General features: G+C 46.1%; 3 protein-coding genes, 2 long non-coding RNA genes and 1 other non-coding gene across 7 annotated transcripts in view; 3 read left to right on the forward strand and 3 right to left on the reverse strand.

Moving 5' to 3' along the window:
• Positions 1-8,398: 8,398 nt before the first annotated feature.
• LOC146355387 (uncharacterized) lies at positions 8,399-14,086 on the reverse strand. The gene is made up of 2 exons (XM_084830575.1): positions 13,732-14,086; positions 8,399-12,720 (listed from the first exon to the last, which is right to left on the reverse strand). Exon 2 carries the CDS (start codon positions 12,699-12,701, stop codon positions 12,075-12,077), a length of 627 nt encoding a protein of 208 aa, XP_084686701.1. The 5' UTR covers positions 12,702-12,720; positions 13,732-14,086; the 3' UTR covers positions 8,399-12,074.
• A 3,276-nt stretch (positions 14,087-17,362) lies between these two features.
• LOC146355388 (uncharacterized) lies at positions 17,363-18,914 on the reverse strand. 2 transcript variants are annotated; one of them, XM_084830572.1, is made up of 2 exons: positions 18,838-18,914; positions 17,363-18,319 (listed from the first exon to the last, which is right to left on the reverse strand). In XM_084830572.1, the coding sequence occupies exon 2, from the start codon at positions 18,316-18,318 to the stop codon at positions 17,689-17,691; it is 630 nt and encodes a 209-aa protein (XP_084686698.1). In that variant the 5' UTR covers position 18,319; positions 18,838-18,914; the 3' UTR covers positions 17,363-17,688. The 2 variants fall into 2 exon arrangements, with proteins under 2 accessions (XP_084686698.1, XP_084686699.1); XM_084830573.1 differs by having other exon boundaries at positions 18,827-18,914.
• A 380-nt stretch (positions 18,915-19,294) lies between these two features.
• On the forward strand, positions 19,295-25,434 carry LOC146355389 (uncharacterized). Its single transcript, XR_014787166.1, has 2 exons — positions 19,295-19,417; positions 24,709-25,434. It is a non-coding gene; the product is annotated as an uncharacterized LOC146355389 (long non-coding RNA).
• Positions 25,435-27,164: 1,730 nt separating this feature from the next.
• Positions 27,165-43,018, forward strand: LOC146355390 (uncharacterized). Its single transcript, XM_084830566.1, has 2 exons — positions 27,165-27,245; positions 39,017-43,018. Exon 2 carries the CDS (start codon positions 39,266-39,268, stop codon positions 40,889-40,891), a length of 1,626 nt encoding a protein of 541 aa, XP_084686692.1. The 5' UTR covers positions 27,165-27,245; positions 39,017-39,265; the 3' UTR covers positions 40,892-43,018.
• Positions 27,958-28,060, forward strand: LOC146355391 (U6 spliceosomal RNA). Its single transcript, XR_014788737.1, has one exon. It is a non-coding gene; the product is annotated as a U6 spliceosomal RNA (small nuclear RNA).
• Positions 43,019-67,993: 24,975 nt separating the features above from the next.
• The window catches only part of LOC146355392 (uncharacterized), a 14,445-nt gene continuing 11,236 nt past the window's right edge, over positions 67,994-71,202 (reverse strand). Inside the window, exon 3 of the long non-coding RNA XR_014787167.1 lies at positions 67,994-69,938. This is a non-coding gene — a long non-coding RNA (uncharacterized LOC146355392). The remainder of the gene's footprint in view (positions 69,939-71,202) is intronic.

Below are 71,202 nucleotides of genomic sequence, written 5' to 3' on the forward strand. Positions count from 1 at the left end.
AGTTCTCTTAGGTACTGCCCTTGAAAACTCTGAAACGGAAGGGGAAAGAGAGAAGTTGCCACTTCCACGTGGATGTGCAACATTCCCGAATGAAGGGTAAAATGTGGAGGTTTCCAGTCCGGACTGTCTACTACGCTGTGCTTTTAGCATGAAGGCATATACCCTCTTGGCTATACAGTGTGGGGCCAGGCTACCCGAAAGGCCATCCTTTCCCATATGAGCCTGCCTGGGTTTGAATAACTTCAGGGGGGGTCCTTGTCTTGGTACCGCTGCCATCAGAGGCGCATTTGGTGGGGATGCATGAGAGGGCCTTCTTGGTGGCTCCTCCCATGCTTTGGCAGGCTAGGTTGGCTCCTTCTGCGGGCAGGCAAAGACATTTTTCTTCAAGCAGGCCTTTGGCATGTAAACAGGCCTTTGGCATGTCTTAATTTTTTAATTGTTGTGTTTTTGATGCATTTGTTTTATGACTGTTTTAATTATTATTTTGATGAGTTGGCTTTTATTGTTATTAGCCACCTTGAGTGCCATTTTTTGGTAGAAAGGCAGAATATACATTCAATACATTTTAAAATATCTTGTGGGAGAGAAAGGCCTGTTGAAGGAACCAAAAAGATAGTGAATATTCAGGCATAATGCCAAAGCATAATAACGACATAATGAAAACAACCTAGCATAATCCTCACATTCTCTTCTGTCCTCAATGTGCAATGGGAGGGGATTAGAAGCTTCCAGTCCTGGTTTGCAGCAATTCGTAATTTGCCATTTCATCGAAACCTGGCAAACGATGGATTTACAAACTAACCAGGATTACAACTAAGCAGGATTTACAAGATAACTGGGATTACAAACTACAATTTGGTTCTGGTTGGTGATCCTGGTTTGTGGAGAAACCATAGGTTACACATGCAAGCCATTAGACCTACAAAAAGACTAGCTGCTGCGAGGATTTTATTAACTGCTCATAGGGACGGGTGAGAAATTCACTGGGTTTTAGGGATGGCGGAGAATTCCGCCACGGACTCCAATGAGGCCAGATTCTAAGAATCCGGCCCCCCGGAGTCCGCGGCGGAATGAAAGACTCACCTCCGCCACTCAGGAATCCGCACCGGCCGGATCCTACCTGCCGCCGTCTGTCCGCTGCCGTCCGCTGCCGCCTGTCCCGTCTGCTGTTGCCTGTCTTCAGACGTAAATGGCGTCCGCTACGCCAGTTGTCATTTGCCTCCGAAGACTGGCAGTCCAGCAGCGGATGGACGTGGCCAGCTCCTCTGTGGACGCAGAGCAGAGCTGGCTGGGGAGGATTCCAGGGGGAGGAACGGATCGCCTCCCCCCCCACGGACCCCCCGCAGACTCAGAAAGGTGAGTTCCATACACCCCTACTGGGTTTGCATTTTAATGGGAACGTACCAAATTCACACTTCCCAAACCTGTACACCAATGGGAACACAGTTGATACAGTGATGTTCACACTTTTCAGAAGTTTGCAAAGGAGCTCACAAAACACAAAAGCTCATGAGTCGAAAATGCATACATTAGGGAAAAGTGCACAAAAAGTATGAGTCATCATAGATCTTCTGGATTTCTGCAGGGGATCCCACAAGTCAAATCACAGATCACACCTGTGTCTACAGACTGAAATATTAAAAAATCACATATCCCAAATTTCATAGTGCCAGAATGATACAAAATGCGGATCTGAGGCACAGATCCTCGTGGATCCTCTGGATTTTTATAGGGGATGCCACCAAAATCATTGTCAGATTGGAGAACACAGCTGCACCCATGGATGACACATAGAAATCATGGATCTGCTGCTTCACAGTAGCATAATGGGACAAAAACATGGGTCCTAGGAAGAGTTCCTGATGGATCTTCTGGATTTTTATTAGGGATCCCCCCAAACCACCTTCAAATCACAGATCACATGAACTGAACCACAACAATAAAGTATCTTGTGTTTCTTGGCTTGCCATGGCAGAAAAATATGGATTCACCATACGATTAGAGGTTACATAGCGGTGCCCATGCAAAAAGCAAAAGAAAAAAGCAAAAATAAATTACAGAACCACCACTTCAGTTCCATGCACGGATCCTTATGACTTCTCTATACAGGACACAAAAATCTTGCTAATCCAGCACCTTGACCTAAGCCATAACATTTTGGCTCACCATTCTTTTTTCTTTGCTATCTTCTCATTCCTGAAACTTCAACTAAGTTACCATCATTCGCTGAGTTTTGTGGGATCTTCCATTAGGATATCTGCCTGGCATACGTGTTTTTGTATGCCAGGCAGATTTTGCCAGGCATTTTGTATGCCCATGGCAGTCTGGGGGCACAGATAAGATCTGTGATTTAATTGTGGTTTTGGGGGATCCCATGTAAAAATCTAGAGGATCTATGTATAAATCCAGAAGAAGGTCTCCATTAGTGTGAATCAAGCTACTTTCGATTACAGCTGTGCACAAATGTTTCTCCCAGGTAGGGCTCCCCATTGGCAGGGCTTGTAGCACAGCTTCTTTCTTTTTATCTAAAGGGTTTTGGGGTTTTGGGCTGCAACAGCAGGCTGTCTTGGCAGGCTGGCCCCCAGTTTGCATCCACTGCAGTGCAGGTGGGGGCAATGTTGTGTCCAGCTCCAGGGATGAGATGGGGTTAGTGCTCTGCCAAAATCTGTCCTCCAATTTCCTGAAAGTTTTCTCCCCCCATGAAAGAGGCTTTCATTGTTCTGCCTCATTCAGGATGTTTTATAATGTATTTTTGTGGTGTTTTTGAGCTTACCTAATCACAGCCAGCCTCCCAGGCTGCCTGCACGTCCTGATCTGAAAAAGCCCCATGGGAGGAATTACCTCATGGTGGTGCCTTAAACTGGGCTTCAATTGAAGTGTAGGAAGCTGAAGAGGCCACAGGTGGCTGGAGATATGATGGTACAATGAAGAACAGGACACTTGTGCTCACTCCTTGGCCACCTCCTAAGATGAGCCCAAGGAACCCAATCCATGAGAATTTCTCCAAAATTTCTTCACCATTGAATTTCTTTTCAATTTTTTTTTCTCTTCTATCAAATTGAATGGGAATGGTTGAAAAAAATGTAGGACAAATTTTCCACACAGCATTGCTTTTGATTGTTCCCTAAGGATGTCTCCTCCTCCTCCTCCTCCTCTTCTTCTTCTTCTTCTTCCTGGAATTCTCCAACACATCTGCATGAACATATGTTAGGCTGGTTGTAGGGGGAGCACAGAGCAAGAGAGAAAGAGAAGGAGGGAGACAGACAGACCTGCTAAAGTAAGAGGCAGCAGTGCTAAAATCGGGCATTTCGGAGAATCCAAGGCCGTTCCTTCCAGGGCTGGAGTTGCTTGATGCTAAAGCCCAACATTCTGCATACAACCCATTCCTCGTGGCCACAAATATGCATTGTTACCAGCTGGCCAGAATTTCGCTGCTAAATTCCAGGAGAGCAAGGTGGAAAGCCAGAAAGGTATAATTAGTGGATTGTTTAATTTTGGGGTATATTTACTGTGAGCTCTTTAGCCAATTTGTATGATTATTTAAATTTTGTTATGTTTTGTAATTGTGAGTTATCAGGAAATGTTGCTGTTTTTTATGTGTTTTTCTTGATGTTGCTGTAAGCCACTTTGAACATGGTTTCACCGTGGAAATGCAGCATACAAATCAAATGATGAGGACAATGAAAAATAAGGATGCTGCGACAAGCAACGTCAGCCCCAACATTCCCAGGCCGGTCCAGGTGCTGGGCCTGTTTGCCACTACCCTCTTTACTGCCGTTCCCTGGGTGGACATTTGGGGGCTGCTGTGGGTGTCTTGGGCTTTGGCCCCGAGTCCCAGCCCTAGCTGTGCCATTGCATGCCTGGCAGTGGTGCCCTCCTTCAAGATACTATCAGCTGTAAGGCAGGGGTAGGGAACCTCTTTCAGCTCAAGGGCCAGTTTCAGCTTCCGAGAAGCTCCCAGGGGCCACATTCCGCTGGTGGGTGGGGCCAAAGGGGGTGGGGCCAAAGGGGGCAGGGCCAACATACCAAAATGCCAGCAGTTGTGGCAAATCAAGCAAATCTTTCATATTTGCATGATCGTACCCCTGCTGTTCAATTAGGAAATTCTATAATTAAATGCCTCCAAGAGAATTCTGGAATTAAAAATGCCTAATGCCAATCCCTAATATCACCCAGTATGGGCTTCTGACCCAAGGGTAATTAAAATGTATTAGCTCTGAGGTTTGCCATATGAGAGGAAATTGTAACAGCCAATTAGAAACAGATCATTAGATCCTTTTACCATTTAGAAAGGAATCCAGATGAGGTGTCATTGTTAAATTTAGGTTTATGACTTCCAATTAGTAGAGTCTCGTAAAATCATCAGGTCAGATGGCCCATCAGGTAAGTGACCAAGAGGCCTCACTGGAGACCATAAATATGTAAGAAAAACAAGCTCACAAGACAGGATGATATAAAGTGAACATGTTTGTGTCAAAAACATACCTGTAACATGTCAAAGAAAGTTGTTTAGATAGGTATGTTGGGCATGCACGTTAATCTCGATAAGAAACTTCAAAATTCAATACTCTTATTTGGACATATGAAGATTTAGAGCAGAAAGGTTATCTTTGGAATTCTTGGATAAGAAATATAAGCTGTAGTAAAAAATAGTTTGGACCTATTTTATATTGCAGATACAATGCAGGTACAGCGTAGACTTTCAAAAGGAATGTGTCCAGTCCATTTTGCGTTCCATTACACAGGCAGGAGTGAGAGAGCAAACACCTGTGCTCCCAGGAGGTTGGCAGGGGGGAGGGAGGGGAGGAGCAAAAGGAAGAAATCACAGGAAACCACACTGTAGGCTATATTGATCCGAAGGCTAGCTGAGGTCAAAATTCCCATAAACTAACTAACTACAACACTGCCCTCTTCCAGTAATGTGCAGATGAGGTTGCAATATTCCCAACAAGGGGAAGGGGGCATAGCCATCTGGGGAAGCCTGAAGGGCTTAATTGGGACCTTAGGAGGGTCGGACTGAGCCTCCAGACCTGAAGTTCCTCACCCCTGCAATAAGGAACTGAAGCAAGGCATTCAACTCCCCCCTTTTGTTTTTCTTTTCCAACTGGTGGTCAACATTCTACTGAGTGTGCTCATTTCTCAGGACGTTATGGGACGGGGGTATCCTTAGTTTCTATACTTGCACTACTGTAGAACACTTGATTCCCCCTGGCATGCTGATACCTCCTGGCTGCTAACCAATAGGAATCCACCAGCAACAGCTCTCCCCCAACATGCTGGAAAATTCTCACAATTCTCCCCCCACCCCCAGTTCACTGGCCTGAGGTCATTACAGCTGCATCAAGGCACCAGCTTTCCCCAACCTGGTCCCCTCCAGATGTTTTGGACAACAGCTCTCAGCTAGGGATGTACAAAAGTCATTTACCTTTTCGAAGGGGTGATTCGCGGTGGGGGGGAGGCGCTCCGCACCTCCCCCAGAAATCCTAACTCGGCCGGCTCCTCTCCGCAGCAACTCCGCGGAGCCGCCAGCCAGGTGCATTCGCAGGCGTGCACAGCCTGCGGACACAAATGGCGGTGGCTACGGCGGCCGCCATTTGCGTTCTTGTTTTTTGCCATGATAGGCTACGTAAATATTTATGTAGCGAATCACGGCCTCTGCAGGGACGCAAATGGCGGCCCTGCGTTAGACGTGATAAGCTACATAAGTATTTATGTAGCCTATCACGGCAAAAATGGAGAAGCAAATGGTGGCCGCAGATGCAGCCACCATTTGCAAAGCAGCACGAACGGCACCAGGTAAGTGCTCTGTTTCGCGTGGCTTTCACAGGGTGGTGGGGTGGGGGGGCTTCATTCCGCCACGGGTTTCGGGGGGCCAAAAATGCACTGGCATTTGGCCTCACTGAGATCCGTGGCAGAATTCTCTGACATCCCTACTCTCAGCATTCTTGACCATTGGCCATGATGGCTGGGGCTAATGGCAGTTGAACTCAGTGGAGGCTGGTGGCTCTGATTCTGGTGGGGCTGTGGATCCATTCTGGGTTAGAACCAGCCGGAACTCTAAATGAACTATCCAAGGTGCTTACCCCCCCGAAAATAGGTTCAGCACCTTGGATAGCTCCTTCAGAGTTCTGGCTGGTTCTAACTGAAACCTGGAATGGAATCACAGCCCCACCAAAATCAGAGCCACCAGCATCCACTGGTTGAAGTCCAAAAGATTTGAATGGCACCAGGTGGGGAAGGCTGCTATACACACATCGCTTGCAATGTGACCAATATACTGACCCTCCCTCAACCCCCAGAACAGTGATTGTTCTATCTCTCTCTCTCTCTCTCTATATATATATATATATATGAAAGACAGAAAGACTAACAACACAGTATTCAAAAGATATATTTAAGCTAAACTTTTTGGCTTCTGCCCTCATCAGTAGCTGTGCTGTTCACTGGGTATCAGGAGTGGCAGTTTGGAATGCCTGGAGATGAAAGTTCCTTAGGAGAAAAAAAGGGGGTATGAGTGTCATGCCTACGAATTGTCCTCCATAGGGATGGACAAATGTCCCTTACCTGGTCCCGCAGCTTTTTTCAGGGGGGGGGGGTGCTCCGTTTCTCCCCCCCGAAATTCTTGGCGGGTGGGGAGGCACCCTGTCCCTCCCCACCAAAATACTTGGCTATTTGCATTGCCCTTATTTTCGCCGTAGTCTACGTAAATCTTTACGTAGACTACCCGTGCCCAAATAAGGAATGCAAATGGCAGCGCCCATGGGCGCCGCCATTTGCATACGCACTTCCCCCCCCCAAAGTCAGCCAAGATAGGCTATGTAAGGATTTACGTAAGGAAATCTAGCCATGATAGGCTACGTAAATCTTTACGTAGCCTATCACGTTTGTTGGGGTTTTTTTTTTTCACTTGGAAATGGTGGCGGAGGCAGCCAGTCAGAAGACCAGCCGCCGCCGCCGCACTGCCGAACCGCCGCCAGGAGCCACCGTCGTGAGGGACATTCGCCGAAGGTAAGTCCCATCCCGGGGGGTGGCGGACTGTTTCTCCACCAATTTCGGGGGGCTGAATGCGTTGGCATTTGGCCCCCTGGAGATTCGTGGAGAAATTCTCCAACATCCCTAGCCAGATACGCCTGTGACTTGTCCTCCAGATTAAGGCCATCGGGACTAGGAGTTCTCAGTCTATAGATCCAAAACTTTTACTTTTTGTGAAGTAAACCAGTCTTCTGTTTGTTCTATTGGAAGTAGGGTTGGCAGAGAAATCCTCTGCGGACCCCAGTGCGGCCGGATTCAAAGGAATCTGGCCTCCGGAGTCTGCGGCGGAGTGGCACCGTTCACCTCTGCTTCCCTCCAGAATCCTATGGAGCCAGTCTCTTTCTGCGGCGATTTCACGGAGCCGCAGGCCAGCTCCATATCGCTGGCCTGGCGAATGGATACAGCCACAAGTGGCGTAGTGGACACCACTTGCAGCCGTAAAGCTCCTTAGTTTAAATTAAATGCAGCCGTAAATGGCTACAATTAGGTTAAACTAAGGGTTTTATGGCATCCACTACGCCACTTGCGGCTGCTTCCATTCACCAGGCCAGCGATACAGAGCTGGCTGCCGGCCTGCGGCTCCGCAGAATCGCTGCAGAGAGGAGCCAGCTCATGAGGATTCCAGGAGAAGGAACAGATTGCTTCCCCCCCGCGGGCGGATTCCCCAGAGACCAGCAGGTAGGGAATACGCCCATCCCTAATTGGAAGCAACTGTAAATCCGGGAGACTTATGTGCAGGAGAGCTGAAATGTCTTGCAACATGCTGCCCCAATTTTTGTGGTAAGAATTGCAGATTTGTGGTTACGGAATCTTGTTCTTAGGTCCGTTTTAGTTTTTCCAATGTATTGCATGCACCATCCATTTTTTTTTACATTCAGTTAAATAAACCATATTAGTAAAAGTGCATGTTAACAATTGCCTAATGCAATACGTTTTGTCAGTAGCTGTGCTCCTGAAAGAAGTGGTTTCTTGGACATAACTGCAGGTAATGCAATGCATTGATTTACAGTGGCATGATCCTGGATTGCAAGTATCTTGTTTCACTGCAGCCTCAGCTAACAATTTACACAGATTGGGTGGTTTTCTGGATGTGATTCATGGTGGAGAATTGATAGCTTCCATATATATCGGAGTTAGAGGGCAAGTAGAATGAATTAGGAGCATATATGTATATTTTTAAATGTAAATATGCCACTTTTAAAAACAAAGCAAAGCATAGCTTTATATATTTATTATTTTTAAAGCTTTTATCCTGCTTTTAAACATGAGCTTTCCTACAAATGAGGAAAAACAAATCAAATGTAGAATCAAAGCAATAAGGAGCAGAAAAATACTATAACAATCAGTTAAGGCAACACAGTAGAACTTCTTTAACCTCCGGATTTATTTATTTATTTATTAAATGTCATTTTTTAAAAAATACTTTTTATTCTATTTTTATCTTTTTAAATGAAATAAACAGTACCAACAACCTAATCAGTAACTACAGTTTCCCAACAATACAGTATTCCTAAGAGGACACAGCAATAACAAAAAGGAGAAAAAGAAAGGGAAAAAAAACAAGAAGGAAAAGAAAGAAAAAAAACCCATTACACACCAACTTCAAATCCCATTCTATTTAAGAGTTATACCTATAACATTGGCAATATTACAATTCAATACAGCATAAATAATCAACCTTGTATTTCAATATTCTATCACCAATATTATAGCAAGGAAGCAGGCCTACAATTTGTTTCCAGTAACCATATATTGCCCTTCGGTTAACAGATAATTATCAAGCTTAAAAATTTAACCAGCCAAAAATCTTACTAACCAGTCTCATAATAATGATAATAACAGTAATAAAAAGAAGGGAAATTAAAAAGGATAAATAATAATAACTGATCACTATTAAATTTTATAATATTATATAATAAAAACAACCTTACAACAATCACTAATGTATTTTGTACTACAAATATAAACGAGTGTGCATATTTCTATACACCCTCAAACAGACTTAAGTACAATATATCATATCTATTTTAAAGAGAAAAGTTTTTTTAAAAAAGAGGGGGGGGGAAATGAGAGGAAAAAAACACACGAATCTATATATGAGCAATTATCTCTGGCCTAGCCTAAATCTTACAGACTAAACATGGCCATTTAACAAAACATGTTTGTAGATTCCAGTTCATGGGGCTGGGACAGAAATCTCACACATTTTTCCGTTTAGCCTCTGCCAATTCGTGATTTAGAAACTCCTTTCATCTGACCTGCAGAAAAAGTGCAAAATGTAGCAGGATATTTAAGTGATATTGTAAGTTCATTTGTTTTGCCAGATTTTTTGCCTTGTTCTTTTATCAGCAACTTCTTTGGTGTAATCCAGAAATAACATAACTTTATCTTGTTTCCAAATGAGATTTTCACCTCCTCTTGCCAAACTCAGGATATAATTTTTTGTGGAGATTCTTTCAAATTGAACTATAATCGTATAATCAGTCCCTTTGGCATTTGGCACACAGAATGCCTGCTCGATATCAAGTAACTAATCAGATGGCACAGGGAGTATCTCATGCAAAAGCTTATCTACAAAAGTAGACAAACTTACATCGCTAGGTAGATCTTTAATACCAATGATACGTACATTTGCCCTGCGTGTAAAAGCCTCCAGTTAGGAAATTCTGACAGAGAAATTGTTGAAAAAAGCTTGTGATGCAGTTTCATTCGTTGCAACTCGATCTTCCAGCTCGTTAACCTTCGCCTCCCTTTTTTGCTAAGAAATGTTGATTAAATCCACAGCTCTTTGCAGGGCGGTGATGGAATTTTGAATTGTACCAACCTCTTAGCCTGTTCAGCAAATTGCGAAGACAGAGTTTTTATCAGAGCAAGTAACTCCCCTATCTCTTCGGTTCTTGGAACCTTTGCCAAAGGAGGTATGGCGGGGGGGGGGGGGCGGGCGGGTAGGCAGAGATCCAGTTATTTTTTTTCTCCTTGATGTAGCCATCCTTCTCTTCAAACAGATCTTGCAGGTCCTCAAATATTGTTAATATTTCTTAAACCATTCTCTTACAGACTATTGTTGGTATTTCTTAATCCATAAACTACAATGGAACACGTCAGCCCTGTTTTTTCCTAATTAGATAGGAGTTTCAAAACAACTTTTGAGCGATGATTAAACTCTGGCAGGCTGGTCTTGGAATCCAGCCCCCCTGCTGCTTCACCGAGAGGACTAATCTTCCAAGACTTCATCCAGATGCGCTCTTTGCCCCCTCTTTTAATTTCAAGGGAGAGATAAAAAGGTTTTTCAACATTTTAAAAAGCTGTTTGAGATAGCGTCCCACAGAGGCTCCGCGGAATGCTGCCAGGGTGACACTGGCTCCAGTCTACTGTATGTATTAAATTCCTTAATTGCCCATCTGGCTGGTCACCCGGCCACTCTGGGCGATGTACAATAATACAAACAGTTTAAAAACAATAAAATTACACATTTAAACGTCATTTTCTAAAATGTCCATAGCCCACCCCAAATGCCTGCCTGAACAGCCAAGTTTTCAACACGTGGGGAAGCTCATTAGGCGGAGTTCCCTAGGGAGGGATTATGCTGTGAACCTGTGAAATGCCTGGCTGAATACAAAAGTCTTCAGCAGACACCTAAGACAGGCTCCAGGTAAGCAGCTCCAGGAAGAGAATTCCATAGTCGGAGGCGGGGCTACTGCAAAGGCTCTTGCTTTGGTTGCCATCCACCTAACGGCAGGGGCTCTCAGAGAAGATCCAGTGATGCAGATCTGAATTTGGAGGTGGACAACTAGGGCAGATGTTTTCGCAGTTTTGGGGGCCTGCAATGCCTGAACCCTTCGGGGACTGAAGGGACAGCTTACTATGCCAGCTTGCTTTGCTTTGCCTTTCCCCCTGCACCAGTTTAAAAACTGGGAGGGCAGCTGTTAAACAAGTGGGAGAAGAAAATGTATGTATTTACCTTGCAGCCAATGCAGAGAGAACTGCATCAACTGCTTCTCTGAGGTTGCAAAAGTGACCTTGGAGAGGGGGTAAAGGGGGCGTTCCGGTGTGCAGGAAGGGGAGAGGACCAGAGAGGCTGGGATACAAGCTATCCCGAGGTCTCTCCAGACTCCTTTCCTTCCTCTCTGAAGACCCCCAGCTACAGGGACAAAAAAAAGCCCATCTAGCACAAAACACAGAGTGGGAGGACGGGGAGGTGACAATCATCTCCTTTGCACCTCCCACTCTGCATTTGATTCTGGTAAGCCTCTGAATTCTTGTGAACATCAAGGGTGCAATAGATAGGACTGCATCCTAACAGACTTAAAAGACAACAAAAACTGAAGCATTACAATGCCTGGGAAAAGCCAGCCAGCCAGCCCAGTAAACACTCCTTATAGTTAGATCCCTAACCCTCCTGAAAACACACACCTCCTTTCAGAGGGGGCTGGAATTCCCACTCCCCCACCCCCAGTTTGAGAGAAGCAACAGTTTTGGGTAGTTCGGTTTAGCCCTAATACACACACACGTGTGTGTGAAAGGCTCATAGGAAACCTGGGTTCATGTGATGGGTGGAGAACATGCTGTGGCCCCTACTAACAATGCTGCAGGTCTCTTCACCCATAAGAACAATTATTTTCTGGTCCTGATCTATCATTTGTGCTGTGCAGAAGCAAAGGAGGTCTTGATGAAGCAACAATATGGGTGTTTCCAGATGGGGCTTTTCGGTTTTACAGCATCGTGCCATCTCGTTCATGGAATTTTGTGGGGAGTCCAGGCCGTGTTGTTTTCTGCCCATAACATTCCCATGTTTTCCCACCACTTCTTCCATCTTTTTTCTTACCGCAGAACATTGGTTAAGGAGACAAAGACAGAACAGCTGCACATTTTCTTTTGCTTGGAGCCCTTCATCTGTTAGCACCTCACATAGCGATTTATGGCAGTTGTTTTATTTTGAATTTATTTAATGGGTTTTTAAACTGCCTTTCAGGGTAGATCAGGATAAATCTTGGATTCCTTTTGTCCACTCATCATGTTATGTATGTATTGGCAAAGCCTGGTTACCAAACAGTGGGAGTGAGAACTCTCACAAAGCGATCCAAAAAGGTAGAAAACTCAATATCATACTGGATCTTTCTATCCCCTGTCTGGTAGATGTGGATGAAGTTCCCTCCCTCACCAGAAAACAACTCCAGCTTTCTCCCATCTGTCTCTATCACCATCCGGCAATTGTTCTGCACGCGGGTAGGCTCCTGGGCAAAGTGCGTCCAGCCGTATTCCAAGCAAGCCTTGAGGCCTTTGGTCATTTCTCTCCAGGAGATGATCTCGTGTGCTATCTTCTCTAGGTTCTTCACACTCAGCAGCAACCGGCCACAGGGTGACCTCTCTACTGCTTTACCAAATTTGGGGAGCTGGACTTTATAGCAAGTTTCACCCTCCACCAAGGACACCTCAATCTCGCTCTCTCCCTTGCCTGAGACAAACTCAAGCCTCTTCTCCTCACAACATATCACCAGCCGGGCATTCTCCTGCAAGCAGCTCTCTTCACGGCTGAATCTCAGCAGGGTGAAATCTAGGCATTTTTCCAGGGCAGGGGAAAGGGCATCCAGGGATTCCAGACGATTGCGCACCTTTGCAATGCTTTGCACGCTGAGCACCTCAGTCTCGACTGATAAACACTTATCCATCTCTGCCAGGGGCCACACTCTATGGAAGGGAGAAATGGCATGAGAATGTGCAATACAACAGAAGCTTTTAACCATGAAGGTGAAACAGGAATCATAGCACCCCCCACCACCAATTACGTCAATACCGCCCTCCAAACACACACCCCATTTAAAAATGTGGCTGCTGCTAAACCCCTCCCCTCCCATGCTTCAGTTCGGACAGACAAAATAAGTCTTGCTTGTTCTATGTTAAGTTACAAGGACTTCTTCAGGGTGGGATACTGAAGAAGCTAAGTGAGCTATTTTCTTCCATGAGGTCTAGTGTTATTATTTATTTATTTATTTATTTATTTACAACATTTGTATACTGGCTCCACATCCAAACAGTTTCTGGAGTGGAGAACAAGAAGAGATAAAATGAACAAAAGATAAAAAAGAATGAAAGGTGATATTCAAATTATCTAAAAACAAGACTGCCAATAAAACGGAGGTTGGTCAACCAAAGAAACTTCCTGGAAAAGAGCTGCTTTCCGGAGGTGCTGAAAACAACGCAGTGTTGATGCCTGCCTGACTTCCAGAGGCAGGGAATTCCAGTGGAAGGGAGCCACCACACTGAAGGCTCTTCTCCGCATGGACTCCAGTTGGGCCATCAGTCCATGTGGAACCACCAGGATCATGCCCTCTGATGACCTCAGTGATCGGGCCGGCTGGTAAGGGAGAAGGCGCTCTCTCAGGTATCCTGGTCCCAAGTTGTTTAGGGCTTTGTACACTCATACCAAAACCTTAAATCTGGCCTGATAGCAGCCAAAATGTCCAGCCAGAATGATTTTTGAAATACTGACTTCAACATATCGTCTCAGAAAGACATTTTCACAATAGGTGTCATAGAAATGTTTTCACAGATTTTCATACACACGCCCACAGAGACACACCGGGAAGCCAACTCCCACAGAAGAGCAGCTAGGAATCCAGGCTTCTGACCTTCTCTCCTCTAATCCAGTGAACATGGATTTCTGCAGAGAACTCGACCACCCGTCTCCCCCAATGTTACCTGTGTTTCTTGAGTCCTACGGACGGACAGATCCTGATCCAGTGGCGACCGCCCTCAGGGGACTGTGATCTGTCTTTGTCTGGCTCGATGGGGAGTGATGCCTGCCCGTCTCATCTTTAGCTTTCTGTTTCCCGATACGGCTTGCAAGAGCTTTCGGTTGTGTCTGGGCATCGGCCAAAAAAAATGCTCGAGAGAGGCGCTTTCGGGAAGTTTGAGACCGTGGGCGCTTCCAGATGAGGCGTTCTTCCAGCAATTGCCCTTCCTCAGACAGGGAACGCTGGGAGGCGACGTGGTGCTAGTGGGGAAATAAACTGGATTTACGGTGGTGTAAACTGGCTCTAACCCGTAGTACTCTGCTGCGGCTGCACAGGCGCTTCTCTCTGAGCAAGCCCCTCTCCCGCCTCTTAAGTGTTTTAACCTATTTCATTGCCCGCGCCCCCGTCCCCACCCCGCACTCCAGATCACTCGGTCGCTCCATCAACGGAGCACTGAGCCAAGATTCCCGGGAAAACGGGACTTAAGCGTGGAAACGAAACTGCCGGGCCGTGGGGAGGGCGACGAAATGGCCTGGCTTGGAAAAGGCTCCGACGACGAGGCCGATTTCCGCCCGAGAGACCCGCCCACTACCAGAAGGGAAGAAGAGCGAGGGGCTAAGAATATTTTCTTAAGAATATTCATTAAGAATGGAGAGAGCACAGATATTTAAACTTTTAGGGGGATCTGGAAGGGGCGGGGGAGGTAGCGAGACGATTTCCGAGGATTCCGGCGCCTTCTGGTTTTTGGACGACACAATACTGTTGCGCTTCTCTCACACACGTAGATGTGTGGAAGACACAGGAATGGCGCCAGGAAGAAGAGGGGACAGCCAAGGCCAGGCCTTCCTGGTCCTGAGGCACGTGAGAAGTGGAGGACAGACAAGCGCTGGGCAGGAGGAAGCCCGGGATGCCCGCGTGGTGTCCGGCGCTCTAATCTGTGCCTTCCCCATCCTGGGTCCCTCCAGATGTTGGACTACAACTCCCATCACCCCAGATGACCCTGGGGCTGGTTGGAGTTGTCGCTGAAAACATCTGGAGGGACTCGGGTTCGGGAAGACTTGAAAAAATTCTGCCTCCCTCTCCAGCTGTTTTTGTTTTCTCCCTCAGAGCTCAAAGGTACCGGTTCCTTATTTTTTAGTTTGGAGATGAGGAATCTCTGGCCTTCCAAATGTGGATGGGCTACTATGCCTATCATTCCTCAGGGTGGCTGGGGCTGATGGGAATTGGAGTCCAACGAAATCTGGAGGGCTACAGGTTCCCCAGCCAGGGCTTAGTTCTAGAGGGGAAACACATTTTGGGCCCCAAACCAGGGGTTGGGTGGAGAAATGTTTTTGAAGAATTAAGCTTGTTACTGTTGGTTAAAGAAGTGGTCTCTGAACATAAAAATAGCAAGGTTTGCACCGGAGAAAGACTTGGTGGTAACTTGTGTACGTTTGACTGGCCGTTGTTTCATGCATCTCAGGTGTCCGTTTCATAACTGCTTGTGAAGTCTATTGAGACAGAAGACATAAAATGTGTGATCAGATAAAGAGGAGATAACACGGAGAGCACTAGGTTGAGAAAGGTGGAGATCCCTGGAATTTCCTTGGAGGTTATTCAAACCCAGTGAGCGTGAATGGGGAAGAAAGGATTGGAGGGCCAGGGTTTCACTCAGAGAAGAGTAACACCTAGTGGTTAGAGTGATAAAATTCCTGATCCAAGGGGGGCATTCTTACACCTTTGGCAGGCGCAGCATCTCCCTTCACAGTGTTTTATTTCATTTTATCCCACTCATCCAAGGTGCTCAGGTCAACAGTCATGGTTCTTCCCCTTCACTTGCATTTTATCCTCACAGCAATCCTGAGGGTGTTATGGGAGCGTGACTGGCCCCAAATCAAACATTGCCCTTTGTGACTGAGTTAGGGCATTTTATTTATTTGGGTATTGTAGCCCAAAGCTATAGAGTAATTTTTTTGACTTTGCAAATGGATTAAAAACGTGTAATGTATGTTTTATCTGATTTTTACTCATCTGTGTTTTTTGTATGTTTGTTGTAACCATCGGTTGAAACAATAAAAGCTTTATTGATTGATATTTGGGTGTTGTTGACAGTGACTGGCAGTGGCTCCCCAGAGTTTTAGGCAGGAATCTGCCCTAGCCCTGCCTGGAGATGCCAGGGGTCAAACCTGGGACCTTCCGCATGCAAGCCACATACTCCACCACTGAGCCACGGCCCCTCCCCAATGGGGCTTTCAAATAACCTTTACCATTTCAAAAAAGCAAGAAAAAGTCCTCAGCCACCTCACCTCATAATGTTAATTGAAGTATGGACAACCCTCACAGACCTTTCACTGCCTCACAATTCGTCTGAAGTGCTACCCCTCTGAAAGAAGCTACTTGGCGTGGGGAATTCTCTCCCCCGCCCTCGGGCTGCATTTCCAGTCACCCTTCTACTTTTCCTCATCCTTCTTCCCCTATCCTATCCTGGTCTTTCTTTCTCTTCTTGATTGCATCTAAAGCAAGTCTTGGAATTCCCAACAACAGGGCATGGTGGATAAGAGATGTTCTGAACTGTATTGGACTTTATACAAACAGACAAGAGGATTTGTTTTTCTTCTCCCATCTAACTCTTTGGGAGAAGTGGGCTCACATGATTGAAGAGGAAGGAGCCTGGGGCAATTTTGTTTGTCAGTTGCCATCATTCAGAAATGGAATGACAAGCTTTAATAAAACAAAAAACAAAAACCCAGGCATTAATTGGTGTGTGTGTGTGGAGATGATTACTGCTCATTTTTACAATCTTGTATGTTTCTACTTCACCGATGCAATGAATATGAACTTGAGCACGCTCCGGGAGAGTGCACAGGACAGGAAGGCCTGGCGTACTATGGTCCATGGGGTCACGAAGAGTCGGACACGACTGAACAACTGAACAACAACAACAACGTTTCTTCTTGGAAGTCTCACTATGTTCAATGGGTCTTAATCCCAAGAAAATGTACATTGGACAGCAGCCCAGGTTACTTTTTGCAGCCAAATCCTCTGCAAGTTTACTCAGAAATAAGTCCTGAGTTGTTGTGAGCATGTCACTTCAGGTTTAATAAACTGCCCATCCCACTCCAGTCCACTGACTTGGCTACCCTTTCAGCTCAATCCTGTGCATGTTGTGTCATTTGTGTTTTTCTTTTTTGCATGACTCTAGCTTCAGTTGTGAGGGAAAGTCACTTTGTACATGCCCAGAAGTACTTTCTCCATAACATAGCCATATTATTGAAAACAGACTCCTTGGCTGAATTGTGGTGAAATCCTAGCACAAATTAAGTTATGAGGAGGAAGAGACAAGGAGGGATTGCACATAGCAAGGAGGTAGAGGAGAATTGCACAAAACAAAGCATCTGTTTGATGAAGCGTTGCTGGAAGATGGAAAAATGAGAGATTGTTGTTGGAGAGGAACAGAATGTATGTGGTCTGTTTGTACTTTTCTTGCAACAGGTGTGGTTGGTGTTTAATATCTAATGGGAATGCTGAAGCTTGAATGTGTATGGGATATATTCCATCACTACTAAGTGGGAAGGGGTAGGCTGTAGTTGTTCAATGGTGAGAGAACCAGGTTCTGCTTATGTTCAGAGGGTTTCTTTATTTCACTGTCATTTTTTCTAACATTAGTGAAATGTAAATACATTCTCATAATTCTAAATGTGCATGCATACACACAAATTCACACATACAAATATATACATACACATGCAAATTTATGTTATGGGCCTGTGCCCCAGATCTTTTAAATACATAGCAATGCCCCTGACCCTGCATTGCCATTTATGGCAGCTGTTTTTCTTGTTTGCTTGTTTATTCAATGAACTTTTAAGCCATCTTTTGGGATAGAAGTAACGCAAACTCTGTCTCCCTATCATGTTATGTATGCATTGGCAAAGCTTGGTTATCAAAACATGCGAGTGATAGCCTTCATCATGGAATGCCGATTGGTATACAACTCAATCTTGTACTGGATCTTTCTATCCCCTGTCTGGTAGATGTGGATGAAGTTCTCTCCCTCACCAGAAACCAATTTCAGCCTTCTTCCATCTGTCTCTATCACCATCCTGCAATTGTCCTGCACAAAGATGGGCTCCTGGGCAAAGTGCCTCCAGGCATATTCCAAGCAAGCCTTGAAGCCTTTGGTATTTTCTCTCCAGGAGATGATCTCGAGTGCTATCTTCTCTAGGTTCTTCACACTCAGCAGCAACTGGCCAGGTAATAACTTCTCTACTGTGCCTCCAAATTCGGGGAGCTGGACTTTATAACAAGGAGTGCCCCCCACCAAGGACACCTCAATCTCGCTCTCTCCCTTGCCTGAGACAAACTCAAGCCTCTTCTCTTTGCAACGTATCACCAGCCGGGCATTCTGCTGCAAGCAGCTCTCTTCACGGCTAAATCTCAGCAAAGCATGATCTAGGCATGTTTCCAGGGCAGGGGAAAGGGTACCCAGTAATTCCAGACGATTGCGCACCTTTGCAATGCTCTCCACACTGAGTATCTCCAGTGGGGTTGATATCGCTTCCAGGAACCACATTCTATTGAAAAGAGAGAAATGGTATAAGAAAGTCCAACACAGTAGGGTCTTTTAACAGTGAAGGTGAAAAAAGGACTCACCCCCCACCCTTCAGACAATACCCCCACAAACACCATTTACAACATGGTGGCTGCTAAACCCATCCCCTCCTATGCTTTAATTCAGCCAGACAAAAGAAGTTTGCTTGTTTTATGTTAAGTTACAAGGACTTCCTCAGGGTGGGATACTGAAGAAGCTAAGCGAGTTAATTGCTTCCATGAGGTCTAGTAACACATCCAGCCAAAATTATTTTTGAAATACTGACTTCAACATATATAAGAAAGGACATTTGCATGATAGGTGTGTATATATATACACATAGAGAAGATTTCACACGCACACACACACACACACACCAAGAAGCAAGCTCCCACAAAAGAGAAGCTAGGAATCCAGGCTTCCAACCTTCTCTGCTCTAATCCAATCCATGTAACATGGATTTTTGCAGAGAACTCGGCCTTCTGCCTACCTCAACGTTACCTGTGTTTCTTGAGTCAGACAGCGAGATCCTGACCCAGTGGAGATCGCCCTCAGAGGACTGTGATCCGTGTTTGTCTGGCTCAATGGGGAAGTATGCCTGCTTGCATCAACAACCTATTTGGCTCCCCCCATCTCATCTTTAACTTTCCGTTTCCTGGCATGGTATGGTAATAGCTTTCAGCCCGATGGGGACAGTGGGGGTGCCTCCAGGTGAGGCGTTCATCCAGCAATTGCCCCTCAGGGGAAATAAACTGGATTTACGGTTGTGTAAACTGGCTCTAAACCGCAGTTCTCTCCTGCGGCTGCACAGGCGCTTCTCTTTGAACGAGACCCTCTGATAGCTCTCAATTTTTTTAGCCTATTTCACTCCCGCCCGCCCCATCACTCGGTCGCTCCATCAGCAGGGCACTGAGCCAAGATTCCCAGGAAAAAGGAACTTGAGCGTGGAAACGAAACTGCCGGGGAAGGAGGGAGGGGCCGAGGTGGCCCGGCTGGGAAAACGCTCCCACGACGAGGCTTGTTTCCGCCCGAGACCCGCCCCCCCGCCCGCCCGCCACGAGAAGGGAAGAAAGGGGCCGAGGTAGGAATAATCTTGCAGGCTTTTGAGCACCCTTCTGGGGGTGAAGCCGGGCCTAAACGAGGGGCGCTTGAGCAGTATACTACACGTATCGGATTGCGCTACGAAGCGGCGGCGACGTTTGTGGCCGGGCGGGAGGGGTGGCTGGGGATTTTACCTGCTTTCATAATTCTGTACAGCTTATTTTTGTGTGTGAATGCAGAGAGCACAAAAATTTAAACTATTAGGGGAATCTGGAAGGGGTTTTTTTGCGCGGGGGGGAGAGGAGATAGCGTCACACACACACACACACGCACACACACACACACACGCACACCGGTTAGTGGAGAACGCAGTCCTGTTGCGCTTCTCGGTGCTGCAAATGTGTTCCCTGAAAGACGCAGGAATCCTGCCAGAAAAACGAGGGGACAGCCCAACAAGTGCCAGGCCTTGGCCATCTCAGGCTTCCTGGCCCCGAGGCACGTGGAAAGGCAAGGACAGGCAGGCGGAATCCTGGCGCCCCTGCAAAGGGGATGGTGTCTAGCTTGCTGACCTGCGCCGGCCTTCCCCATCATGGGTCCCTCTGGATGTTGTCGCACTACAGCTCCCATCACCCCAAGTCATTGGCCAGGCTGGCTAGGCCTGTTGGGAATTGTCACTCAACAGTATCTGAGAGGACCCCGGTTGCGGAAAGCTGGGGGGAAAAAAACACACAACCCAGCTGCTTTTCTCCCTGAAAGCTCAAAGGTACCTGCCCCTTGGTTCATTAGAACATCTGGTCTTCCAGACAGCTAAAACCCAAAGCTCTGCACTGGATACTTGTAAGCCTCCAAGTAGGGTTGTGCCCTTATTCTGGAATCTCCCTCAGAGTCTTCCCTGGCCTGTAAGTTAATCATGCTCATTGGAAGGACAGATACTGAAGCTGAAGCTCAAATATTTTGGCCACCTAATGCGAAGAGAAAACTCTGGAAAAGACCCTGATGCTGGGAAAGACTGAAGGCAAAAGGAGAAGGGGACGGCAGAGGATGAGATGGCTAGATAGCATCACGGATGCAATGACTATGAACTTGAGCACGCTCCGGGAGAGAGCGCAGGACAGGAAGGCCTGGCGTGCTATGGTCCATGGGGTCACGAAGAGTCGGACACGACTGCACGACTGAACAACAACAAATCTTATGGCTCCTTAAGAACATAAGAAGAGCCCTGCTGGATCAGACCAAGGGTCCATCTAGTCCAGCATTCTGTTTACACTGTGGCCAACCAGCTGTTGACCAGGAACCCACAAGCAGGGCATGAGCGTAACAGCACCCTCCCACCCATGTTCCCCAGCAACTGGTGTACATAGGCTCACTGTCTCTGGTAGTGGAGGTAGCACATAGCCATCAAGACTAGTAGCCATTGATAGCCTTCTCCAGGAATTTGTCTAACCCCCTTTTAAAGCCATCCAAATCGGTGGCCATCACTACATCCTGTGGTAGCGAATTCCGTAGTTTAACTATGCGCATAAGAACATACTCCTTGTATTGCTCTGTACTATTGGAATGGGAATTGTTTTTAATAATGTATTTTAATTGTGATTGTAATATTTATATGTGAACTGCTTAGGAATTTTATTATATGAAGTGGTATAGAAGTATCACAAATGAAATAAAATAAATCAGAGCTATGATATTATTTATTTATTACATTTATGTTCTGCCTTTTTTCCTCTTTAAGGAATCCAAGGTGGTGTACATAATCCTCCATTTTGTCCTCACAACAACAACCCTGTGAGATAGGTTGGGCTGATATCTTGGCGGTGGCAGCTGAGATTCTTCCCTGCAACTTTCCCCCTGTTGCTGCAAATCCATTCATGCTTCCCCCCTCCTCACAGTTTTGTTCTCCACGTGACTAAGAAGGGGCATCATAACTATTGATCACTACGTCCAGCCCTTCCATAGCTTTGATTGGGTAAGTTAGAGGGGTTCAATGAGACGAACTGGTAGTTCCTGTGTGTTGTGTTTCACATATTGTGTGTGTGACGGAGCCATCCCTGCAACCGCTAGGTAAGTCCCTAGCAGTGGAGAGGCTGGCAAGGTAGGGTTCAAGCCACATCCTGGAGACTTCAGCCTGCATAGATGCATCTTCTAGCCACTGGTACAGTCTGATGAAATATAATCAATCCATGCCAGTACTTAAAGGGCTGTGCCCAGGCCTAAGAAGTTTAAATGCATGAGAATGGCCTATGGATGAAGGCCTCCTTGCTAGCCCAGAATCTGGTCCTAACCCAGGCTTGGGCAACTTGTGTCCCTCCAGATGTTTTGGCCTACAGCTTCCATCAGCCCTAGCCAGCATAGCCAATAGTCAGTGCCGGCTCCAGGGTTTTGAAGGCCCTCAGACAAGGCACCCTCTGTGGGCCCTCTCCCTGAGTAAGCCTGCCTTCTTGCTCCTCACCCTCTTTCTCATCATTGCTACCGCCTGCTTCTTTGACAGTGAAGAAGCAGGCAGTGGCATCTACTGCTTGTCCTCCTCACCACCACCGTTAGGGTGAGCCAAAGTGAGAGGCGGGTGAACAAGCAGGTTGCCACGGTGAAGAGGAGAAGCAACTGTATAGGTCTCTTGTCAGTGAGCCCTCAGCAAGTGCCCAACTGTGCCTACCCTTGACTTCAGCCCTGCCCATGGTGAAGGATCATGGGAGCTGTAGGCCAAAATATCTGGAGGGCCACAACCTGCCTACCCCCAGGTTAGGATTTAAGCATCCTTTCCTAGCCTTGTGTCTCTAGAGCTTGTTGGACTACAACTCCCATTATCCAAAGCCAGCATGGCCAGTGGTCAGGGATGATGGGAGTTGTAGCCCACCAACATTTGGGGACCTAATGTTGGGAAAGAGTAATTTAGACACACCGTGGAATTTCAGAACCCTAATCTGCAATAGACACATTTATCCAGAAGATTCCTCCTCCAGTTTTATCCATCTTTGCCCACCAGAATGCTAGATGCTAAACATGTGACACAACTTTTGCTAAGCTGTACTGTTTCAGGCTGTAGGTTGGAGGTTGCTTCTTTGAATGTAGCCCCATATAAATACATTTCCTTCCAAGGCTTTGCCAAATAGACATGTCTGGGGGTGGGAAAATATTTCCCTGATTCCCTTGTTTGCCTTTCTCACAGGCTATTTGTCCCCTGTTTGCTGCCATGAGACCATGATGGCTGGTATCATGCTTTGTTGCCATATAAGGGGGAGAATATTGACTTGCTGAGAACAAGTGATCCCAGCCAACTGAGGATCACATCATGAGCGGGATGAATTCTAGACTCCATGCAACCAGTCATGTTTGGCCACATAGCAGTGTCATGATGTCGATTCAGAGTGAGGGCACTGTTTCCTGCACCTCGTTGCCTGCAAATCTGAATGGATGTGAGGACCATGGCCAGCTATAGAATTGGTGCCGGGAGAAGAGTGCATGGCTGCCATGCAGTGTCCACCTGCTGTACTGTGAATGCTTTTGGCCGAAATGGGAGACTTTTCAAAGTGAACAAAAAGGCCATCAAAAAGCTTCTCCATTGGAGGAGGTGCACAAATGTCCTCTTGAATGTCTCCACCCTGTTTATTGGTAGAGGAAATTGGGGTGATCATTTCACCAAATTTCTCTTAAGAGAAGGAGAAATTCTCCAGTGGTTTTCTCAGGTGTGGTGTCAGCATTAACAGAGGCAATAGCACAGTGCCTTCCTTCCTTCCTTCCTTCCTTCCTTCCTTCCTTCCTTCCTTCCTTTGGTTTTCTTTGTAGCTGTAGGAACCGTATGGGCAGCCTGGTTGCCATTTTGCATCCTCCACAATACCTTGGACTTCGAGTTATTCTGGGGCACTATGGCAGAAAAATGGCAGTTGCCACTCAGAAGATGGTAGAGACATTTCAGAGAATATTCTGCAAAATGTCGTCCTTTTCTTCTGGGGATGGGAATGAGAAAAACAGAAATCTCCAAAATTTTCTCAGAAAAATGCAGTTGTCAGTTTTCCAGAAAATTTTGAATTGGAAAATTTTCCAGAGAATTTCCCTATGCATACTGAAAATGTCTGATGCAAATGACCCTATGCAAATTAGCCTAATTTGCATAGGGTCATTTGCATCAGAAATTTTCAGTTTGCATTGGAATGTTTTCAGATGTCCTGAAGAGTGATCTAATTTAGCATATTTATTTTATTTGGATTTAGTAAACAATGAAGTACTCCATGTTCTTTTTTTGTCCCAATACACACCAAGTATTTGAGGGGGAAAATTAAAGCACATTTAATGGGATTTAGGATGCAATCCTATGCATGTTTAAACAGAAAAAAAGTCTTACATCTCTCAGCATTCCCAACCCAGCTACGAGTTGTAGGATTTTTTTTTCTAAATATGCATAGGATTGTACCTTTACATGTTATATTATGAAGAATTCCTTTATTGAAATACTTGTAAGGATTTAAAGACAATAATATGTACTTCCTTTACGTTATTTAAATTTAAGGAAAAAATAAAGGTACTGAAAAGTGTTGACACATTAATACATTTTAGAAACTGAAAGAACTGCATGATATGCTGACAACTAGGGCTGTGCAGGGACCCCTCGATCTGCCTTGGAGGCCGCTCAGGGTTTTCAAAGCAGGCCTGATTCTCTTTGGGTTGATTCAGGAGTCGGGGAGGAACCTGCTTTGGCCTCCAGGGCTGAAGTGGGATTTGAATGGCCAAATCCCGCTTCACACACACATATACACACACACACACACACAAACACACCCGCCACACAAGCTCCCAGCTCCTTAAGTGGGCCCTTGGGACACATGCCGGCAGCCATCTCCCTGTTCCAAGGAGTCACCTGTTCCAGGGCTGGGTGGTGGCAATGGCATGGCTGGGCTTCCAGATCCCTCTGAAGTGCCGCTTTGTGCCCCCTTCGCCTCACCTTAGAAGCACCCTCCTTCGGCTGGGAGCTTGGGCTTCGGGCTGAAGCAGTGCACAGCCCTACTGCCAACCACTTTTTCAACAGAGTTCAACTCTCTTCCACTACAGTTATTGGGGCACCTTCAGTTTTGCTCTCCCTTCTTCTTAGCTCCATTTCACACACTGAGGCATAGATGTCTTCCAATGAGATATATGTGTTCTCTCACATATTTGTTAGGGATGATCACCTGAAAAACATTAATTACAACTTTAAAACTGCCAAGCTTGCCTAATATGCAGTTTGCAGTTGGATTCCTAGCCTTGTTCTTGGCCTGCTACCTTTCTGTGCTCAGGAGTTTTAAGATATGGAGCAGATGTCAAACCTGCACAGCATGGTTTCCTGATTGTCTGTTTCAGCTCTTAGCCTTGGAACGTGCTCCTTCGCACTTCTGTTCAGAAGGCTGAACCACTGGGTTGCTGAAGAAGATCGTGCAATGGAAATCCTGGATTGGAAGGAGCATGAGGAGAGCTACCACAAGATAACCATGTTAGACCTCGTGGCCAAGAAGAGCGCTGTGGAAAGCGAAGGAAAGATGTCTGTGGGTCTAGCTGCCTGCTTCAGCCATGCTGCAGAGCTGCTAAGAAAGGATCCTAATGTTTTCTACGAATACCAACTCATCCTCCAGGGCAGAGGGACATGTGTGGATATCACTCCCTTTAAGTATGATGCAAAGGGCATTCTTTGGTATGATGAACATCTGAAGGTTGTCCACGATGATAATGATGGCTGATGGCAACCAGTTGCTCCTATTTGTTTATTGTATGGTAGCCATTTCGTATTCCTAAATTAGAAATCCAGCATCAGCTGTTTTGTTTTGTTTACCAACATTGCACTAAGCTTCATTGAAGGCAGGAGACTTTGGTGGGGTCAGTGTCTTTTAGCCTGGGTGTAGTGATACTATGAATCAGACACGCAAGCTGAGGAGATGGCAGAAGAGCATTGTTGTTTGTATTTAGTTGAAATCTTTGCTGCTTAAGAACCTCCCATCTTTACAACTTTGCTTACTTTATATCGTTTTCCAGAGGGGTAGCTCTGTTAGTCTGTAGCAGCAGATACAATAAAGGGTCTTGTGGCACCTTAAAGACTGTATAATTTGGGCATCATCTTTCATGAAGTAATGGGATAAGCAAAGAAGCAATGGGACAAGGAAAAGAGGTGTTATATTCCACAGAAACAGTTCCAGTGCATTTTTGGACTACATGTGTGTCCTTTTCTGGGAAATGCAGTGTGACCAAATTTGATCATGTTTGCTGTTTGAGGTTTCCAGTCTTCAAATTCGATAATGTTTGCTCTTCAAGTTCTTGAGCGTTTCTACATGAGGCATTTATTGTGCACTCGTGATTCCTCACTTACGGTAGTTTGCAAGCTCGCTCTTTCTTTCTTTCTTTCTTTCTTTCTTTCTTTCTTTCTTTCTTTCTTTCTTTCTTACATTTCTATACTGCCCAGTAGCCAAAGCTCTCTTTACACGGCATTGTCATCCTTTGAGGTCTCTCCTGTGCTTTGCAGCCATTTTAACTGATTTTTTTTTCTAACAAGGAACGTCTGGTATTATTTGTGAATGGTGGGATAAAGCCTAGTGTAATTCCGCAATTCTGCAATACTACAGCACCACCTAATGCTTGTGTAATGTAACTTAAGGAAAGGAAGAGAAAGAAACCCCCCGGAAGTAAACATGTGTAAAGGAGCTGATCTTAATCCTGTAAAGAATCCAGAAGCAGAAGCCTCCATAAAGTGGCAGGTTAAGTCTGTAGTGTAGATACGCCCCTAGTCTCCTGTGCTACATATAATGCCTCTTTTGCTTACCCCATTGATTCTTGCTATTTTGGGGCATCCTTTGTGGGGTTTCCATTGTGTTGGATTCTATAAGCTCTTGTGGACTATAGTCCACTTCATCAGATGTATATGTGTTATTGAGAGTTTCAAGTGGTTGGGAAGGGTAAACAGTGAGGTCAGACGGAAATGAAATGCAGAATGTGCAGACAAGGGGCTAAATCCAATCTTGCATGAGTGTACTAATGCTCGCACAACAGGACTCCCACCCCTTGCTCTTCTCACCCCTGCATGCACCCCAAGTCTGGTCCAGGTGTCCCCTAACACTGCAGCAGATTTGTGGGAGACACAAGGGGCTGCAGGGGAAAAATCTATTCTGCCAGAGGTTTCCATTCGGCTGGGGAAAGGCCAGCTTTGGATACAACCCAGTGAGAATTAATTGATTAAGGGTGCAATGCTATGCATGTTTAGACAGAAAAAAAAGTCCTACAGCTCCCAGCATGCCCCAGCCATCTGGGAGTTGTAGGACTTTTTTTTCTGTTTAAATATGCATGGGATTGTGCCTTAAGAATGGCCATTCACAAAACAGTAGTTGGATTATAATGCAAGACATCCTTACATTGGTGAACTGAAGAAAACGTGTCCCAGTTTAAACAAGAGATAGGTTGCCTCTGAGTTCGGAGGTGTCTGCCTATCCTGGTAGGATTGCTCCCTCCAAGTCTTATTTATGTATTTGATCTGCTGTTTTAATTGTATTGTTTTATTTGGTCACATTTGCTAGCTGTCTAGAGCTTGGGGGAAAGGAAGGAAATGAAGACTATTTCCATACGCTGGCAGGCTTGACAGGAGTCCAGGAGTGGACTCTTTTCGGGGAAATGCTGTGACTGGGTGTTGCTAAGGAAATGAAAAACACACACAACCCCCCCCCCCCCGTAATCATTTGCAAAGATCTCAACATGTAGCCAGAAAGGGCGTGGTGAAAAGCAGCATGAGAGGCAGGGCTTCCTTTCCCCTTTGTCGAAGGAGGAGCAACTTCCTTCTATGTGCTTTCCACAAAGCCTGCCTGGAGCTTGCTCCTTTCCAGTTCCATAACTTAATGAGAATTAAGCGACTACCCATCCAGGTATGTGATCAGGGCTCTGGTTCTGTAGGGAAGGGAGAAAAGCCTTGCACCTGCTGGACTGCAGATCTTCAAGGCATCATCTGGGGGCGGGGCGGGGGAAGCAAACACTTAAAAAAAATAAGGGTGCTGAGGCAGACACACGAGAAGTGAGGGCTCCTCAACTTTTAAGAATTGTCTGTAAGAATGAAGAGATTAGTAGTGTGCTTGTTTCAATGCTTCCAAATTGTCATTCTGTCTTAGAACTGGTGAGGAATCATAGAATAATATAGAACAGTAGGGTTGGAAGGGGCCTATAAGACTACTGAGTCCAACCCTGAGTTATGACACAGATTGAAAACCTACTAATCCGCTCTCTTTGGCAGGATAGTTATTTATTTTAAGCATGTTCACCCCACTGTGCAGTCAAAAAGGCTCCCAGGGCACCTTACCAGTGAGAATTGGGTTATGGCAGTGGCAGCAGTGGGACACAAGGGTAGGGGAAGGACTGGGGACAGGGAACCCAAGGCAGGCCGCATGCGGGTCATGTGTTGCCCATCCCCAATTCCTCTGTTCTTCAGCTGATGTGCTCCCTGAGGAGCTTACATAAGATCAATAACAAACAGGACAGGCCCTGTCTGCAGACCTGCAATTTAAAATACATAAACACAAAAGGAAAAAGGGAAGGGGAGGGAGAAGGGGAAAAGCAAATGCGGGTGCAGTTTTTCCGAAACGACCAGCTTGAATGGAAACACTTGGATTGGCATGGTATGCAGAGAAGATCAGCACGGCCCCTGTGCAAGGATGACATGAAGATTTGAGAACCGGATTAATTTTGAGTGAATGCTATAGGAGGGTAATTACAAACGACTTGATGGGACAGATTTATCAGCCTTTGTGTGTGTGTGTGGATGCTCAAATGGTTTTTTTAGGAACCTGACACAGGTTACTGTGTTTCCTGCAGGCTCTAGGAGTGCATCTTTTCCTCCACTTAAGCTCTGTATACTTACAAAATAAATATTACAGCAGCACCCTAAGTCTACAGTGCCCTGTCATCCAAAGGAAACAAACCCTTGTTGCACTGCTCCTGCAGCTTCTCACTAGGGATCGGGGAGAGTTTCATTTCGACCATATTTTTAAGCAAACCAACCTAATTCACACCCCCTGGACTAATATGCAGGTCGGTACTCAGTTATCCTTTGGGCTGTGCGCTTCTTTGAATGCTGCGATGAAGTTCTTGGCTCAAACATTGCACACTGAAATGTGTACGTGAGGGGAAATGGCATACAAAAATGACTGAAAATGTTCATGCAGGGTTTTTTTTTAAATCACAGACTGATACAGAAACTGGGTGGAACGAGGTTATGATTGAATATGTGTAAAACTGACACAGACCTAACAGTCTGATTTGCCTGTCCTTCTCACTGCTTGAAGGGGTGTGTGCGTGCGTGCATAACAGTACTATAAACCAGTTTCTGAAACTGAAAGTTCTGGGAAGGGAAGAGAAATACCTGCCTTTGAAAAAAGCAAATATAGAAGGGTGTGCCTTAAGCAGCAATCTCTCTCTCTCTCTCTCTCTCTCTTTCTCTTTCTCTTTCTCTTTCTCTCCCTTGCTCTTGCCAGCAAGGAAGAGATGCAGAGCTGCCAGGCCCAATTCCCAGTGGTGCACACACCACCTCTTGCCACCTCTGCCTTTGCCTGCCCCACGGTTGGTTTCTTGGCCTTGGAGCAGTGGAAGCGGAAGGCAGTAGTTCACAGGAGTGGTGAAAATCACTACTGTGAAAATCAGGAGTGGTGAAAATCACTACTGTGGCAGTAGTTCACAGGGAAGAGGAAGGGTAGTTCACGGGTGTGGTGCAAATACAGTCCTGTTCACTGCAGGCTGCAAGCAGAACTGTGTTCCTCCCTGTCCTCCTGCTGACCAGCATTTAAGGAGGGAGTGTTTACATATGCAAGCACCTCTCCTTGAAAGCGTGTGATGTTCCTAGGCAAGCCCCTAACTAGTGAGGAAGGTTGGCTACAGCTATGCCTGTGTATATATGAAATCTGGAATACTGGGAGAAAAAAATCAGAAATGGCAGGATGTCTGCCTGTAAGCAGCTGTGTTTCCTGAGCTTTGTGTGTATGTGTGCGTGCGTGCGTGTTATACAATTCTCCTTGATGTTCCTCTACATCATCTCCATGGCATCTAAATAGAGTTTGGCAACATTCCCCGTTGGAACTGGAAGTTCCCCTCTTTCTTTCAGCAGTCTATGTAAGTCAAGAAATAGGCTCAGGAAATTCCTTAATCCTGAATCTACAACAGAGGCAAAACCTAGTTCTAACATTCTGGGACCAAAATGTGAATTGATCAACCACATTCCTCTACTCTGGGGAGTACTTCCAGACCAGACGGACAACTCCCAGTGCTACCTGTCAAAAGCTATTTTGTCTTTCCCTCCCTCAATGGATTTATTGTGGTAAGAGAAAAAAATGGAAAACACAGGAGGGTTTCACATGGAAGACAACATCTGGAGCCCCCTCCCTTCAAAATTCCCTGAATGAGGCTAGGTGATTGGAAAATAAAAGCATCATCTGGAATCGCCCTCGTCTTGGCTTCTTAGCTCTGGAGATGGGTCAGTCTGGTTGATATATATATGGAATGGGATGCTTTAAAGCTACACCAGGGCCTTCTAGAGGAAGAGTGGGCAGAAAGTAGATCTCCAGATGTTTTGGACTTCAACTCCCAGCATTCCTGACAATTGCCTATGCTGGGCCCTAAAGAGAAGAGCAAAAGGATCATAGGCAGTACAAAAGCAGACGTGATTTCCACGTGTAGTTTGGGATTAAGGTGAGTTGTGGGATCTGAAACGGTTGAAGATTACTGCCCTAAGGGTCTTGAGAAAGCCTGCAGGTATTGTGTCAGATGCCCCTGGACTGTTCTTTTAGTAAAGAGCACAAGGTATTATTTATTACATTTATATCCCACTTGTCCTCCAAGGCAATGCACATTGTCCCCCCACCCCTATTTTTATCCTCACAACCCACCATGTGAGGTAGGATAGGCTGAATGATATTGAATGGCCCCAGGTCACCCAGTGAGTGTCATAGCTGAGTGGGGATTGAAACCTGGGTCTCCCCAATCCTAGTCCAACATGCTAACTCGGCCATCCCCAACCTGGTACCCTCGAGATGTTTTGGACTACAGTTCCCAGCATTCCTGACCACTGGCCATGTTGTGCTAATTTATACAAACAGATGCAAATTTGGAAATAATTCCTAATTTAAATAGAAATTCAATGCATCTTACCACAGGAGAGGAGAAAATATCCAGGTGCGCTGTGTGCCTTAGTTTGTTGTCCAAGTAACAGCCCTTCAAATAAAGGGCTGTCCCCTATTAAGTAGGACATGTGGCCACCCTAGGAGGGGTAGATTGCAATCATTCAAGGGACAAACAAATACATCAGTAAGAATATTACTTTAACTTTAGGATTTTCAGTTAAGTAGTATTTATTAATAACAAATAGAACTGTATAACCCCTTCATGGATCACTGCCTTGTTGTGGCGAAGGGGCCTGCATAACTCAGTGAAGCCATAAGCTATGCTATGCAGGGCTACCCAAGATGGACAGGTCATGGCAGAGAGTTCTGACAAAATGTCCACTGGAAATGGCAACCCACTCCAGTTTTCTTGCCAAGAAAACCCCATGGAACGTATCACAAGGCTAAAGGATATGACTCTGGAAGATGAGCCCCTCAGGTCGGAAGGTGTCCAATATACTACTGGGGAAAAGCAGAGGGAATTTCCAAGTAGCGCCAGAAAGAGTGAAGCGGCTGGGCCAAAGCCAAAAGGACACTCAGCTGTGGATGTGTCTGATGGTGAAAAGAAAATCCGATGCTGTAAAGAACAATATTGTTTAGGAACCTGGAATGTCAGATCAATGAATCAAGGCAAGCTGGAGGTGGTCAAACATGAGATGGCAAGATTGAACATTGACATCTTGGGAATCAGCGAACTAAAATGGACAAGCATGGGTGAATTTAATTCAGGTGACCATCATATCTACTACTGTGGGCAAGAATCCCTTAGAAGAAATGGGGTAGTACCCATAGTCAATAATAGGGTGGGAAAAGCAGTACTGGCGTACAATCTCAAAAACGATAGAATGATCTCAGTACAAATCCAAGGCAAACCATTCAGCGTCACAGTAATTCCAGTCTATGCCCCAACCACTGAGGCCGAAGAAGCTGAGGTTGATTGGTTTCTATGAAGACCTACAACACCTTCTAGTACTAACACCAACAAAAGATGTCCTCTTCATCATAGGGGATTGGAATGCTAAAGTAGGAAGTCAAGAAATAACCAGGATAACAGGTAAGCATGGCCTTGGTGTACAAAATGAAGCAGGACAAAGGCTAATAGAGTTTTGTCAAGAGAACACGCTGATCGTAGCAAACACTCTTTTCCAACAGCACAAGAGGCGACTCTACACATGGACATCAGCAGATGGTCAATATCGAAATCAGATTGATTATGTCCTTTGCAGCCAAAGATGGAGAAGCTCCATACAGTCAGTAAAAAGACCTGGAGCTGACTGTGGCTCAGATCATGAGCTTCTTATTGCAAAATTTCGGCTTAAATTGAAGAACGTAGGGAAAACCACTAAACCATTCAGGTATGACCTCAATCATATCCCTGATGAATATACAGTGGAGGTGAGGAATAGATTTCAGGGATTAGACCTGATAGACAGAGTGCCTGAGGAACTATGGACAGAGGTCCGTAACATGGTTCAGGAGGCAGCAACTCAATCCATCCCAAAGAAAAAGAAATGCAAGAAAGCCAAGTGGCTGCCTAATGAGGCTTTACAAGTAGCTGAGGAAAGAAGGGAAGCGAAAAGCAAGGGAGAAAGGGGAAGATATATCCAACTGAATGCAGAGTTCCAGGGAATAGCAAGGAGAGACAAGAAGGCCTTCTTAAATGAACAATGCAAAGAAACTGAGGAAAACAATAGAATGGGAAAGACTAGAGATCTTTTCAAGAAAATCGGAGATCTCAAAGGAACATTTTGTGCAAAGATGGGCATGATAAAGGACAAAGAAGGCAGGGACCTAACAGAAGCAGATGAGATTAAGAAGAGATGGAAAGAATACACAGAAGAACTATACAGGAAAGATCTTAATGTCCCTGATAGCCATGATAGTGCGGTCACTGAACTTGAGCTGGACATCCTAGAGAGTGAAGTCAAGTGGGCCTTAGGAAGCATTAGTAACAATAAAGCTAGCGGAGATGACAGTATTCCAGCTGAGCTATTTAAAATCCTAAAAGATGATGCTGTTAAAGTGCTGCACTCAATATGCCAACAAATTTGGAACACTCATCAGTGGCCACAAGACTGGAAAAGGTCAGTTTACATTCCAGTTCCAAAGAAGGGCAACGCCAAAGAGTGTTCAAACTACCATACAGTTGTGCTCATTTCACATGCCAGCAAGGTGATGCTCAAAATCCTACAAGCTAGGCTTCAGCAGTATGTGAACCGAGAACTACCGGAAGTACAAGCTGGGTTTCGAAGAGGCAGAGGAACTAGAGATCAAATTGCCAGCATTCGCTGGATCATGGAGAAAGCAAGAGAATTCCAGAAAAATGTCTATTTCTGCATCATTGACTACGCTAAAGCCTTTGATTGTGTGGATGACAACAAACTGTGGCAAATTCTGAAAGCGATGGGAGTACCAGACTACCTTACCTATCTCCTGAGAAACCTGTACGAGGGTCAAGAAGCAACAGTAAGAACCAGACATGGAACAAGCGATTGGTTCAAAATTGGGAAAGGAGTATGACAAGGCTGTATGTTGTCACCCTGCTTATTTAACTTATATCCAGAATACATCATGAGAACCGCTGGGTTGGATGAATCACAGGTCAGAATTAAGATTGCCGGGAGAATTATCAACAACCTCAGATACGCAGACGATACCACCCTAATGACAGAAAGTGAAGAAGATCTAAAGAGCCTCTTGTTGAGGGTGAAAGTGGAGAGTGAAGAAGCTGGTTTGAAACTCAACATTAAAAAAACGAAGATCATGGCATCTGGCCCCATCACATCCTGGCATATAGAAGGGGAAGAAATGGAAGCAGTGACAGATTTTATTTTCTTGGGCTCCAAGATCATGGCAGACGGTGACTATAGCCATGAAATTAAAAGACGCTTGCTCCTTGGGAGGAAAGCTATGGCCAACCTAGACAGCATAGTAAGAAGCAGAGACATCACCTTGCCGACAAAGGTCCATCTAATCAAAGCTATGGTTTTCCCAGTAGTAATGTATGGCTGTGAGAGCTGGACTATAAGGAAGGCTGAGCGCCGAAGAATTGATGCTTTCGAACTGTGGTGCTGGAGGAGACTCTTATGAGTCCCCTGGACTGCAAGGAGGTCAAATCAGTCCATCCTAAAGGAAATCAACCCTGAGTGCTCATTGGAAGGACAGATACTGAAGCTGAAGCTGAAATATTTTGGCCACCTAACGCAAAGAGAAAACTCCCTGGAAAAGACCCTGATGCTGGGAAAGACTGAAGGCAAAAGGAGAAGGGGACGGCAGAGGATGAGATGGCTAGATAGCATCACCGATGCAATGAATATGGACTTGAGCACGCTCCAGGAGAGAGCGCAGGACAGGAAGGCCTGGCGTGCTATGGTTCATGGGGTCACAAAGAGTCGGACACGACTTAATGACTGAACAACAACAACAAGAACTATATAAACCAAAGGTTAACATTCCTCACCCTAAACCATAGTAAATTGCAAATATTCACTGTCACAGTTTCTTAGAGTTGTGTTGCTCACCTCTGCTCCTGAGCCAACCCACTCTTGAATGGTTTAAAGTTGCTCTGTCTCTTCCTCTTCTCCACTTTGCTGCTTCGCCTTCTCAGCTACGCTATGGGTGTGATCCTAGGCATGCTTAGACAGAAAAGAAGTCTTAAAACTCCCAGCATTCCCCAGCCAGCATTGGGAGTTTTAGGACTTTTTCTGTCAAAACATGCATAGGATGGAGGCCTAAGTCACTCTGCTACTGCTGTCTTTTGTCTTTCTCCCCAGATGCTTGTATCTTCTCCTCAGCCAACCGTTTCCTCTCCTCCTTCTCCTCCTCCTGCTCCTCCTCCTCCTCCTCCAGCACAATCATTTTTTAAACTTGCAAAAACAGGCATTTTTAAAACTCACATTCCCCTTTCCCCGTTCCTTGACTCTCCCACTTTACAGAGGTCACATTCCAAGGCCCTGAGGGCCAAACTAAACATTCTTCTAATGACACATAGTGGAGCTGTGTGTCATAGGTTTCTTTTCTCAAGTGTAAGAGTGCGTGGCCCCAATTTGCATCAGGACTGTGATGCTCCATTGGTGTGTGTGTGGAGGGGTTAAACCTTCTCCTCCACTTTTTTTTGTCTTGAAATTCCACTACCTCCAGGAAGGGTGGGGGCTAAAAAAAGAGAAAACAATTGGGACAAAAATTAGGGCAAGGTGTGACCCTCTTTCTGGAGTGCCATGGTCCCAATCCAAATTGGGACCACATGTGCTTACACTGGAGTAAAGAAACATAGCAGGCGCAGCTCCACTCTGTGTGATCAGAAGAATGTCTAGCTTGGCCCTTAGAAGCAGCCATTACAGCTACAACTTGTGGAAGCACATTCCCAAATTTTACTATGCTTTGTGACATAGTATTTCATAGAATCATAGGGTTGGAAGAGGCCTACAAGACGACTGAGTCCAACCCCTGCTCAATGCAGGAAGCCTGATTCCCAGGCAGTCTCCCATCCAAGTACTAACCAGGGCTGACCCTACTTAGTTTCTGAGATCAGACGAGATCAGGCACATCCAGACCTTTGCTCATTATCTGTCCTCCTGAATTGCTCACCCTTCAGCTTCGTTAGATGACTCTGGGTTCTAGTATTATCTATTTGCTCCACATTGGGCCAGATGTTGTACACCTCCTTTTAAACCCTTCCTTTCTAAGCTAAAAAGCCCCCAACATTGGGGTACTAATCAGGTCAGCCCTGGTTAGTACTTGGATGGGAGACCGCCTGGGAATCAGGCTTCCTGCATTGAGCAGGTGGTTGGACTCGATGGTCTTGCAGGCCCCTTCCAACCCTATGATTCTATGATTTGCCTGTTTCACTGCAGCTGCAATCTGTTGGAGTTCTGGCTGGTTCTGACTGAAACCTGGAGTGGATTCACCGCCCCACTGACATTGGAGCCACCTGTTCCACTGCTATTCACCACAACCCCAAATTCTCTTTCTTGGCTGATCGTCACCAGCTCAGACCCAATCAGAGTAAATGTGAAGTTAGGATTTTTAAAAATTTTTAGTTCAATTTGCTTACGTTGAACAACATTTGCCATTTTAATGTCCACTCCAGTCCCAGAGTAGACCCTGTTTTGGGAGAAGACTGAGCCAAAGTAGGAATTGCGCAGTTCTGCCTTGTCTTTGTCATCTGTTATCATTTTGCCATCCTCATTTAATAATTGAACCACCATTTCTTTCCTTTGTCTTTTACTATGCACATAGCTGAAGAAAGCCTTTTTGTTGTTTTTAGCTAACCTCAGCTTGTTCTCAGCTTTAGCCTTTCTGACGCCATCCCTGCAATTCTGTGTTACCTGTCTGTGCTCTTCCTTTGTTGCTTGGCTTTCCTTCCACTTCCTGTATGTGTCCTTCTTTGTTCTCAGGTCATCTCTAAGCTTTTTGTGAAGCCACATTGGCTTCTTCTGTTGTCTTCCGCCTTTTTTTTCTTGTTGGAATTGTTTGTAATTGTGCCTTTAGAATTTCCTTTTTTAAAAACTCCCACCCATCTTGGACTCCTTTTCTCATTAGGGTCACTCGCCATGGGACCTTACTTACCATTGTTCTGAGTTTATTAAATTTGGCTTTCCTAAAATCCAGGGTATGCGTTTGGCTACAGTCGGCTTTTGCTTCCTTTAGAACCAAGAACTCAAGTATAACATGGTCACTTTTCCCCAGAGTTCCCATAACTGCTACTTTAACCACTAAGCAGTAGTGTAGTGGCAAATTCAGAAGTGCAGGGTCCCTTCATGACAGTCACAGCCACGCCCCCTCACAGCCATGCCCCCTTCTAAGATTACACCACCTTGTAAGATATACAGCCTTCAACTGGGATCCAAAAACAGTGCAGCTGAGAGTAAGGCAGTGGTATTTCAATTGGATATAGGGGTGTGCGAAACCCCACTTACCTCCATCCACTGGGGTCCGCAGCAGGGGGGAGGCGATCCAGTCCTCCTCCCCGGAATCCTCCCCGGCTGGCTGCACTCTGCGGTGAGTCTGCGGAGCTGCTGGCTGGGTCCATCCACTGGTGGACTTCCGGCCGCCGCCGCTCTGTGGACGCAAATGGCATCCAGCATGGCTGACGCCATTTGCATCCCTGCTCTTTGCCGTCATAGTCTATGTAAATATATACATAGCCTATCACATTTAACAGCCCAGACGCAAATGGCATCGGCCACCCCAGACGTAACGTAGCCTATCACGGCTAAAGCAGGGACACAAATGGCGTAGCAGACGCCATTTGCGTCCCTGCTCTTTGCTGTGATAGGCTACGTAAATATTTATGTAGACCATTACGTTTAACAGCCCGGACGCAAATGGCGTCGGCCATGCCAGACGCCATTTGCGTCCTTAGAACGGTGGCGTACGGACGGCGGATCACAGCAGCCGGACCCAACCCCGCAGAGGCAGGTAGGATCCAGTCCACTCCAACTTCGCGGGGTGGCGGGGGAGAGCAGTTCATTCCACCACGGACTCCGGGGGGCCAAATTCAATGGAATTCGGCCTCATTTGAGTCCGTGGCGGATTCCGCGGACATCCCTAATTGGATGTCTGAGAAAAAAATGCAGGGGTGTTAATCTTTTTCACTCACTCATTCACTCACACACTCACGAACATTTTAGGTTTTCGAAATATGATACTCTATGGAAGCTTCACCCTCACTCAGCGGCAGGGGAGGGGAGGAGCCAGCTGGAAGAGCCTGGCCCACAGCAGTAGGCTGGGAGTGGGAGGGACCCGGCTGAGACCTGCCTCTTAAAAATGTCCTGGGTCTTCATCCCTGTGAGACCCCCCACCACTACACCCCTGCCACTAAGTCACCTCTGTTGGTTAGGATCAAGTCAAGAATAGTCAACCCACTAGTTCCTTCCTCCACTTTCTGTAGGAGGAAGTTATCCACAACACAAGTCAGGAATTTCTTGGAGGGGCCGTGTTTTGCAGACTTTGTCTCCTAACAAATATTGGGGAAATTGAAGTTCCCCATTACTACTACATCATGCTTCCTTGAAACATTGGCAATTTGCTTTTCAAAAGTTTCATCCTCTTCTCCTTGATTGGGTGGCCGGTAGGGATGGCGGAGAATTTCTCCACGAATCTTCGGGAGGCTGAGCGCCAAGGCATTCGGCCCCCCGAAAGTGTTGGGGAAATTCTCCGCCGTCCCCCCGTCCCCCCCCGGATGGGACTTACCGTGGCCGATTGTCCCTCTCGGCGGTGGGTCCCGGCGGCAGTTCGGCGGTGTTTCGTCGGGGGCGGCAGCCGGTCTCCCGACCAGCTGCCGCCGCCGCCATTACAAAATAAAAAAGTAAAACAAAAACAAAACACACACACCCGTGATAGGCTACGTGACGATTTACGTAGCCTATCATGGCTAGATTTCCAAAGTCAGCCGTGATAGGCTACATAAATCGTCGCGTAGCCTATCACGGGTGACTTTGGAAAAAAAAAAAAAGCGCGTACGCAAATGGCGGCGGCCCATGGGCGCCGCCATTTGCGTTCCTTATTTTGGCACGTCTAGTCTATGTAAAGATTTACGTAGACTACGGCGAAAATAAGGGCAACGCAAATAGCGTTCCCTTATTTTCTCCGTAGTCTACGTAAATCTTTACGTAGTCTAGACGTGCGAAAAATAAGGAACACAATGACGTAGCCTATCACGGTTCCCCCCCACCACACTTTTTCTTTCGCGGCCGGGGAGACGGGGCGCTTCTCCCCAGCCTGAATTTCGGCCAGGCGAGGCGGGGTGCCTCCCCCCCTGGCCTGAACTTCGGGGGGAGAACCGAAGCGCCTCCCCCCCACCGCGAAGCAAGCTGCGGGACAAGATAAGTCCCTTTCGTACATCCCTAGTGGGCGGTAGTAGATTTTCTTTTTCAACTGCATGAAAATTTGTACAGATTGTATAATGTATTTTTTCAGTATTTTTTTGTACACATTGTTTTAAAAATCTACTTTTTTGCATGCAATTTTGCAGACCTACACATATTAAAAACAATGTTCCAATTAACATACCATTTTTGTGTGCTTTTTAAATGTATATATTTTTGTTTGTATGTACATTTGCAGTGGTAAACTTTATTCTGATGGAAGTTTAGGTTCAAGTAGTGCAAATTTGGTCAGTTTGTACTAAAATGCAAAGCCAATTAATTCCTTAGTATCCCTACTTTTTCTTTTTGGAGCTGATTGTTATCCGTTTTAGTTTTAACCACCATTTTAACAGGCTTTTAATTGGATTCTCTCTCTGATCTTGCTGCTATTTTAACATTGTATGTTACTGTAGTTTCGTGCTCTTTAATGTTTATTTTAATATTTAATTATTATAATGCGTTGGCGTTGATAGTGCTGTTATCCAGATTGTAAGGTGCTTTGGTAATGAATGCTGGGAGACAGAGTGTAAAATATTTTGAATGCTTCAAATTGGGGTGTTAGAGACAACAGTATAGTAAAAAGAAAAAGAAAAAGGGCATCACTTCAAAATGCTGTTTTCTTTGCAGATTTCCAGTAGAACACTATGTACTAGAAATTCCCAAACCATGGGATTAAAAATTAATCCATGGCCAAAGTGAAGGGTCTGAAGAGGATCAGCCCTATACAGGTTAATGCAGTTGTTCCAGACAAAAGAAAAGAGACCAGGTCAAAAGAAATGACCAAGAATAACAGTAGTGGTAACAAGTGTGAAGAACACTGAGCTAAGCAAGTCCAAATACATTCAGAATTTACAGTTGTCTTAGATAGAGGTGACAATGATTACAGTGATCCTGGTGTACATCTTCGCTGTTTCAGTCTCTTCCACCTTCATCTGGAAGAAGCTACAGTCCCAGGCACACCAATTGACTGTTGATAACCTAAAGAAGGTGAGGAACAACTTAGAGAGTTCTGGATTGATGGATGATGGACTGAGAACCTGCTTCCAGGTGGCCCTGCAGGAATTTCCCAAAGAACCCCCATGGGTGAAGAAAAATGCTCACCTGATCCTCAAGGGGGATGATGGGAAAGAGCTTCACTTTGCTGCAGGGGAGAGAGAATGGAAGATCAACATTTCTGCTGGTGACTTTCGGTACCATGTGAGGGCCCCATCAGGAATGAGACATCTGAATAGTTTACGCTTTCAGCAGCCACCATTAAGTATTGAGAATCTAGAGAGGGTAAGGAACAACTTGGAGAGTTCTGGATTGATGAATGAAGGACTCAGAACTTGCTTCCAGGTGGCCATGCAGGAATTCCCCAAAGAACCCCCATGGGTGAAGAAAAATGCTCAACTGATCCTCAAGGGGGATGATGGGAAAGAGCTTCGCTTTGCTGCAGGGAAGAAGGAATGGAAGATCAACATTTCTGCTGGTGAATGTCATTACCATGTGAGGGCCCCAGCAGCAGGGATGTATCTGGCCAGATTACGCTTTCAGCCACAAACACTCAGCACTGGAAATTTAGAAAGAGTGCGGGATGGCCTGGAAACATGGGAGGTGATGACTCCCACCATGAGGAACTGCTTCAAGGTGGCCCTTCAGCAGTTCTCCAAAGAACCCAGTTTCATAAAAGAGAATGCCCAGATGGTCATCAGTGTTGGCAATGAAGGGGAAATGCTCGATTTTGTATTTGTATCAGGGAATGGAGATTGTAAGTTCAAAGTTACTCATAATAATGGGGACCCCCAATACCAAGTGAGGGAGATGACTTCAGAAATGTATTTGGCACGGTTAGGTTCCTTGCCAGAGTCACTGAGTGTTGAGAACCTGAGGGAACTGGAGAACAGATTGGCCACATTGGGCTTGCTGGATAACAATCTAACCTTGTGTTTTCAGCACATCATGCAAGAATTGCCCAAGTACCCAGAGCTCCTCTGCAGGAGACCCCAAATGTACATCGCGTGGGATGAGTCAAGTCTGTATCTTACCTCAGACCACGGAGAGTGCGAGATCACTGTGCAGTGCTGCAATGGAACACCAAATTACATGGTCAAAATGAACACCTGGGAGTTATTCTGGGAGAGGACAAGGAACCAGATACATCCCCTTACTTTTGAAACATTGGAAGAAAGGCGGAGAGAACTCAGAACTCTGCAGGGAACACCGAGGCATGTGCTGGAGAACATCAGCACAGCTATACATAGGTTTCATACTGAGCTACAACTCTTGCAGAAGAATGCCCGTCTTGTCATTGAGTGTGACCAAGGGGAGATGGTGTTTGTATCCGGCGAAGGGGAGAATAGAATTGATGTCTGCCGCATCAACAATGAGATTTGTTACAATGTCAAAGCTACCTTGGGAGTCCGTGCAGCCAAGGGAGCTTTGAATTTTCTTTATAAGATCCCTGATGTTATCATTGGCATTTTGCCGGGATTGGGCAAACTTATTCTACCTTGCCTTTAAAGTGTGGCATGCTTTCACTCAATCCCAAATCTACCTGAGCAATCCTATACCCACATTTCCGCTGGGTTGTGTGTGGAGACTGCTGCAGATTTTCCACTCAGTCCATGACCACCCTGCCTGGGAGGGGAGGACGAGAACAACAACGGCAAAAAAATCCAAAGCCAGCACAGAAATGACAGCCATGAAGCCACACCTAGCCATCCACCCAAAGTAACCCAAAGCTACACCTCGGCCACAATCAGGGAAGGAACTTTCTAGAATGCCCATGGCACATGTGGTGGCCAATGATCTGGCCATTCCCTCAGCAGCAGCACTCCCACCATGCCCCCTGCTTCACAACACGCACCCAGCAATGCTGCTGCACCCCCAGTCCCACAGCAGCATATTCCACAGGGCTTTGTTTTGGGACACTGGAGGCAGGAGTTTGAGCCCCACCAGGGGAAAGGGGGGATGATCCCAATTTGTCTTTTGCTGGCCAAGAATGGCAGAGAGAACGGAGTCAGGACACTGGCAAAAGAGCGAAAGCACCCAGAATTCCAATCCACACTGCAGAGACACTACAGAGCAGCTCCATACACTCTTGGCCACAGCAGCAGACAGCAAGAACACCCATCCTGGAGCGTCCGCCTCCTGCCCCAACAGCATTCTTGGGCAACAGGTGCAGAGGGGATGCAGCAAGAGCCCTGGTCTGGAGGAAGAACTTAGGTTTTGCATGCTGGAGATCCAAGGCACATCCAGCCTCCTGAAAGGAGGGGAGGGACTCAGCCGAGCCAATCAGGAGGAGTGTCCTGTGGACCAATAGCCTGGCCTCTGCATGAGCCAACTGTGGCTTTTGGCCCCCTCCTGGGCATCCCATGGAACATCTCCCTCTCTGCAGTGTCTCATAGATGAGGCAACACCCCAGCGCGACCCATTCCACAGGGCTAGGAGCAATAGGTGGCAGCCAAGACGCAGTCTCTGAACTGACATGCCTATGCATGGCTTGTGAGGGAGTGAGAGGAAAGGGGGCAGTGCCATCTGGGTGCTGCCCCAGTGCTGACACATTAGCCACTGCCACCACCAAACCAGTCTGAGGTGGGGAGGTGGCGCTGACCATGACAATACTCACCAACTTTCCCCTCTGGGAAACCTGCAGCGGAACTGTGTGTGTGTAGCTATAGCTGCTTCTGCCCCCTGCATCCGGGCTGTGTTCCTGCCAGGCGAAAGTTAGGGATGCTGGAGAATTCCGCCACGGACTCCAGTGAGGCCGGATTCTTTAGAATCTGGCCCCCGGAGTCCATGGCAGAACGGACTACCCCCCCACCCCCCGGAATCCCCCCCGGAACGGACCTACCTGGCGGTGGCTCCGGCAGCGGCTTCAGGTCGTCTTCCAGCCACTGCCAGGCTGCTGTGGCTGCAAATGGCGGCCGTTGTAGCGGCCGCCATTTGCATCCCTGCCAAGCTGTGATAGGCTACGTAGATACTTACGTAGCCTATCACAGCTTGGCAGGGACACAAATGGCGGCCGGCGTAGCAGCCGCCATTTGCAGCCGCAGCCTGGCTGTGGCCGGAAGTCTGGCTGCGGCCAGGGAGGATTCCTGGGGGGAGGGATGGATCGCCTCCCCCCTCCCGCAGATTCCAGTGGACAGAGGTAAGTGGGGTTTTGTACACACCTAGCGAAAGTACACAGCAGCATTTGAAAATACTTTTTATTCTATTTTTTATCTTTATAAATGAAATAAACAGTACCAAAAACCAAGTCATTATCTACAGTTTCCAACAATACAGTATTCTTAGGAGGACACAGCAATAAGGAAGAAGAAGAAAAAACAGAAGAAGGAAAAGGAAGAAAAAGCAAGAAAGAAAAATAAAACACATAAAAAGTTACTTAAAAGGATTACATTTAAACTGCATTACACACAAACTTCAAGTATCATTCTGCTTAAAAGTTATACCTATGCCAATATTGCAATTCAGTACAGCACAGATTATCAACCTTATATTTCAATATCATATCAGTCTTATAGCAAGGGAGCAAGCCTACAATTTATTTCCACTAAGCATATATTGCCCTTCAGTTAACATATGACAGTAAAGCTTAACAATTTAACCAGCCAAAAATATTACTAATCAAAGTCTCATAATAATGATAGTAATAATAATAAAAAGGAAAGAAATTAAAAAGGATAAGTAATAATAGTAAGAAATCACTAATAAATTTTATGCTATCTATATTTTAGATAGTGTCATTTCTAAATCTATATATGAATGTATACATATCTATACACACACAAACAGGAATTTTATTATACAGTATATCATGTCTAATGTAAAAAAAGAGGAAGTAAGAAAACGAGGGGGGGAAGAGGGATATATGTAAACAGTCCTCTGGTCTGGCATACTGCCCAGATCTTATAACCCAAATACATCTGAAAGACAATAATAATTGGAAAGTTCCCAGCTCATGAGGCTGGGGAAGATGTCTCCCATGCCTTACTTTGAACACCAGTTAGCCAAGCCTCTGCCATTTCATGATTTAAAAACGTTTTCATCTGGCCTTCAAAAAGAATGCAAAATATAGCAGGATATTTGATATGATATTGCAGATTCATTTGTCTTGCCTGATTTCTCGCCTTGGTAAATTGCCTTCTTTTGTCAGCAATTTCTTTAGTGTAATCTGGAAATAACAAAGCTTTGTCTCATGTTGGCCCCCCCTAAAGTTCTCCCATTTCTCTTGCCAAGCACAAAATATGATTTTTTGTAGAAACTCATGCAAATTCAACTATAACAGTATAGGCAGTCCCTTTGATGCCACGAACTGGACCTGGAACACGGTATGTGTGCTCAATATCGAGTAAATAATCAGATGGCAGAGCGAGTAGCTCATGCAGAAATTTATCCAAGAATTTAGACAGACTTGTATCAGCAGGCAGATCTCTGATACCAAGGATACGCAGATTCACTCTACGAGTATGTGCCTCCAGTTGGGAAATTCTCACAGACAGGATATTATGGGAGGCATGCATAGCCATCTCTTGTGCAGACACCTGGTCTTGGAGAGTATTAACCTTCAATTCCATTTTTTGCAAAGAGCTCTTAATTAAATCCACAGCCCCTTGAAGGTTAGCAATAGAATCTTGGATTGTATCCAGACTCTTAGCCTGTTCTGCTAATTGAGAAGACAAAGTTTTTATCAGAGTTAGCAACTCCCCTACATCTCCAGCATCACTAGAAACCTTTGCCAAGGGAGGGGTTGGGGGAGTTGGCAGTGGTCCTGTGGCTTTTTTCCTTCCCCTTGATGGTGCCATCCTCCTCTTCCGTAAAGAAAGCAAGTAACTATAATCACAAACAGTCACTTCAACAGATTTTGCTGGTCCTCAGATATTGTTGGTATTTTTAATTCATAAATACTTTTGGAGCTCATCAGCCCTGAAGTCTCCTAATTACATAGGAGATTCAAAACAGCTTTGAGTAGATGACGCTCCGGAAAACTGACCTTAGAGTCCAGCTTTTCTGCTGCTTTGCAAAAGGAGTTGTTCTTCCACGATCTTATCCAGATGTACTCTAGCGTCCCCTTTTAATTCCAGGAGAAGATGAAAAGGTTTTTCAAACTTTTAAAAGCTGTCTGAGGAGGCGACCTGCGGAGCCTCCGCAGGACGCTTGCCAGGTCGACATGGCTCCGACCAGAAGTACACAGGAGCACTTGGACAGCAGTCACAATGGCTGGAGTGGACTGTCTGTCCTTGGCCAGCAGAGAGCTTACCTGCACATGGGGATCAATGCCTCCCCTATGTTTGGAGGACACTTCTCCCTCCTGTTGGGGGCAATATCCTTCCCGACCATCCGCTCCCATCGCTAGTACATGCCCTGGTCTCCTCTCGTTTAGACTACTGTAATGCGCTCTACGTGGGGTTACCCTTGAAGACAGTTTGGAAGCTGCAGCTGGTGCAGGACGCGGCGGCTCACCTGATTAAAGGCAGCTGCCGGCGTGATCACATCACTCCAGTGCTGAAGGAGTTGCACTGGCTACCAGTTGTTTTCTGGGCCAAAATCAAGGTGTTGCTTTTGACCTTTAAAACCCTATATGGTTCCGGCCCAGCCTATCTCAAGGAGCGCCTCCATCAACACCAGACAGGCTGCTCAACAAGATCAGCCACGGATGGTCTTCTCTCTGTCCCATCAGCCAGGACAGTTAGGCTGGTGAGGATGAGGGAGAGGGCCTTCTCTCTTGTGGCCCCCACTCTGTGGAACTCCCTCCCTAGGGAATTCTGTCATGCCCCCTCTTTAATGAGCTTCCACCACACGTTGAAAACTTGGTTGTTCAGGCAGGCATTTGGGGTGGGCTAAGGAAATTTTAGAAAATGATGTTTTAATGTGTGATTTTATTGTTTTTAGACTGTATTATAGACTGTACATTGCCCAGAGTGGCCAGGTGACCGGCCAGATGGGCGATTAAGAAATTTAATAAATAAATAAATAAATAAATAAATAAAGGGAGACAGACAGAGCAGTTATCCATTGCAACAGGGGTAGGCAGCCTGATGCCCTCCAGAAGTCATGGACTGCAACTCCCATCAGCCACAGCCAGTGTAGCCAGTGGCTGGGGGCTATGGGAGTTGTAGTCCAAAACATGCGGAGAGCACCGGATTGCTTGCCCCTGCATGACAGCACATGGTGCAGCAGTTACCCATGACACCACACGTCTCACCCCTTCCCTTGATTGGTTGTGTGGGGTGCTTAGTCCCCAAACCCCCAGTTCTTGGAAGGGAGCACAGGTTCTGGTTGGGTGCTTGTGCCTGCAGCCCAGTTAGGGCTTTCAGAGGAGAAGTGAGAACACCTGCACCAACTTTAAGCAAGTCCCCACTTTTCGTGTACAGCCCCCCTTTTTGGCGCAGAGCGCTCCCCGGCTGTGCAAAGCACCCTCCTTCCGTCGTTTCCCAGCACCAGAGTTCTTTCTCCTTGTGAGCTGTAACTGTGCACAAGGTGGGGTCAGGGGGGATCTGTGCCACACACCCTCCCGCCAGCGTCTGCCTGTGCGGGATTTATATGCCACTTCAGGTATGCCAAGTGCCAAGATACGCCATGGCAGGGTGGGCATGGCAGGGGGTGGTAGTGGTGGTCCAGTGTGAAGTTCTGTGTCCACGTGGGTGGGTGAGTGATGGTCTTAGGACGTGGCTTACCAACACCACACCCATGATGTGCCCTGTTTTTGCCTCCTCTGCCAGTGGAACTGTACTGGAAGAGCATCCACACTGGCAGAGCTCTCCGTTGGGGGGATTCTGCCAGCAGAGGAGTCATCCCAGTGGCGTAGCTCCGTCTCCACTGGTGGTATGGCCCGTCGTCCACATCCTATTGCCACTCGGCCAGCAGATCTCGAGGACAGGACTGCACCATCCATGTGTCTCCACACGCAACGTTTTAAGCACACCCTTAAAGCACAGGCTGATGGCAAATCTTAGCAAATCTAAGTTAAGGACTGCACCAAATATTCTCCCAGTTTAGTTTTCCTTGTTCAAAATAGTGATTTCAGGTGGCAGAATATTCTCCATCCCCCAAAGACATTTTAATTCTGTGAATAGTGCTATTCACCTTTTCCCAGTCTTATGTGTACCATTATTTCCCTTTGCTGTTGCTGCTTTGGCTCCATTCACCCGCCCCCTAGTTAACACTTCTTATTCCTTTCTGGCTTGATTTATTATTGATTTATTGGTTATTTATCCCACCTTCGTAGATAAATCAAAAGAGGCCTTTTCTGTGGTGGCCCCCACTCTGTGGAATTTCCTCCCTAGTGACCTCCGCCATGCCCCCTCTTTGATGAGCTTCCACTGGGCTTTGAAAACCTGGCTGTTCAGGTGGGCATTTGGGGTGGGTTAGGTTTTTTTTTAGAGCAATGTTGTTTTGTTCAGGTGATTATGTTGTATTTTGTGTTGTTATTTGTAGTGTATGCCACCTAGAGTGGTTGGGTAGCTGGCCAGATGGGCAGCTAATAAATAATAATAATAATAATAATAATAATAATATCTGATTCCCAACTTTTAGAGGTCAACACTACACTGCATTACATTACTACTAATTACAGAAGGCTGAATGTCACAAATCATGAATGCATACAACTGAGAAATATAATATTCAAAATAATAATGTATTTTTAGATTATTGTGCTGCTAGCCCATTTCATTAATAGGGAGGAAATCAAAGCAGCAGACCATCCTAGAGAGAAATCAGTACTCAGAGTGATTATATTATTTTCTTTCCCCATATTTCCCAGCTCTAGAATGACCAAGGGAACAACTTTATGCCATCACAGAGCATTGTACTGACAGACATTCTAGCCCTCATTTTAAAGGAATGGATGGAGAGGCCGCCGAGTACAGCCAAGCCAACACCTGAAGTGGCAGCCCCCCCCTTTGTGGAAAGTCACCAAAATCTCCCCCACCCTTTCATGGGGAACAAATGTCCAGTGAAGGTGGGGAAAACAGCACTCAACCATAAGCAAAATGGTTTTCACCCCATAGGTTTCTAGGAATTATTTTTGTAATATTTTGGAAGTCTTTTGCTTTATGCTCAGAGGCTAAGCTAAATCAGCTTTTCAGTGTAGTTTTTGTCATCCCCTCAGCCAGAGCAGAGATATGACAACCTTGAACCTTCTATATTCTGATGTAGTTTAACAGTGCCCCCTAGAGTGTCTGTGTTTCAGCACCCTGGGGGAAACCTGAACTAGTCAAATCCCACCTTTTGTTCCCCAATATGCAACCAAAACATAATCTCTTTCACATAATGATTTGTCCACTTGGAACTAGCCTGCTCTTTAATAATTAAACTGTAGGGCCATAAAGAAGGTACGTCCAGCTGCTAATAATTTTCTGATTTGCTGGCCAGATCACTTTAATCAGAAATGGAGGGTGTCACACTACTGGGCAAAACAACTGTTGATCTCTGCTAAGGGGCCAGCTTTGACTAAACTCAGATTCCTATACAAGGGAATAGGAACCGTCCTAGCAGATCAGGACCACAGTGGAGAGGGAGCGTTAAAATCTGTTAATTATGCTACTTTTAAGTTTTAAGGTTCTTGCAAGAACTGTGAAACTAGATTCTGTAGAGCAGAATGGTCCTTGCCTCAGATGACTTACATATCACACAAGTCAGGAAATAAGGATCTGCAATTATTGAAGTTGAAATTCTGCCCCCCTCCCAGCTAAGTGCAACAGAGAAGGAAAAGGTGCCTGTGAATCATCCCATTGCAATCTGCAACCTATCTCTTTACAGAGTCACAATCCACACTTACAGCAAAGCAACGGATTTTCCCCAACTTGCTGGAATTGTCCCACCCCTCCAGGATGATTCTGGAGCCAATGCTGGGCTTGACAAAGACGAAAATATTCTACAGTGGTTGCTGGTCAAATGTCAGGTCAGGAGCCACCTATGAGAACTCCACTGAAAGAGAAAGTTCCCTTCTCTGAACTCCAATTTGTGGATGCCCATACAGAGACTCCCTCCCCATTTCCCTGCCTGGGGTGGGTGTGCTGTTGTTTAAAATTGATATTTGATGTTCTATCAAGTTATTTTTAGGCATTAGAAAAGTTTTATTAATATAGTTTTGTTTAATTTTGTTCAATCCCATGTGATCTGCTCTTGTGCTATGCAGTCTATGTTCCATCATCATCATATCATCATCACCATCATCAGTAGGAACACTGGACATTTGAAACAGAAGCCAAGCATGCGACACACAGGTTCTACTAGCTGGTTTTTCCAATAAATCAGATAAGAAAGAATCAGTGGTCACAGTTTTAAACATAGCCTAGCTACAGTTATCCATGGCCTTGTAATCTCTCATTTGGATTACAGCAATGTGTTACATTGTGGCTAGCTTTGAAAATGGCCCAGAAGCTTCAGCTGGTCCAAAACAAAGCAGCAAGGCTGTGAACTTGGATTGGGCGATATGACCAGGTCCCCATCTACATGGCGCCGACTGGGTCTGTTGCATTGTTGGAGCTGTGCAGCTCCTGCACTGTGGATGCTCAATGACCCTGATATATGGGAGCTACTTACTGTGCTGTTGTGCTGTGGCACAGGAGCCCGGCGAGCTCTGTCGCCACCGCCATAAGCAACAGTGCCCAGCAGAGAGGGACGCAGTTGCTCACAGCGGCACGAAGCACCGCTTCCCTCTCCCATCGCAACTGCGGGCAGGATGGGAAGCGAGAGGGAGGAGAGGGGAGGAGGAAAAAGGTGTCACACTGTCACCACCCACTCCACACCCACCACAAAGCGCGCTGTCACCCCGAGGGATGGTTAGACAGCGCACCCTGCTGCGGTGAACCCGCAGCAGCTGAAAAATTCGGAGGAAAACTACACCTTGGAAATCCGCATTTGCTGGGCGGAAACCATAGAAGACTGCGAGGTGGCGACTGTGTTGTCTCATCAAAAGGACCTCCACTCGCACAGGCCCCGGAGCAAAAGGCACGTCTAGATGTGCCCCATATTACATCTGCACTGACTTCCAGTCCATTTCTGGGCCCAATTTGAAGTTCTGGTATTAACTGTTAAAAGCCTAATGGCTTGGATCCAGGTTCAGTGAAGGATCACCTCCTCCAATATATACTTGCTCAAACCCTAAGATCATCTTGACAGACACTTTTCTATGTTTCTCCATCAAATGAGGTTGCAGAGGACTTTTTAGTGGTGGCATCCCAGTTGTGGAATGTCCTCTCCAGAGAGGCTCACTGGTGCCTATGTTGTGGTCTTTTTGGTGCCACATGAAGACCTTTTCATTTCTCCAGGCTTTTCTCTTTTAAAATCTTTTAGCCTGTTCTCAATTTCTTGCATTAATGTGGCGTTTGGAATGTATGTAAATATTGTAAATCCATTTTTTAAAAAGTCTAGACTAGTGACATAGACATGGTCTTTAGAATGGACTGGTTCATTGATAAATGTCATTTTGATGCAGTTGTTATCTCCCCTCGAGCAGAAGTGACAGCTGGGTGATAGTACTTGAGAGAGCATAGCTTGCAACAGCCTTGCAAAGCAGACCCGAGTTGTTATATCCATATCACCCAGGGTGGGGCTGAGAGTACTGTACACCTGTCCTACAGTATAATCCAGTTTGGGGATTTTTGACATTTGGGGCTGCTTATTGCCCAGAATTCCATCTTCTTTTTGTGCTCTAACTGTGTGTTAGCTAAGCTGAAGTGGCACGTGTGATGTAACCACCTGTGTGTCTGTTATCTTGAGATATTTCCAGCCTTCAAGGCCACAGTAAGACTCAATTAATTGGACTGAATGATCTCAGCTGCATACTCTCCCCTATGAGGTCTGGGAATGCTGTACCAGCTAGCCTGTGATTGGCTAACAAGGTACGTCCTTGAGTTGTTAGAAGTTTGAGCATAGAAAGAGGGGGCTTGAGGGCACCCTTTTGTCCTTGTCTTCATGCTTCAACGAGCTTTCGGGCTTGCATTCCTTTGGATCCTGGATTGGGCTCTGTGTCTGTCCTGTTGGAAGACAGGGCCCAAAACTTAGGTACTGTATAGGGCAGATTTATGTATTGTTATTTTTGCCTAAGTGTTGTTTCCAAAGTTTGCTCTGGTTTTGTATGCCTTTTATTTCTTCCCTTCCGTCATTGTAAATAAACTTAACACCCACATCCAGAGTTGTGTGTGCTTTCTTCCAGGAAAGGCTTAGTACTAGATCCAGAGTCTTCTGCTTGGTTACTTGCTACTGTTTAATGTTTCAGGTGTGAGGCTTGTGTAAAGGATGGGTGAAGTTGAACCACTATTCCCTAAGCCTCAAGTGTGTCCTGTCAGAAGATGGCAAGCACCGCCAGGAACCGATATCTGGATCTATCTCTCTTTTAGCAGAGGGGCCATAGCTCCATGCTACAACATTTTGTTTATATTGTTTATATGACATCTTTCAGGACAAGCCCTCTCAAGGTAGCATACAACCAAAAGTTTAAAATACAATAATATCACATAATGATTAATTTAGGGTGCAAACCTATGCATGTTTAGACAGAAAGAAGCCCTACAACTCCCAGCATCCCTCAGCCAGCATGGCTAGCTGGGGCATGCTGGGGATTGTAGGACTTTTCTTTGTCTAAACATGCATAGGACTGCACCCTTAGAAGCAACCAAATAGAACAGATAAAAGCCAGCGACAAGATTACTCAAAGTCTTGGCAAAACAGAACTTGATTTTAGGACCCACTTAAAATGGGGAGGCCAAACAAAATTGAAGTGAGGAGGCCAAACACGATTCTTGAGGGAGAGGGAGCCAAAGACATGGGGTCACTCCCGAGAAAGCTCTGTCCCTGGTACCTACGGACCTGATAGTTCTTAATGACACCTGAGAGCAGGCCCTCAGAATCTGATCTTAAGGCCCAGTTGGGCTTTACATTCAGATGATCCAAAATTCAATCCTTGGCATCTCCAGTTCAAAGGATATTAGCAGGGTTGTGAAAGGCCTCTGCCTGAGACCTTACGGAGCTACTGCCAGTGAGAGGAGATGGCACCTGGGTGGAACAATGCTCAGACCTAGCCTAAGGCAAACTTCAAATATACACCCCAAAGTGGGCAAGGAGGACAGAAAACAGGTCTGCATTGTTTACTTTGATTTCAACTAAGCAGCCAGTTCCTTGGCTGTATTTTTCTTCTTATTGTTATTGTGTCAGCTATCCCACCACAATAAGAATTTTAAAATGAAAATGCACTGAACACTTTGCAATACCAAGAGAATAACAATTATTTCTAAGCTTTCATGTGGCCAAGAGCACAGTATATAACCCCCCCCCCCCGGCCCCGAAGTAAAGCATTAAGCCAGTTATGAAACAAGGATGTATAATCTTTGAAAGGTGACACATTAGATGCAAATGAAGATATCGCTGGGGCATCTTAGCTGCAGAAAAAGAATTAGCTGAAGCAAAAAGTGCTGCCATACTGAAATGGAATAGATAGCAAATATTATAATATCACTTTATAATTAAAAGCAAGAGTCCTGTGGAAAAGGCCTCGCCAACCCGATTACTAGGAGTATTCAAGCTCATCACTTTACAATCCTAAAAGTGTGCTGTGTTGCAGCATTTATTCCTATATCCAATATATATTTCTTTTCATTTACTGAGCCAATATATAGGGTTTTTTCCCCCATTTCTTCAACAGCACACCTACAGAGCTCTGCATGACTGCACAACTACAGGGCTCTTATTTTATGCTTTTTTATTATTATTATTTTTGTGCAAGGCTATTCGGGCTGAAATATTAGTGTGCCCCTGCAATCTCAGCAGCACTGTAACATAGCCTGGGCACATTTCTCATGGGCCTTCCCCTCACTTCCAGTTCCTGTCTTCTACAGGCTTAATTCTGATTCTCTTTGGAACCTGGCAGGAAGGATGTTTTTGAAACCTAAAATGAAATTTCTCATAAATTCAACATTTGGAGATTATATATATATATATATATATATATATATATATATATATATATATCAGAATTTAAATTCACCTTTTGCATGTTGAACATGTTCAATTTTTTTCTTTATGAAATCTGAGTTTGAGGGCTACTTTTTTGCAACCCCCCCAGAACAATTACATCTTCACATTTGTTGAGAATTGTTAAGGCAATAATATGAAATACAGGGCTGAGCTGAAATGGGTGTATATAAGTATGTATGTATTTACTGCATTTATATCCTGCCTATTTTCCTTTTGCAAGGAACACAAGGTGGCTTACATTATCCTCCTCCTCTCCACTTTATCCTCACAACAACAACCCTCTGAGGTAGGTTGGGCTGAGAGTCTGTGACTGGCCCAAAGTCACACAGTGAGCTTCCATGGCCGAGTGGGGACTAGAACCCGGATTTCCCGGCTCCCAGTCCAACAGTCTCGCCACTACACCACAAATGCTTTTCATCCACATATACATCTACCTTTTGGATGTGTGTGCATGTGTGCGTGTGCGCTGTAAACAGGGTAAATATTACGATAGAGAGTAAGGGAAGGAAATTAATATGATTAGCAACGTAGCATCACGATATGATCAAATCTGGTTAGTTACATGGCCTCATAACGTCAACATGAGATTCCCAATTCTCTGGCATTCAGTGCATAGTGAAGACAGGAAGTATTGCCCTCAGTGTTGGCCTGTTTGTGATATCATCATGAAGCCAAATCTAACTGATTACATGTAGGGCTGTATGAGAAATTTGTTTCAGTTTGCTTTTCATCAGGATTTACCCATTTTGCACCTTTCAGACTGTACATGGACTTGGACTCAATCTATGATCGAAGTCCATACATTTCCAAGTTTGCCATCCCTCCCCAAATGCATTTGACAGCATGCGTACATTTGAAAAATGCACATTAAAAAATGGGTACCTTTGAAAAGTGCGCACAACTATGGCTTAATCAATTGGAGAAGAATGTATATATTTCAAAGATGCACACAATTTGGAAAAATGCGCACAAAAATATGCATGGATTTTCATGTGAAAGTAAAAACAACTCTCGGAATCTGATATGGACTTGAGTCAAAATGAACTGAGATGGAATTCAAACTTTGGAGAGCTTGAATTTTGCTGATTCGCACATCTCTAGTTACATGGCATCATGAAGTTACTTGATCTCTGATTGGTTAGCCTTGTGTTGCTTGCAAGAAGATTTAAAAACACACACAAACAGCAAGAATACTGTGCTGAAGTAGTTGCACAAATGACAGTGAACAATGATAAAAAGCATTCAGTTGATATGCATCTCGGGGCTTGGGGAACAGGGTGGTCCTCCCCAATGCCCCTTTTCTTGCCCAAATGGTCACTTGCAGATATTTGGTACAGCCCTAGTTAAGTACCAGCTTGCCCATTTCAGTGCTTTTACAGGCTTTTTCTAAAGCTGAGCCAAAATTTCTCAGAAGACTTCCTCCCTGCTCAGGGAAATTTCTGAAATTTTATTTTTCTCCTCCGCCTCTCCCTGCCAGTAAAAAGAAAAGAAAAGAAAGCTTCTTTGCAGAATGTTCTCCAAATATTCTCTGCTATTGTCTTCAAAAGTGATCAGGAAGCCCCGTGTCCACTGAAAATGGGGTTGTCGTTGTCCCTCCAGTTTATTGTCACATTTTTGCATCAGACTTCCCTTCCCTGGGAAATCAGGTGAGAATAAAGAAATGGTTCCCAAAACTTCGGAACTTTGGACACTTGGGGGCACTGCTCATCAACATAATGATTTTTGTTGTGAAAGCCATGAATATTTGAAAGGCTAGTGACAATTTGCTTACCCTTCAGGTTGATTTGGAATAGTCATGTGATGATTTGCTTGGGGCAAAACTACAAGATGGCTGCATGTTAGTCAATGGAGCAAACACACAATGACCCAGAACAGTGCTAGATCACAATGCTCCAGGGCCTTGTGGAAGATGCGAAAGGGCAGTCAGGTTGCCAATGAAATTGCCATTATGGAAGAAAAAAAGCTGTGCTACTGCCACCACTAATGATGAGCCTCATCCCCCAATTTCTCTGCCCACAAGTAGAATTTCAAGATCCTATTTGTGCACAATTCTATCCCCTCACCCCACCCCAAAATATGACTAAGTCCAACAGTGGATATAACTGGGAGAGTTGGGGGGGGGCAGTGAGAGAATTAGATTTTTTTTTCATTTTTTGCAATAAAATAAAACAGGAAATTTTCTCCCTCTACACCACAAATTCATTTTAGCCCCAAGATTTCCTCCTCCAACTCCATGTACAGAGCTAACAAGATGAAGGGAAGGTAGAGGCTAAACTCTTTTGTACTCTAGGTTTGATAAAGAATTTTCAGAACATTGTTTAAAGTAGCCTTCTCCAACCTGAGGCCCTCCAGATGTGTTGGACCACAGCCTCCATCATCCCCACCCATAGTGGGCATGCTGGGTGGAGATGATGGGAGTTGTAGTCCAACACATCTGAACAACCCCAGTTTGGGGAATGCTGCTTTAAACAGCATTGTACCAGGCAGATGCCGGTTATTCTCTTTTCTGGTGCTGTGGGAGCTTTGCCTGAACTAAAGAATGTATAGATTTTGCCAAAGGAGTTAAAAGTTTTCAACAGTGAAGTTAACGATTTCATCAAAGCTTCAATGGCAGAAAGTATATCAATAACTTTGCCAGACACATCACCTATTCCACACAAGACTGTCCAAAGCCACCTCCCAATTCTCATCCACCTGTTTGCCACGTTGATAATATACACAGCTTTATCTTGGTCATCATCATACAAAACTGTGGCCATGTTCTCTCCTTCACCAGAGACAAAGGTCAGAATTACATCTTCACAAATTATTTTCAGGTTGGTGCTTTTCTGCAGGCACTGGAGCTCCTGAGTAAATTTGGTCTTGGCCAGGGAAAAACAAGCATTGACTTCTTCCTTATGAGCTCCCAGAAGCTTCAGCTCGTTCTGTACTCTTTGGAGGTTGTCTGGGCTGAGGGTCTCCTCAGTGATGCCTTCACGCCATCTGAGGTAAATATCTTGTATTGGTACCATCTTCTGCAACTGGGCTTTTCCACTAGAATCCAGAATGCCTGTCTTGCAATTTTTCGTCCAGGAGGCAAGCGTCAATGTCTTTCCATCACACTGATCTTGAGCTCATCCTGTAAAGAATCAGGCTCTGCTATTAAATGCTTCAGGATCTTAAAAAAATGGCACCTTTGCTCCCTGGTGAGGGAACCCCATCTGCCTGGCTTTTGTCGGCGTTTTAGAGCAGAAGACATTGCTTCTTGACAAGAACTGGTAAGGGTAAAAACAGGTTTCCCTGGTTCCCTGTGTATGTTCCAGATCACTCAGAATAGATCCTGAAATGGGGGAGACGGGTAAAGAAGGCAGTTATTTTAGGAACTTATCACAGAATTTTCCACAGAATTTTATCCTACATTTCTTCCAAGGAGGTCCAAGTGGCATGCTTCTTTCTATCCCCATCAATATCGTCCTCACAGCAACTCTGTGAGATAGGTTAGGCTGAGCAATGAACTCAGGTTACCCAGTGAGCTTCACAGCTATCTGTATCTCCCCTTGCTCTCCAGTGTCAGTTCCCCCACCGGTACAAGACATACCCCCCAAACCCAGTTCTGTGTAGACCACAAGGGAGGCCCACCTCATGACCAAGAGCAATGACCAAGATGCCCCCAGCTGCTTCTCTGTGGGGTTGCTAACCTAGCTCCACTTCAGGTAGGGATGGTGAAATATCTCAAATTTGGTTTCCCGTCATTTCTCATTTTTCCAGCCTTAAATTCAGTTTATCCTGAACTTTAAGATTATTTAAAAGTTGGGATTGCATGAAAATTTGTTCGCACTTCTCCTAATACACACATTTTTGCTAATCCATAATTTTATGCAAGCAAAACAGAATGCATTTGATTGGAGAACTCCAGAGCAAAACTCTCATATGCATTTTTTGATTGGAGAACTCCAATGTCGGATAACTGAGTTTTCGTTTGTGTATTGGTTCAAAAGTGTGAAATCAGTATGTTTGCATTAAAATGTGAAACAGACACATTTCCCCCTCATCCTTAATGAGAGGCGGTCATGAAGCAGGTCCCTGCCTCAGAGCAGAAGCCATTGCTACCTGCTCTATGTAGGGATGTACGAATTAGGGATGGCGGAGAATTTCTCCACGAAACTTCGGGGGGCCGAGCGCCAACGTGTTCGGCCCCCTGAACAAGTTTCGGGGAGAAATTCTCCGCACACCCCGCCCCCCGCACACCCCGCCCCGGGACGGGGCTTACCTTTGGCGAATGTCCCTCCTGGCGGCGGGTCCGGCCGGCTGTTCGGCGGGTGTTCGTCCGGGGTGGGAGCGGCAGCCGGTCTTTTGACCGGCTGCTGCCGCCGCCATTCCAATCAAAGAAAAAAAAACAAAAACGCCCCCGTGATAGGCTACGTGACGATTAACGTAGCCTATCATGGCTAGATTTGCAAAGTCAGCCGTGATAGGCTACGTAAATCGTCACGTAGCCTATCACGGGTGACTTAAAAAAAAAAAAGCGTGTAGGGATAATGGCGGCCCCCATAGGGAGCCGCCATTCCCATCCTTATTTGGTCGCTGTAGTCTACGTAAAGATTTACGTAGACTACGGCAAAAATAAGGGCAACGCTATTTGCGTTGCCCTTATTTTCTCCGTAGTCTACGTAAATCTTTACGTAGACTACAGCGACCAAATAAGGAACGCGAATGGCGGCTCCCTATGGGGGCCGCCATTTGCGTACGCGCTTTTTTTTTTAAAGTCACCCGTGATAGGCTACATGACGATTAACGTAGCCTATCACAGCTGACTTTGCAGATCTAGCCGTGATAGGCTACGTTAATCGTCACGTAGCCTATCACGGGGGCGTTTAAAAAAAAAACAAAAAACTTTTGAGTTCGTGGCCGGGCGAGGCGAGGCGCCTCCTCCCCGGCCTGAATTTTGGCCGGGCGAGGCGGGAAGCCTCCCCCCTGTCCTGAACTTTGCGGGGGGAGTAGCGAAGCGCCTCCCCCCCACCGCGAAAAGCTTCGAGGACAGGTAAGTGACTTTCGTCCACCCCTAGTACGAATCCCACTTACCAGTCTGCTGCCAGGGTCCACTGGGGCGAGGGGAGGTGATCTGTCCCTCCCCCCTGTAATCCTCCCCAGCAAGGCCGCGGAGCCGCTGGCCGGGGCCTGCTGCAGCTGGACTTCTGGCCGCTGCCAGGCCGCTGCGGCCACAAATGCAGCTGCCATTTGCGTGCCTGAATTAGGCCGTGATAGGCTATGTAAGTAGTTGCCTTGCTGCGGAGCGGAGCCGGCTGGGGGGGATCCCGGGGGGAGGGATGGATCACCTCCCCCCCTCCACTGAAGCCCCAGACCGGAACTAGGTAAGGGATTCGTACATCCCTACTCAGCAGGGCGGGCCCACCAGGCCAAAAAGCAGGGGTGGTGGTGGTCACATGGGTTGCCCGAGGGATGGGTTGGCCAAAAGGATCATTGGTCCATATAAGGCTTCCCCAGATTGGTTCAAGAGTGCCTCAGGAGGTGCTCTGTGGAGCTGGCCATGTGGGAGTGGGACTGAATTCTGGGTGCTCATCTGCCTGACCGAGTGGTGCTCAATCTGTTCTGGAGAGGGTTGCAGTCCCCCTGAAAATCAGCTGCACAGCTTGGAGATGCTCCTAGATTGGTCATCGTCACTTGAGGCACAGGTGGCCTCAGTAGCTAGGAGCCCTTTTATCAGCTTACCTCTGCCACATCCCTGGATAACCTCCCCCAGTGATTTCATGTAGATGTTGAATAGTGCAGGGCATAAAACTGAGCCCTGTGAAACCCGTGACATAATTGCCATGGAATAGAGCAGTAATCTCCCAGCACTGCCTTCTGGAAATGGCCATCCAAGTAGGAACGGAACCACTGTAGAACAGGGCCCCCCAACCCAGACAGGTGATCCAGAAGGATACCATGATCAATGATATTGAAAGGCACTGAGAGATCCAAAAGAATGAACAGGGTCCCCCGCTCAGCAAATGGCAGCCCATAGGGGGACCAAGGCAGTTTCTTTCCCCAAAGTGGGCCTAAAACTGGATTGAAATGGTTCTCGAACAGCAGTGTAGGGGTGGTAGGTCGTGACAGGGCTTTGCTCCTGCACTTTTATTGAAGCTGGCTCGCAGCTGGGTCCCACTTTGCTGCTGTGGGAGGAAAAGGGAGCAGAGGAAGGGAGTGCGGGCGGTTGGTGGCTGACTCTCATCTACCATGCAGAGCCGGCCAGACAAACGGGGTGAGAGAGGGAGCCTGAGGAAACTCCGCAGCCTCTTCTCAGCGCCCCCTATTCTCCTCCTTCGCTCTCGGCTTCTCTGGTTTCCACCCCCTGAGCAGCCACCATGTCTCGCAACTCAACCGTCCCCAGCCAGCTCCTCAGCTTCCAGACCCTTTCCCCACCCTGCTGCCCATCCTTGCTCTTGCCTGCATCCCTGGCACTGCCCTCATCATCCTGCAGCACCGGCCACCCATTCAGGGCTGCTGCTGCTGCCTACAGCAGCGACAGGAGGGGGGGTGCTGTGACCATTATTTACTTGTGGGGCAGGGCAGGTGGCTGTAAGAGCCCTAGACTGGTCGCTGCTGCTGCTATTGCAGCAGCTACTCTTCCCGAAGTGCCAGGCATGGGACAGGAAGAGTAACGAATTTCCCCCTCCACCATCTGGAGAGGCCGCCTGGGCAAGGCAGCCTTGCCCGGCAAGGGTTAATTTACCCTCTCTCGCAGCCCACCTTCTCTCACTCAGAGAGGGAGAGAGGGAGGAGATGCTCTCCGCGCCTGCGCCTGCACCATCGCCATCCGGTTTCGGGGAAGGGCAGGAGCACGTGGGCCAGGCTAAGTGGCTTGCTGGCAACGCTGATCCTAATGGTCCATCCCGCGCCCCCAGCCAGCCCAGCCAGTTGTAGAGTGGTGGCAACCCAGCACGAGTGGGCCGCTGCAGCGAAAGACACGCCGCGCCCCGCGCCCGAGAACACGCTGGCCAACCTCAGACTCAGACAGGTCAGCTCCGTCAGTTTGTTGGGTGGTGGTGGCGGCAGCAGCCAAAAAGGCGGCAGGGTGTGAGGTGTGGGTTTGGGGCGTAGGGAGGGCAGAGAGAAGAAAGAGGAAGTCTATCTGAGTGCACAATAAATGAAAATGAATTATAAAAAATAAATTAAAATGATAAGAAATACCTGGGAATAAACCCCACTGAAAACTATGTGCTTACTTCTGAGAAGACATGTATGTGGCTATCAGCCACCTTGCCTGCCTCCGCACAGCCCACACAGCTCTGGGCAGGGGCCGCAGAACTTCTCCATCGCATCTCTCACCCAGCTTTTTCCAACCTTGTGCCCTCCAGATGTGTTGGGCTGCAAATCCTGTCATCCCCCTTCCCAGCCAGCATAGCCAATATGCTTCCTGGAGCCGATGGGAGTTGTTGTCCAGCAAATCTGGAGGGGGCCTGGTTGGCGAAGGCTGCAGCCTGCTGCATTACTTCTTGGCTGGTCCTGCAGAGGCTGAGGGCCTACAGTGCACATTACCAGCAACCTTGATGGTCTTTAAATAAGTTTGTTAAGTAAAGCAGCTTTTCTCTTGTTCTCCCTCTCCACATACTCACACACACTCATTTCCTCTATATATTTGCTTTGCGCTTACTTGAGAGTAAGCCATGAGGCTTTATTCTATCCATATGACAGGGTCACTATTTTATCTGAGGTAGAAAAACACACACATCATCATTGTTGTCCATATCTGAGGTATTATTTATTTAATTAATTGACTGATGTGAATTCATCCCAAAGGCTCAGGGCTGGTAACAATATGCTAATCCATCTACTTTATCATTCCCTGTTGCTGGTCACCAAAAGACAGTTTGACTAAAACTTCAGCTGCTTCCAGAAGATGCACAGACTTTGGTTTTTACAATATATGTGGTACTTTACAGAGAATCATAAGCAGAAAAGTCAGGTCTTTGCTCCTAGAAGCTTACAATTTAAATTTAAATTTAATTTGTAAACTAAAGTTCCATAGCTGTTTGAAACTTAATTTTTGATTATACAAGCTATTATTATAACATTATTATGTTCTCCTTTTTCCTCACTCCATTTAGATATAATGTGCCTTTAGGAAGTAAGGGTGTGGAGATGTGAATGGCCTAGACCCTTGTCCTCCTCTTGAAAATATGCTCCCATTGTTTTGTACCTTTCATTTAAAAACACACATAAAGCTGATTTATGTACCCTTACCTGAGGTTTCCCCTTCATGGATCACTGCCTTGTTGTGGTGAAGGGGCTTGCATAACTCAGTGAAGCCATAAGCTATGCCGTGCAGGGCCACCCAAGACGGACAGGTCATGGTGGAGAGTTCTGACAAAATGTGGTCCACTGGAGAAGGAAATGGCAACCCACTCCAGCATTCTTGCCAAGAAAACCCCATGCAACGTATCACAAGGCTAAAAGATATGACGCTGGAAGATGAGCCCCTCAGGTCAGAAGGTGTCCAATATACTACTGGGGAAGAGCAGAGGGAATTTCCAAGTAGCACCAGAAAGAGTGAAGTGGCTGGGCCAAAGCCGAAAGGACACTCAGCTGTGGATGTGTCTGGTGGTGAAAAGAAAATCTGATGCTGTAAAGAACAATATTGTTTAGGAACCTGGAATGTAAGATCAATGAATCAAGGTAAGCTGGAGGTGGTCAAACATGAGATGGCAAGATTGAACAGCGACATCTTGGGAATCAGCGAACTAAAATGGACAGGCATTAGGGATGTCAGAGAATTTCGCCAGCGCATTCGGCCCCCCGAAATCGGTGGCGAAACGGTCTACACCCCCCGCCCCCCGGGACAGGACTTACCTCGGGCGAATCTCCCTGGCGGCAGTGGCTCCGGCAGTGGTGCGCCGCCGCCGCCGGCCGGTCTTCCTGCTTCTGTTAGGTCCCCGCCTTCTTTGTCCTTTATCATGCCCGTCTTTGCACAAAACATTCCCTTGAGATCTCCGATTTTCTTGAAGAGATCTCTAGTCTTTCCCATTCTGTTGTTTTCCTCGATTTCTTTGCATTGTTCATTTAAGAAGGCCTTCTTGTCTCTCCTTGCTATTCTCTGGAACTCTGCATTCAGTCGGATATATCTTCCCCTTTCTCCCTTGCTTTTCGCTTCTCTTCTTTCCTCAGCTACTTGTAAGGCCTCATCAGACAGCCACTTTGCTTTCTTGCATTTCTTTTTCTTTGGGATGGATTTCGTTGCTGCCTCCTGAACAATGTTACGGACCTCCGTCCATAGTTCCTCAGGCACTCTGTCTATCAGGTCTAATCCCTGAAATCTATTCCTCACCTCCACTATATTCAGAAGGGATATGATTGAGGTCATACCTGAATGGTTTAGTGGTTTTCCCTACGTTCTTCAATTTAAGCCGAAATTTTGCAACAAGAAGCTCATGATCTGAGTCACAGTCAGTTCCAGGTCTTGTTTTTACTGACTGTATAGAGCTTCTCCATCTTTGGCTGCAAAGGACATAATCAATCTGATTTCAATATTGACCATCTGGTAATGTCCATGTGTAGCGTCACCTCTTGTCTTGTTGGAAAAGAGTGTTTGCTATGATCAGCGGGTTCCCTTGGCAAAACTCTATTAACTTTTGTCCTGCTTCATTTTGTACACCAAGGCCATACTTGCTTGTTACCCTGGTGATTTCTTGACTTCCTGCTTTAGCATTCCAATCCCCTATGATGAAGAGGACATCTTCTTTTGGTGTTAGTTCTAGAAGGTGTTGTAGGTCTTCATAGAACCAATCAACCTCAGCTTCTTCGGCCTCAGTGGTTGGGGCATAGACTTGAATTACTGTGATATTGAATGGTTTGCCTTGGATTTGTACTGAGATCATTCTATCGTTTTTGAGATTGTATGCCAGTACTGCTTTTCCCACCCTTTTATTGACTATGAGTGCTACTCCATTTCTTCTAAGGGATTCTTGCCCACAGTAGTAGATATAATGGTCACCTGAATTAAATTCACCCATGCCTGTCCATTTTAGTTCACTGATTCCCAAGATGTCGATGTTCAATCTTGCCATCTCATGTTTGACCACCTCCAGCTTACCTTGATTCATTCATTTCAGGTTCCTAAACAATATTGTTCTTTACAGCATCGGATTTTCTTTTCACCACCAGACACATCCATAGCTGAGTGTCCTTTCGGCTTTGGCCCAGCCGCTTCACTCTTTCTGGCGCTACTTGGAAATACCCTCTGCTCTTCCCCAGTAGTATATTGGACACCTTCCGACCTGAGGGGCTCATCTTCCAGCGTCATCTCTTTTAGCCTTGTGATACGTTCCATGGGGTTTTCTTGGCAAGAATATTGGAGTGGGTTGCCATTTCCTTCTCCAGTGGACCACATTTTGTCAGTACTCTCTGCCATGACCTGATCAGCCTTCTAACAGGCTCTGCTGCTAAATCGGCTAGCTACTATCTGCTGCAATCTAGTCCCCTCTGACAATCTTTTCTGGATTTAAGGCTTAGATGCATCTGATCTATGAAGACTGCCCCCCCCCCCCCGGCTGAGACTGCCAATCGCCAGGTTTGGTAACTACATCAGTGCAGGAGAACACTTGTAGAATATGCTAAGAACTTTCACCTGCTGGTCAAAAACTTGGTCTGGAATGAGGTGGCTCTGATGGACCAGTTCTAGGATGGTTTGGCTGAAGATATTCTGGATGAAATAGCCCAGGCTGAAAAACCTCCAACTCTGCAGACCCTGATCCACCTGTTTTTGAAAACTGATGGCTGCCTGGAAAGCCACTGTGCTGCACACCATCCATTTACCTCCACAAAGGAACCCCTGCTGCTCAGGGGGTGGGGGGGAGGTTGCCTTTGAATAACCCCTGCAGAGAAGAATAATTGCACGCAGTACCATGGGGCTTATGCAGCCACTTGTCCCACCAAACTGACTTAATTCATGGTTCCAGGAAATGCTGTCCTCCAAGGTTTCCATGGGGCTACAGGCCAGTAGTCAGATGTCACTAGTAGACTTCACCTTCCTGGATGGTATCTTCAGAACCAACTGTTGATACATGTAATGCTCCAATGTCCTGGGCAGGCGGTATTATATAGTATTGCCATGAAAGACTCTGGGGCATCCAGCAATTTTATAGACATAGCCTTCACAAAGGCCCATCAGATACTGACTAGGGATGTCAGAGGAATCCAGATGGAGGTAGAGCTCAATGAGCTTTCATTGGCACAGCCCCCAGACTCCATTCTGAATTCTGCCAGCTGACCAGACACGGTTCACAGCGAGTCAGGCCAGCTGGTGGATTTTCCATCTCTTAAAAAAAAGTGCATACATAGACATTTGTGCAAATTGTGACCACAATTTGCATGATTTGCACAAATCGCATCTGCAATTTGTGCAGATGTCTATTTATGCAAATAAAAAAAACTGATTTTTTTTCCAGATTTCCGGGAAAACCTGCAGCTTGGCTTGCAAATGCAAGCTGGGTTGGGGTGGCGCAGAAATCCAGCAAGCCCCCAAAGGGCCAGATTTCCTGGCGATGGACATCCCTAATACTGAGTCAGCCCACAGGTAACTGTATAGTAGTGGAGACCATTGATGGCCAGTCTTGAACTTTGGGACATTTGACAAAGATACCGGTACCGGTCAAAAGAAGGAGTTCTGATTCTACTTGGTGGTAGTACTGTATTTTCCCCAGATATTAGTATGGCCCTCCATGGCCCATTGATATCCTGGTCCCATGGTAACCTGACCTTTCTCTTATGCTATTGCCTGGATCACTGTCTTCCTGAAATAAGAAACCTTATGGTGGAGGAACTGTTGCTGTCTAATATTGTGGCACTTCCCACTAAGTACCAGGACTAGTACCTGGTACACCAGTACCAGGACTACTGAGATGTATTTGGGAAATAGGAGGCAGACCATCTGCCCCATCACTGGCCATGCAGTTGCCCCATAGATCTGGGATACCAGGGCCTGGATCCCTGTAGATCAGAGCTACTCCCTATCCAAACCTAAACTTGCTACTTTGTGGAATTTCATCACCCCATACCTGGAGAGTGGCTTTATTCATCTTTAAACTTCCTCTGCAGCTGCATCAGTCAAAAAGAAGTATAGAGAACTTCAGATCTGTAATGACTACCAGGTGTTAAATAAGATCACTATTTACAACCAGTATCCTCTTTCACTGATTCCAGACCTCTTAGAACATCTCTGAGGTGCAGCCAGTGATCTATACCAAATTGGATTCTTGAGGAAATTACAGCCTAGTCCGTATACATGTCAAAGATGAAAGGAAGACTGTTTCCAGCCATAATATGGCCACTGTGAGTACACAATGAAGCTGTCTGGACTGTGGAACACTCCTGCTGTATTCCAGTGCTTTATGAACAACTCTTTCCATGACTATCTAGACCGCTTTTGTTATAATTTATCTAGATAACATCCTGATCTGTTCATCAGCATTTCAGAGCACCATTGTAGTGACTCTGAGAACACCTATATGCCAAACTTGAGAAGTGTGCATTCAGCCTTATCTCCGTGAACTTCTTGGGACATCATATATCCCCAACCCCAACCAAAATCCAGATGGATCCAGCAAAAGTGGAAACAATATTGTCATGGGAGGCATCTCAAGGAGTCAAGAATGTGCAACAGCTCCTAGGCTTCACCATTTTTTACTGCCTATTCATTCCCAACCTCTCAGAGCTGATGGTTTCCCTTTTGGACTTAATTTGGGCCCATGTCCTGTTCAAATGGGGACCTCCACAAAGCAGGCATTCCAACAGATCTAGAAGGCATTCACCTTTGAACCCATCCTTCAATAACCTGATCCCCGTACCCCTTTCATGGTGGAAATGGATGCCCCTAATGTAGTTCTTGGAGTGGTACTACTCCAGTCTGTGAAGCATGACCAATCCCTGCTTCCCTGTGCCTACTACTCCTACAAGCTGAACTCTGCCAAATGAAACTACTCCGTCTGGGACACAAAGCTGCTAGCTATCAAGGCAGCATTTGAAACATGGCAGCATCTTCTGGAAGGGGTGGCTCACCCTATCCAGGTATGCCCAGACTACCTCAATTTGGAGTACCTGCAGACAGCTTGCAAGTTGAACTAATGACAAATTTGGTGGTGGTCACTGTTCTTCTCACAGTTTACCTTCTGGGCATCATACATCCCTGGTGCACCTACTGAGCTAGCCAACACCAGATCCCAGAAGTCTTGAGTACTCCATGGTCAAAGAGGAGGAACCTGTATCCATGGTCCTATGCCCAGAAAAATATGCAGCCACCTAGTCCCTGCTCTGTCTGTGGGAAGAAGTCCACATCCAACCACAGTGGGAGCCATACGCACAAGCCTGTCTATGAGAGTGTCAAGACTCCGGGACTTCAGGAACATTGGGGTTACCCTTGAAGACGGTTCGGAAGCTGCAGCTGGTGCAGAACACGGCTGCTCGCCTGATTAAAGGCAGCCGCCAACGTGATCACATCACTCCAGTGCTGAAGGAGTTGCACTGGCTACCAGTTGTTTTCTGGGCCAAATTCAAGGTGTTGGTTTAAAACCCTATGTAGTTCTGGCCCAGCCTATCTAGAGGAGTGCCTCCTGCAACACCAGACAGGCCGCTCAACAACATCAGCCTCGGGTGGCCTTCTTTCTGTCCCATCAGCCAGGACAGCTAGGCTGGTGAGGACGAGGGAGAGGGCCTTCTCTGTGGTGGCCCCCACTCTGTGGAACTCCCTCCCTAGGGAACTCCGCCTTGCCTCCTCTTTAATGAGCGTTTGCCACACGTTGAAAACTTGGTTGTTCAGGCAGGCATTTGGTGTGAGTTAGGGTATTTTAAATAACGTTTAATGTGTAATTTTACTGTTTTAAATTGTACTGTTGTACATTGCCCAGAGTGGCCGGGTGACCAGCCAGATGGGCGATTAAGAAATTAAATAAATAAATAAATTGCTCTTCTCAATCCAGGAAGGACTTCTGTACAACCAAGGATGGCTCTATGTCCCATCCGGGTCCCTCAGGGGAAAGTATTGCAGCTTTGTCACGATAGCAGGCCCACTGGGCATTTTTGGCCTTTACAAGACCCTCTACCTAGCCAAAAGGGGGAAAGGATGCACACTGTGCTGGAACTATGAACATAGTAAACTCTCTCAGGCTGTGGTAAAATGCATTTCATCCCACAGATACCTTGAAGAATTTTCTTAATGTTTTAGAAACTGTAAACGCTCTGTTTATGATCAGAGGCTAAGCTAAACCACCCTTTCACTGTAGGATTTGATAAAATTACATACTGTTAGCTGGAGCAGAGAGGATGTTTGTTGAGCTATAAATGCCTTCTTCCTCTTTAAAAAAAAAATTAAAAATCCAATAGGTCTAGCTGAGAAATGGCTGGGGGTCATGTCTGAAAGTGGTGGGCAAATGTCAGGCTTGTGGGATCCACTTTTTTTTGTTTTAGTAGAACACCAAGATCAACCAGCCAGAGCCAAGTTCATATAGTGGCTTGAGAAAATGGACACACATTTAGAATTAAGGAACAGGGTGCATCTGAGCACATGCTGTTCCCTTCTACCCAAGCGCTCTCTCTCTCTCTCTCTCTCTTTTGTCACCTTAATTTAGGGGTGGTAGTAGGGAACATTTTTTGTTACTGCTATAAACTCACCTTATCTACTGCAAATCACCCATAGATCTACCAGTAGATCCTGACCTACCTTTGCAATGAGCAACCCTAGAAAATGCTAGGCTTTCACAGCCGAGCAAAATAGTGAAGGAGTTAAATACTAGTATTAGTAAAACAACAACAACAACAACATTAAACTGCATTTTACTGAGGCAGTCTGCTGGTCCATCCAGGTCAGTATCGCCTACTCAGATTCATGGTAGTGGCTCTCCAGGGTCACAGATGGAGGCTTTCCCCATCCCGCACTGCCTCATTTTTATTCTTGAACTGGAGAAGATGGGGATTGAACCTGGTACTTCTTGTATACATGCCATGTACTTTATCCCTGTATGGCCTTCCTCAAATGCATCCTATGTTATGAAGTTGGGAACACGCAGAGAATGAGACTGAGACTCACTAACCTGATGCGCATGTTCACTGCAGCCCTCCATGGCTTATTTAAGCTATACTGAGCCATAGCACCCACAGGTGCCAGGTTGCCTATTCAAGCCCTGGTGCAGCTTCTCATGTCTTCCGAAAGCGGGCGGCATAGCTTGTTGGAGGGGGAAACAACCCTCTAATAACCCATGGCCTGTTTAAGGTTTATTGGGGGGTTGTTTCCCCCTCCAACAAGCCACGCTGCCCAGGTTTGGATGATATGACAAACTATGGCAACCCTGCTCAGGGCTGAATATTCAAAATGGCCATGGGCAAGTGCTGCAACCCACCATGGCTTACATAAGCCATGCCAGGCTGCGGTGATCATGCAAACTGGCCCACTGTTAAAAGCATGGAGGAAAGTGTTGAGAATTATTTGCTAGCAATCCCTAGCCTCCCTTACAGAACTTTAATTCCCAGGGTTCCCTGGGAGAGGGCATGACTGCTAAACCAGTTTTAAGTCTGTAGTATCAGTACTTTTAATCTGAATTCAGTTTTGCCCCTTTGCAACCCAGTCGATCAGTGCATAAAGTATAACCGGTGACAAGAATCACAGACTCAGGATTGTAACTGAAATGAATTAAATGGTTTATTGATTGATACATAACGGAAAACAGAGAAACCATGGAAAATGGTCAAAATCCATCAAGAAAATACGATGTAATACGATGTAATAATAAGGAAGGCAATGCAATGGGAACAAAATAACAACAGTAGCCACGACAATTCTGTGTGCACAATAGCAGGAATTAAAACAGGAATGGATAAAACGGAGCAAATAACACAGCAAAAACTAATACAACTATATATATATAAAACTGGGCCCTACAATGCGTCCTCCTGTTACTTCCTCTAGCCTGTCTGCTACAAAAGTCTAAGTAGGGATGGCGGAGAAATCCACCACGGACTCCAATGAGGCCAGATTCTTTGGAATCTGGACCCCCGGAGTCTGTGGCGGAATGGACTAACCCTCCCCCCGCGCAAAATCCCCCCCGGGATGGAACCTACCTGGTGGCGGCTGGTCCAGGTTGCCGTCTTCATCCGCGGCCGGGCTGTGGAACAAAATGGCATCTGCTATGCCACTTGCGTCCCTTCTCTTTGCCATGATTGGCTACGTAAATATTTACATAGCCAATCACGGCCAACGGCAGGGACGTAAATGGTGTCCCCTACACTTGACGCCATTTGTGTCCGCAGACCGGCCACAGCCGGAAGTCCGGCCGGCGGCTCCATGGACTCCCTGCAGAGGAGCCAGGCGGGGAGGATTCCGGGGGGAGGGAGGGATTGCCGCCCCCCTACAGCGGATGCCCTGGAACAGAACAAGGTAAGTGATCCACCCACCCCTACTTCCAAGTTCCCAGCTGTTCTTAACTACATAGCTAAAGGTTTAAGGCAGGACTGGGTAACTTGTGGCTCTCCAGAAGTTGCTGGACTGCAGTTCCCATCATCCCTTAACATTGGATATGCTGGCTAGGATAGGTGTACTTTTTGCTTATGGGACAATTCCTGAAACAAGTTAGAAAGAATTCTTAAGAAAGATTCAAAAGCAGCCATTAATGACAGTGAGGCCTCTGCAAATCTACTTGTCCAAGAAAGGAACAAACATATCCACCTTTTAATTCCTGAGAAACGTTGTGCTACTTTCATCTCATATGCGGCTTTATTCTTGTTATCATCATACAAAACTGTGGCTACATTCTCACCATTACCAGAAACAAAGATCAGATTAATGTTATCACAAATTATTTTCAGTGTGGTGTTTTTCTGCACAAATGTAGGCTCTTCATTAAACTTGATCCTAGCCAAGGAAAAACAAGCTTTTGATTTTTCATTTCGAATTTTCAGATGATCCAAATCATTCTCTACTTTTTGGATGTTGTCCACATGGAGAGATTCCACCTCACCATTACGCCATTCGAGATAAATGGATTTTGTCGACACCACATTCCTCCATTGGACTTGTCTGAGGGAATTGGCAATGATTACCTCACATTTTTCAGTCATATATACAAGTGTCAATGTATTTCCATCATACCAAAGTTTACCCTTCCTACCATCCTGTAAAAAGCATGGATCTTCAAGTAAATGCTTCAGGATTCTAAAAAACGTGTGCTTTTGCTCTTTGGTGGGCAGATATTCTAAGTCACTAGAATCATCCAGTTCATTGCAGGAATAATCTAATTCAGACTCTTCTGAGCTTCTCGGAGATTCTGATCTTGGGTTGCTGAAGACTGATGGATTTGCATCCTGCTCTTCCAGTTCCGAGATCTTTGGGGTCTGAATAGCAGATATCTCATGATGGACAACATTTTGGTTTTCATCAATCTTCTCTGGGCTCTTTCCATTACACTTCTTACAAAAAGATGAAATAAAACATTGGGTGATCATGATTTTCCTTGGGTAATTATTTCAGGTCTTTTTTCCTTGTGACTGTATGGCTTTTCTTTTCTGGATCTTTCTGTGAAAAGTGAGCAACCTCAAGCACTTTGAGATACTGCGTTTCCAAGACCTTGAAAAAGAATGAGGAAAACTGTTAGCAGTAATTGACATGCACAGATCTAATAGGCAAGTAGGGATGTCAGAGAATTCCGCCATGGATCTCGGTGAGGCCGAATGCCAGTGCATTCGGCGCCCCGAAATCTGTGGCGGAACAGCCTGCCCCCCCCACGGATCCCCCCCGGGACAAGACTTACCTGGGGCAGATCTTCTAGGCGGCAGCAGCAGCTCCGCCGGCGGCGGCAGCTGGTCTTCCGACTGGCTGCCGCCACTGCCATTTGCCTTGTAAAAAAAACACACACGACGTGATAGGCTACGTAAAGATTTACGTAGCCTATCATGGCTGGGTTTAAAAAACAAAACAAAACCACGTATGCAAATGGCGGCGGCTACGGCTGCTGCCATTTGCGTTCCTTATTTTTGGCCGTCTTAATCTATGTAAATATTTACGTAGACTATGAATCAAAAAGGGACACAAATAGCGCCCGCTACGCTATTTGCATTCCCCTTTATTTTCGCCGTCATAGTCTATGTAAATATTTATGTAGATTAAGACGGCCAAAAATAAGGAATGCAAATGGCAGCGGCCGTAGCTGCCGCCATTTGCGTACGTGTTCCCCCCCCCCAGAACCCTCCGCGGCCGGAAATCCGGCTGCGGACAGCTCTGGGCTGGGCTGGGCCTGGCCGGCTGCTCCGCCACGAATGAAGGATTCCGGGGGGGGGGGGAACGGATCGCCTCCCCCCCATAAAGGATTCCGGGGGGAGGGACAGAACGCTTCCCCCCCCACCATCAACATAATCCACGGAAAGGTAAGTGACTTTCGTACATCCCTATAGGCAAGTGGATGTGCAAACATTACCGTAATACATGATAAAAATGACACAATGACATAATGCCCATGAATCGGTGGAGCAGCACTGGAGCAAGAAAGCGCACTGCCTCCCACATGCTTGATGCTTCTGCTTTGCATCCGCATTGATTTTTTCCAATCTGTTGGCCATTCTTGTGTTTTCCAAATTTGCTGGCATATGGCATGCATCACCTTGACAGCATCATCTTGCAAGATTTGAAACAGTTCAGCTGGGATACCATCGTCTCCTGCTGCCTTGTTATTAGCAATGCCTCTTAAGGCCCATTCAACCTCACTCTTCAGGATGTCTGGCTCTAGCTCACCAACCACACCGTCAAATCTATCCCCGATATTATTATTCTTCCTATACAGACCTTCCGTATATTCTCGCCACCTTTTCTTGCTCTCTTCTGCTTCTGTTAGGTC

Source organism: Heloderma suspectum, chromosome 2 (assembly GCF_057233095.1).
Source record: "Heloderma suspectum isolate Gila_16-S chromosome 2, 16-S_ref, whole genome shotgun sequence".
NCBI lineage: Eukaryota > Metazoa > Chordata > Lepidosauria > Squamata > Helodermatidae > Heloderma > Heloderma suspectum.

Coding starts and splice junctions, on each gene's coding strand:
- LOC146355390 (XM_084830566.1), top strand. CDS start 39,266: ATGATTACAGTGATCCTGGTGTACATCTTCGCTGTTTCAGTCTCTTCC.
- LOC146355388 (XM_084830572.1), bottom strand. CDS start 18,318: ATGTGGTTCCTGGAAGCGATATCAACCCCACTGGAGATACTCAGTGTG.
- LOC146355387 (XM_084830575.1), bottom strand. CDS start 12,701: ATGGATAAGTGTTTATCAGTCGAGACTGAGGTGCTCAGCGTGCAAAGC.